General features: G+C 41.3%; 4 protein-coding genes and 1 long non-coding RNA gene across 11 annotated transcripts in view; 2 read left to right on the plus strand and 3 right to left on the minus strand.

Moving 5' to 3' along the window:
* Nucleotides 1–1039: 1039 nt before the first annotated feature.
* On the minus strand, nucleotides 1040–44999 carry st3gal4 (ST3 beta-galactoside alpha-2,3-sialyltransferase 4). 7 transcript variants are annotated; one of them, XM_085379327.1, is made up of 14 exons: nucleotides 38703–38978; nucleotides 37907–38154; nucleotides 37040–37089; nucleotides 23594–23661; nucleotides 19623–19692; nucleotides 13607–13688; nucleotides 13187–13276; nucleotides 11804–11901; nucleotides 11525–11588; nucleotides 10538–10633; nucleotides 8104–8302; nucleotides 6765–6902; nucleotides 1944–2102; nucleotides 1040–1845 (listed from the first exon to the last, which is right to left on the minus strand). In XM_085379327.1, the coding sequence occupies exons 5-14, from the start codon at nucleotides 19642–19644 to the stop codon at nucleotides 1756–1758; spliced, it is 1038 nt and encodes a 345-aa protein (XP_085235453.1). In that variant the 5' UTR covers nucleotides 19645–19692; nucleotides 23594–23661; nucleotides 37040–37089; nucleotides 37907–38154; nucleotides 38703–38978; the 3' UTR covers nucleotides 1040–1755. The 7 variants fall into 7 exon arrangements, with proteins under 7 accessions (XP_085235453.1, XP_085235452.1, XP_085235454.1 ...); XM_085379326.1 differs by lacking the exon at nucleotides 37040–37089; XM_085379328.1 differs by lacking the exon at nucleotides 37040–37089 and having other exon boundaries at nucleotides 37903–38154.
* LOC146653889 (uncharacterized) lies at nucleotides 31397–31981 on the plus strand. The gene is made up of 3 exons (XR_014907138.1): nucleotides 31397–31601; nucleotides 31678–31790; nucleotides 31876–31981. It is a non-coding gene; the product is annotated as an uncharacterized LOC146653889 (long non-coding RNA).
* Nucleotides 45000–47109: 2110 nt separating the features above from the next.
* On the minus strand, nucleotides 47110–48877 carry tirap (toll-interleukin 1 receptor (TIR) domain containing adaptor protein). The gene is made up of 3 exons (XM_085380559.1): nucleotides 48871–48877; nucleotides 48057–48677; nucleotides 47110–47492 (listed from the first exon to the last, which is right to left on the minus strand). Exons 1-3 carry the CDS (start codon nucleotides 48875–48877, stop codon nucleotides 47245–47247), a joined length of 876 nt encoding a protein of 291 aa, XP_085236685.1. The 3' UTR covers nucleotides 47110–47244.
* A 15011-nt stretch (nucleotides 48878–63888) lies between these two features.
* srpra (SRP receptor subunit alpha) lies at nucleotides 63889–70513 on the plus strand. Its single transcript, XM_085379716.1, has 15 exons — nucleotides 63889–63999; nucleotides 64118–64255; nucleotides 64554–64637; nucleotides 64758–64921; nucleotides 65808–65968; nucleotides 66058–66220; nucleotides 66548–66698; nucleotides 66814–66932; nucleotides 67021–67133; nucleotides 67213–67299; nucleotides 67823–67995; nucleotides 68087–68300; nucleotides 68471–68634; nucleotides 68979–69077; nucleotides 69229–70513. The coding sequence occupies exons 2-15, from the start codon at nucleotides 64133–64135 to the stop codon at nucleotides 69355–69357; spliced, it is 1944 nt and encodes a 647-aa protein (XP_085235842.1). The 5' UTR covers nucleotides 63889–63999; nucleotides 64118–64132; the 3' UTR covers nucleotides 69358–70513.
* Nucleotides 70514–71279: 766 nt separating this feature from the next.
* Nucleotides 71280–71778, minus strand: part of siral1 (SIR2 antiphage like 1) — a 7353-nt gene continuing 6854 nt past the window's right edge. Inside the window, exon 7 of the mRNA XM_085379717.1 lies at nucleotides 71280–71597. Coding sequence (XP_085235843.1) covers nucleotides 71527–71597 — 71 coding nt within the window. The 3' untranslated portion in view covers nucleotides 71280–71526. The remainder of the gene's footprint in view (nucleotides 71598–71778) is intronic.

A 71778-nucleotide genomic window follows, 5' to 3' on the forward strand; every position in this document is an offset into this window, starting at 1 on the left:
TATGAAATGAGCCGGTGGTAGATGTTTGTTTACCTTGCAAGTTAAAGCCATCCACAAAACAATGGATGAGTCAAATCTGATTATACTGTAAATGTGTTTTTGCTTTTAGATTCATTTGCAAATGTGTCAGTTAGCAACTGTCAATTTGAGTGTAAGGGGTGTATGACGTTTGTTTCTACTCTATTGAAAAAAAGGACTGTCCTCCTTACGGGTGATATGCAGGCAAAACATGTGGACGTGAGCCACACAGCAAATATACCGAGTTTGTAGTATCCATTCATGGTCATGTGGTGGGTTCTGCTATTATGCAGGCGCAGTAAATCATATTTGCAGCTTAAAGGTATCCCGCTTCCAGTGTGACCTTCAGGAGAATGTCTGCATTGCTGCTCAGAAGGCACAACACTACACTCGGGTGTGATATCGCTCTAGCTCCACAGACCACATTCACATCTGGAGAAACTACAGTGTGAGTGTGCTTTTACTATTAGTCAAAGTTGTAGCAGTGGCTGTATCACAGCATTTGCTGGGGTAATTGAAAACGCAGCATATGTCTGCCATTAAACTGACATAAGCAGATGAGGCAGTCACTGTCACTGCTGAGGATGTACCACTCTGTGAATGAGCACAGCTCAAGCGCCAAGGGCCAGGCTCCATTCACGTTAACATTAATAGAAGGTTTGGTGTCTACAGAGAGCAGAGAGCAGACCATCATCGCTGGCATGTCACCTGCAGCAATTGTATCTTAGTCCTTCCAAGTTTTTAGGTTTTTGGTTTCCCAGACGTTCATACCGCACACGTTCACTAGCACATGCACTAGTGCTAGGTTTAGTGTTTCCATTACTCCAGGCACTTTGGGGCACGTGGGGTGGGGGGGCTGCTGCATGATTGCACCATGTGCAGTGCAGTAGACTGGATATACTGTATATTATGCATGCAATGGAGACATACTGCCATCTAGTGGTAACAACAGCAATATTCAAATAAAATAAAACATTAAGAAAGGGCAAAGCAACTGTAAAATCAATTATGATCAGTTTTGATCACCTTTAATTTACGAATGTATTTTATTCTGTACATTACAAAATATCCAGTGGTACCATTTGTATCTGAAAAAAAACCATGAAATAAATAATGAAACAATCACCGTAGTCAAAGTATAACAAATGAGCAAAATTGTCATTAGATTTTTTTAAAAAAAACATTAACTTGAACACAGTTCCATACTTTAAAGATAAAGAATCAGAGTTCAAAAGAATTAACAAATTTCATTCTAAATTCGATAAACCACTCGCATCAGGCTTACATCTTAACGATATACGTGAAAAGTCCAGACAAGTGAAAACTGCGCATGTCAGATGTTTTCATTCCATCAACTCAGTTCATCACAAGAACCGAAAAACAACAAGCACCAAGACTGGACATCTACTGATGAAACCAGTTTACTGCAGCTATCTTGTCACAAACAGCTGGGTCGCTACACTTAGCATTGATGCCCAACATTTTTTCTATTTCAGAATTTTATTAATTAATTTCTTTATCTACAGAGTTGAAGATTCTTTAGAAAAAAATGCTGAACCACATCGCCAAAGAAAAACATTTGAAAAGCGGTTAAATCGCTCTATTATTTCACTTTAGGAAAAAAACACACATAAGGTGCCAGGATTGTCACGTTCAGAAAAAATCAAATATCCAACCACAGAAGGCACATTAAGAGCTGAGACAGATGACCCCACAAAAAATGGAGATGGATCTGTATCATAAATGTGGATGCAGGTAGAGAATGGCTCCCGAATCCTCCAGTCTTTTTAAGGCTTCAGCTTCATGATTAAGGTCGTGGTAAGAATTCTGTAACAGAGTGGAGGAGCATTAGTATTCAAGGAATATGAAGCTTTGCCAGTGAGCGTGTTAAAACAAAAAGTACATCACTACAGGTGGCCGCGCACCTTCATAGACTTCATGGTGGCATATCCATAGTAATGGATCGGCTGCTGCTGCTGTTGGCTCTTTGAGCGAGGGTATCCGAATCCAGCAACGTGGACCACGTCACAGTAGTTGAGAGCAACAAAAATGGCAAGTATACCCGTGGTGGGATGCACTGGGATCTGCAACAAGCAAGAGATCATGACAGCCCACTGCACTTCTTCTTGTTTTCATGATTTATTATTTCTAAAATTAGCAAATATTAGTAGATACCCCCAAATAAAGAACTGAAAGATTTTTACCTTGCACACCTGAGTAAAAACAGATAATAAAAAAAAACAATAAACAAAAAAAGGTTTGTATAAATCAAATTAACTTTATAGAAGGAGAGTTACTTAAAAATGTACATGCTGAGCTTTGCTGGTTGTGCAAAAGAGCTTATGATGTAAAAACAATCTCCAGATGGCTTTGGAACTGAAACCCTAAAAGAAGCCCCTCGTTTCACCACTAGATGGCGATAGAGGAAAACTGCAGCTTTATATGCGGTTCATTTGCACAAGCATTTCTATCTGCAGTATTCGCTCTCATAACCTCACCCACATGGCTTATGCAAACACAGTTTTGTTTCTATGCTTTTTATTTCAACCACCTACTGTTCCAACAGAATTTAAACGTTGTGAACAACAATTAACTTAAACTCTTAAAAACAGAAAAACTTGAGTATTTTGACATTTTATTTTGAAATTCATTTGCAGCTCTGAGACTGCTGTTCTCAAGCAAAGTACAGCTGCTTTTTCAAACACAGTGATTCAAAGCATTTAAGCCCTCTGCCTTTCCTTTCCTTCCCCTCGATTACAGTAAATTAGTCTTTTTCACAGTAATCGAGAGGAAGGAAAGGAAAGGTGTGTGAAAAATTGATGGTTACTACACATATAAAGCCTCTGCCATGACTTAATGGTATGGTTAGCAATTATGTTGTTAAAAAAAAGTGGACATATGCAGAGTAAGCATGGGTGCACCATGTAAGCAGAGTAAAAATGGGTGTGCCATGGTAAAGGATGAGTTTATTGTCTAAAGTCATTGTGACAGATACATACGTAGTCCTGCAAGTGAAAATGCTGGCCTTATCACTAATGTACAGGTGCACACACACTAACCTGCAAAGGTTTTAGTGTGGCTGCAAGTTAGTTACAGAGACATAAAAAACTCAAGATTTGGCTGAAAGCTGGTCTGGTGTGATGAAATCCAGGTGGACTACGTCTGTAAAGAGGACACAGACTAATTCCTACAATTCGATTCCACACTACAATTTTTCCTGTATATCCCGAGGGAAAAACAGCCCACAAACAGCGGTGATATACATTTCCCTTCACATTTTGTGCATGTCACATTCCTTAATTGGCTTCTGCCTAAAAACAATGACAAAAGAACATGCAGGAAGCAAAACCTTCCGGCTGATATTTTATTTTTGCTTCTTTAAGGAAAAACTAGAACTCAAGGTAATGTGAGATTTAATGAGAGGAGACATGTTTGTTGTGTTATTCCTGGCTGGCTCTTTCTGTCCACAGAAATTCCCCTGTGCTGTTTGCCACTCCCTCTATGACTGATTATGATTACGCGTGCTCACATAGGCAAGAAGAAGAATTATTTCCATATGACCTGAAGACAAAAGAAACTCTCATTCACTTTTCAAATTAAAACCCACTTTAACAAAAACCTTTTATTCTTCATCTTTCCAAATCATCATCTGTGTTTTGTGTTTTTTTCCTGTGCAATGCTCCATCGGTAAATGCACCGGTGTTTATATTAGCCTACTTCCAGTATGTTCTTTTCTAGTTACGGGGCTTACTGAATGTCAAAACCAATAGATCTCAAACTTTCTTTCTGGCGTGCCTCCCTTCAGGAGTCAGAAAAAGTTAACACCCCACTGTTCCTCATCAAATGTTAACAATGAAAAAGTATTTAAACTTATTTAGTGAAATGTCAGCACAGCATCTGCAACCTCTTGTTTTGGAAAAAACTCTGTGTAAACCATCCTGATATCAAAATAAAGTTAACATATAAGTGAGCCTTAATCACATCACAGGTGTAAGTATCACAACAGACGTCATTGTGTCAAAGTAACTGAGGATGGAACACAGATTTTTTTCTTGGCCTAATTTTTTGTGTGTCTTTTACAGCATGAACCTGTGCTGCAGTAGATCAAAAACTGAAGAAAACCATGAGTCAACAGATGGACATTACCCGTGGAAAGATCAATGCTGCTGAAGTGAAACAGCAAAGTTACAGAGGTTTGATTTTGCAAATTAAAAAAATTTGGCACCATCTGTGAGAGCTGATATTTCTTCAGCATTGAAAAGCAGAAATTTGGCTTTCTTGCTGGAGGTCAATTTCGCAAAACAAATCAATAAACATACTCTAAAAAATTATGGACTGGTGCGTAATGCGTCCGCGCGTAAAGAATCAAATAAGGCAGAAAGTAGGAATTTATGACAGGAAACTGCTGTTGAAACACACTGCGAAATGGAGCTGTGCAGGAAATGTGATTGCATCAAAGTGGATTTTTTTGGTAACAATACAGCACAGGTAAGACAGAACTGATGCTAATGTTTGTCACACTTGAAGCGAAATTTTGGTCTCCTTTTGCTGCTGGCTTAGTGAATTTTTGGTTGGGTCGTGATGAAACTTGCACTTTTGGACTCGGTGAGATCTGTGCTTTCAACAGAGACATTGTCCGTGTACATGCTGTCAGATTTGTTGTTTTAGCTGTGTTTGGTGGTCATGGAAATGGTTTTGTGAGCTTTAGCTAAGATTCTGATATTTCAGTGATGCCACACATCTATATTTGAATAACAGATCTGGCAGCACAGCCTGTGAAACTAGCTGTTGCTTTCAGTTTCAGATGAAAACGCCGTTTTCAAATTTATCTGGGCTGGTGTGGACGTTGTCTCAGTGGAGGTTTTTGAAACCCACGTTGAAGTGTGAAACCTCAGGGGAAGTGCTATTTTAAAAGTTTATTCAGAGGTACAGTAGGGCTCAAGTGTGTTTTTTTTTATAGTTTAGCAACAGGTCAGGCTGGCATCCGGTACTCAGTGAATGATCAGCACAGCTCCTCAATGTGTGCTGATAACTCTACTTCTGCCTTTTTCAGGAGATGTTTAAAAGAAAGCCTACACACAACACACCGGCATGTAGATGACAGTAAGTGTTCATTTGCGTGAGTCGTTGAGCTTTTGTACCCTCAGGGTTAATTTTTTGCAAAATGTGTGTCTAAACAAATGTGCAGTTGGTTATAGCAACAGAGATAACAATTTGTTTGAGTAGCCTTGTCAAGAATCTGAAACAGAGTTTTTGCCGCTGCACAGAGCATAATCGGTAACCTGAGGGAAACTGATGATGCCAAAGCACAGGAGTTCCAAAATGAGACAAAATGTATCCAACAACAACACAGAGTGAGGGCGTGCCAGATGCACATTTCCATCGTGTTCAGTAATGTGTAAAAAATGTCATGCTTACAGCCCCGAATAAACATAATTCAGGTGTTACTTGAAAACTTTACTGCCTGCAGGCCCCAGTTCTCCCACCACTTCATCCCACCTCTCCTACTGCTGCCCCCTAGCCATTCCCGTACAAGCTGCACAGATGGTACAGAGCTCCTGTCGAGTGAGCCCGCTGATTGCCTGCAGGATCTCTGCCTTCCCGCTCCTCACTCTCGTCTTGCAGTGAACCAACTGTGTTTATACCGCAATCTGAAATGGTTACACCCATTGTCAAGTCTTTGACAAAAAGGTCTCAGTGGGAACAAGCAGAACCAAAACAAAACTTGGCTGAAGATCCACATCGACGACGATCCCCACCAAACACACAGAAAGCCACACTTGGAAGATGAGATGCTATGGGCCAATAAAAAATGCTGTAATACACCAGTTTCAGTCCAAGAGGGATCTCGTGGTGTTTCAAAATCTGATCAGCAGGGGAAAAAAAAGAAATGTCATGCACTCTGGATCTTCATTGCGCAACTGCTGTTTTTCCTCGAGTTTATGGGTTTAGAGCAATGCTTTCACTTTTACTTTTCGTGTTTTGATTCAGCCATCTTGCGTTTCATTTGCCTTCTACTTTAAAATGTCAAAGGATATGCTCAGTGAAAACCAACTAAACATTAAAATCGAGTTAAAAGTTAGTGAAGGCCACAGTACAAAAGCAATAATCCGCATCACAGATAAGCACACTGGGAACTGCCTTTTACCTTTAAAGACATACAATAAGAAAACAATATTTTGGCTTTTCTTACCCCCAAAAAAATGAAATAAGCCAATTATTTCCCAGGGAACCACCGATTTATCGTTAAAGACATGAGACAGTTATCTTACAGTGAGATACCAGGACGCCAAGCAGAAGCTAATTGTCACCAAATTCACAGTAATCACCAACTAGATTTCAGCAGAAACGCCTCTTACAATAAACTGTTTACCACAAAGGTCATGACGGATCATTCTGAGGAGCAGTGCCTAATCAGCAGAGGCTCCGTCCACCCTTGTTAACATTCATGTGGGAAGCAGTGAAAGGCCAGAAAAGAAGAACAGAAACATAGGAAAAAGAGCACAGAAGAGGAAGAAAAGTCTGCTGCAGAGGATGCCAGAAATTCTTGGTATTGCAACATCCCCACCACAATTACAGAGCAAAAACTTATGATTAAGTAAGAAATGGGACTGATTTGAATAAGGAATAAAGACAGTTTGGTTTCGATCTGCACTGAAACTTCTACTACCACAAATTGAGATCACGCATAGTCACGACTGCAAAAAAACCAAACAAAAAACACTTAAGTGAAAGTGATCACTCACCTGTTTGCTCTTGGGGTGAAAATTGATCTTTAGCAGCTTGACTGCAGTCTGATGCAAGAAGTGTGGGTCCAGCACTCTAACTTTACTGGCATCACCCAACCAAATTTGAGGAGGGGGCTTCCAAAAGCCTTTCCTGACCTGGCAAAGACAAAAAAACAGACAGGGTGTTTACAGACTGAGAGTGAAAACGGCCACGAATTGCCCTTTATTTGGCAGAATGGATGCATGCAAGGAGAGACGCATGTAAATCTCCATGTTTGGAGGACACTAAATCGATGTGCAAATTAGCGGGTAATGACCCTGCAACTATTAGCAGCAGGAGGCCGGAGGTGCCGTGGGATACGGAGTGAACGATGCCTGCAATGGAAACAACATTTAACTCTGGAGAGTGCTGGCACTGCTCAAGTGGAACCTCTTAAGTAGTTGTTCCTGATATGCAAGACAGACAAGCTTGAAAAGTAAAGATAGCAATTAGATAAGCAAGTGGCTGCAGTGGTAAAAACCAGCTTCTACCAACTACGCCAAATTTCGAAGGCAATGCCTTACCTACGACATAAAGACCTTGAAAGGCTCATTCATGCTTTTATAACCTCTAGACTGGACTACTGTAATTCTCTTTACTTAGGCCTCCAACTCTCTCTTATTCAACGCCTACAATTAGTCCAGAATGCCGCAGCACGCCTTTTAAGCGGCGCTAGAAGACAGGATCATATTACTCCCATTCTAGCTGACCTCCACTGGCTTCCTGTCAAATACCGTATTGTTTTTAAAATTCTTTTATATACTTTTAAAATCTTAAATAACTTGGCACCCAGTTATTTGATTGACCTTCTTAATCTATATATCCCTACAAGGGCACTCAGATCCTCTAATCAGGGGCTTCTAATGCAACCAATGTCTCGATTAAAGACGAAGGGGGATCGGGCCTTTGCTTTCGCTGCACCAAAACTCTGGAACAGCCTACCGGTTGATGTCCGTATGTCGGAAACTATCCAATCTTTTAAATCTCGGTTAAAAACCCATCTATTTAAGCTCGCTTTTCAAACTACTTAGCTTAATTTTCCCTGATTCATGCCTGTTCTTATATTATTATTTTATAATTTTATTCTTTGTTAACTGTTTTCTCCTGTTGTAAATTGCAAGTATGGTTCGTTTGTGAAGCACTTTGTTGTACTTGTGACTTTTAAATGTGCTATAGAAATAAAATTGAAATTGAAATTGAAATTAAAGAGAATGTGTTCAGTTGAGGCAGAGAGAGGAAAGAACGAAAGAAAGGGAGATGACTGTGTGTGCGTAAGAGAGTCTGTGTTTGCATGTGGGAGAGTGCATTCTCACACACATCCAGTACCCTCTTCTCATTGTAGAGGATCTCTTTGAGCCACCGTAGATCTTGCTGTTTGAAAGGCACCAGGACCATAAGGGTGTCAGGCTCATTGTCCAGTCCAGGGTTGTAGAAGGCTGACTCAGGGTAGAAGAACCTCATGGTGGTCTTGTTCCCCACGTCTTCCTCATAGCCTCTTACCGGGGCATCATTCAACCTGAGGCAGGAATAAAATATGTAAAGAAATTTAAAAAAGGATTTTCAGAGCTGTTTTAGTCAGGATTTCAATTTTTGCAATTAGAAAAAAGTTGATGTAAATGAGCATTGAATAACCATTATTCAGTGGATCGTGAAATACTGCACTCCCCACCTGCAGCTAGCCTCTCAGAGCTTCAACCGATTCAGTTTTTACATAAATGATTTAAGGTCTGATCGCATGCTTAAAGACACTGGAGGTAACATGACCTCGGCCTTGAGCATAGTTTAGGTAAAGATCCATTAGGTGATCTTTGCATGCAATGTTCACTGAAATCTGATAATACTCTAGGAGGAGTAACAATTCTTGTAAATCACATAAGCTCATGGGTCCTTCAGCCCGAAGTTGACAATTCTTGATTTCTTGTGTTTTTGCAGATTTTTCACACTTACATGTTGCAGATCAATAAACTATACACGGACAACCTGAATAAGTACATGTGGCAGAGTTGTGGTCCCTGGCTGAGCTGCAGGGGAGGGGTGGTGCAATGAACTCAAGTATGCATATGTTTTTTTTTACAGAACTTTATGCTGATGCACAAACTCAACAGCGACATCCTTTATTGCACAGATAGTCCATGACCATCTCTTTAGTTTCTGACACATTAATGTGCAACAAGGACAACTTGCAACACTCTTTTTCTGGTCAAGGTTTACTCAGCAGAGATGCAATCACTGTAAAAATAAAACTGGAGAAAACGCACTTCTGTGATGGCAAATAAAACACGATTTACCAACATGTCACACCGCAATCAGTCTTATGAATACTAAGAAGTTGCAGCAGCATTAATTTTGGTGTATGTGTAAAGTTGCACCCAGATATGTCGTCTACTGACAGATATTATCTATCACACGATTAAGAGCTGGGGGGGAAAAATTAATAAAAGTTAAAAAGTTGCCTCAGAACAGGATGACTAACTCACTCTACGCTGTACACAGCCTGAAATTCGAAACCTTGTTCACTCTGTGAAATAAAAAAACATCTGTGTTTCATCACTTAACAAAAAAATACAATATAACTCTATAGTTGACAAATTCAATAGCACAGACTGAGAACATTAAATTATTAGCAAGCACTTTGAGAACTTAATTCTCAACAGGCTTTTAAGAAGTCAAGCAGTGTTTCCATGGCAGGAAAAAAGCCAGATGACGTCAAAATCTCAGGCATGCATTGAATTCTGAGTGTCAATAACCTGACTTGGCTGGAAAATAATTAGAAGAGAGCGAGAGACGTGAGGGGAGGGAAAGAGGGGGGTTCGGGGGGGGGGGGGGGGGGGGGGGGGTGCATTGCTGCCAGGCCTAATTCTGGCTGTTTGAAAGAGGCTTAAAAAAAACTCAGAATGCGGTCGTTCATTCCAAGGCTGTAGAGTCAGATCTGCTAGATGCCTTTGTCCCTGAGTAAACTCAATGCTTTCTTTTCTGCTTTTAAAGAACCTGAAGAACCTGATTTGACCCAAACTTAGCCTGAGAGGACGGCTCTGTGTCAGAGTCACATGCTTATACAGTCTACAGCTAAGTGAATTAAACCCTATTTAGAGAGGCTGAGGGTAAAAGAAATCAACACATTCTCTTTTTTAAAATGCAATAGCAATGAGTCCTAACTGCCTTGAAACATGGAAGTTTAACTGCTCTCCTTTTAAATCAACCTTGGACATGATTTTTTCTGATTGGCTGTGCTTGATAAACAGAAGGGCAGAACAGCAGGTTGGTTGGGTTTCAATCCCTACAACAAAAAGTGTAGATGACCTCACTAATGATATCGCCAACAGCTCTATCCCTCAACCTGCTTGTACATGCACCTATATTTGAAAGTCCTACATCCCTTAATTCACGAGTTATTGCGCTCGCAAACTTGGGTATCCACCCAACCTGGCTGTCCACCAGGCGAGGTGATGACATTACCCCAAGCCTTTCAGGCTGAGGGGCTGAAGACTGTCAGCAATCAACTATTTAGAGCAGTCTGAAGTCTGAGCTTCTGGCTTAAAGACATTTAAGCCATATACTGACTTCATTGTTTGCAACTTTGAACATTTTAAATCCAAGCATCCATCTAAATAATTGGATTTAAATATATGGCAGACACTTTCAAACACACTTTAACCCCACTATTATTGCACAGTAGAGCATATCATTTCATTTTAATACCATAATCAGGAAAAATGATTTCACTGTTGTGTGGAGTATGATTATTGCTTACCGAATGACCACATCGTATTTATTGATGATGCTTCCCAGGGAGCTGTTTTTAATGGCAAAGCCATTACCTATGACTACACAAGTTCTGCACTCAAGGCTGTGGAGAAAAACAACACAGGTTCACATTATGAATTAAATGTGGCAAATTTTTCTTTATCAAGGTTTCTCATCGGTCTTAAAATGAACATGTTTTGTTCAGTTACAAACAAAATGGCTCTCTGGAGGCAAAAACCTATCATCACTACTGGAACAGCACGCGAGGACATAGGGAACAGTTATAGGGAACAGTTACAGAGAGCGTTTTCACAGAACTCTTTGCAACCATGTTAAAAATCAAGTACAAGGCCACAGTTAGCATGTTAAACGTTAAAGTTCGTGACAGCACAATTAAAAAAAGATGGAACAAGTGTGGCTTGTTTGGAACGTTTGCCAAGAGAAGGCCTCGTCTTTCTAAAAAGAACGTGGCAGCACAGCTTAGGTTTGCAAAGCTGCATTTAAACAACCACAGGAGCTCTGGAACAATCCTATGGGCAGACGAGAACAACGTGGAGATGTTTGGCCATAATGCAGAGTGCTACATTTGGCAAAAACCAGTGCCTGCAAACCTCCATGTTGTAAAGAAAAATGGACCAAAATTCCTCCACAACGATGTGACAGATTTCAAGTTATTGCTGCTAAAGGCGGCGCCACAAGCTGTTGAATCATAGGGTGTTTTTCACAGGACTGCATAGTGTGTATTTGTTGGCACCGATCTTGGCCTACTCTATTTTGAGCATGATGGCTTGAATTGGTAAACAGAGCAGGATACTGAAAATTTTTTAAATAGTTAAGAATATTTAGAATAATTAGAAAAGTGCAGATTAATATTCTTGTAAATAAATAAATTGTAAGATGGTCTAAAAAAGCAAATCGTTATCCATGATTGCAATATTAAACTAATTCGCTTTACTACTGTTGGCCAAGTTTGCTAAAGTGTGCTCAAACTTACTTTTCAATGTTGGCTGGCACGTGATAATTTGTAGTTACAGCAAGCACTTTCAGTAGCAGCAGCTCTGGGATGAAAAGTGAGAAATGGAGAAGTTCAAAAGTTCACGCCGAACACAGAGCTTGAATTGGTGAAAAAGCTACAGTCCTGGGTTTCAGCTGTATTAACAGTTTAAGATGTCATCTATTTAATCCCCAGTCCTGGTCCCAGTCAAAATGAGACAAATTTGCTAAAAGTGAGTGGGAAGAGTGGGGATTAATTTAAAATGCAAGGTCAACATACCACTGCCCTTAATGCCATAAGGTAATGCCAGATCTGACAGATGCTGCCGCCAAAAGAAATCCTCCATTTTCATAAAGAGCTGCGTCCGTCTGCTAATGCTGCATGAGAAATGTCAAAGCAGGGTTTATAAGATGATACCACACAGTTTCAGTGTACAGATGAGTTATGCTGCCAGAGGCTTTGTGGCCGGGAGAGCAAAGAAAACTGCTTCAAGTTTTTTGTCTAAAATAATCAACCCACACAATAGACAATACCATCTGTTCTGCCAAGCAGTACAGTGTTCAAGCTAGCACATAAAAAAGAAAAAAAACTGCTTTGTAATCTTAACTGATGCACTAGCGTTACCAAATGTTCTGGTACCCATTAAGCAGGTAAGCCAACCTCGTTATAAGAAAATCACCTATTTATATGATGCCATTCAATAGCAATTTCCTTCATTAAAATTCTCCGCTGACATTCCCTCGCCATGGAGAGGGGAAAGAAAACAATAATGCTCACAGAGCCTGTGGAGTGAGACAAATGTGGCAGGTTGTAATATGTGAAACAGTTGCTCTTCTGTGCTCACTCACTCCAGCTGTTTATAACCTACTGTCTTTGACAGTAAGTCTCTCAGGCATTTATTACTCTTGTGTGCCAGCTAGCCCTCTGTAGGAGATCAGGATAAATCTCCGGGCAGGGAGTCTAATTAGAGAAATGTCATTGTAACTGCCTCGCAGGCTTCCCTGTGACTGACTCATGTTAAAAATCCAAGAACAACGGACTGGTAACTCTGAACTGAACTCTTTTTCAGCTACACATCTTAACTGTTGCAAATGTTAAAGGGCAGGCGGTGGAAGGTCGACTGGGCTAAATAAATAAACAGTGACCTTGGATGAGGTTTGGCCAAACCACACATTCCCTTTTACTAATAGAGCAGAGCCAAGAATAAAGGTGAGTAAATATACAGGTCGATAAACTGATAAAGAGACTAAAAGATAGATAACTGTGAGCATGTTAGAGAATGTGAAACAGGGATTAGTTAACAAAACGGGCTAGACATTATCAAGTTATAAAAAAAATATGTATATGTCATGAAGACATTGTTAGCCAAAATTAGTTTTTCACATTAACTCCCCCTCTCTGGCTTTTTATCAAGACATTCCACTGGAATGACTGAAACTTACTGTAACCATTATTTAGATGGAAACTCTTCTTTTAAACATAACTCTTCTTCTCTGTAAAATATGCTTTTCTGTCATGACTGGTACAGAGCAGTCCAGTTTCAAGGAACTCGGCACTTTATGTTCAAATAAAAACACTGCTATACACCACTCCTTTAATAAGTCAGTTTCCCCAAAAAAAAGAAAAAAAGAAAAAAGAACACACAGACATGCCATTACTCACTTAAAGTTAAGGCTCTCCCATTTCTTCTGGGTTAGCCAGCCACCACACAGCGACTTGCTACTGCTGGGAGACTTGCTGGTGCCTCCATAGCTGAAAGACAGTTGCCACAGATGGCATGAAAACTACTGCTGAATCAGTGAAAATGGAAAGTGCCAGTAATTTAGTCCAAAATGCTCAAAAAGTGCAAAAATTGCTATGTGTGAGGCTTTGGTTGACTAGCAGCTCAGACCACTTTGTGAATAGGCTGTCTTCTCAGATTTTAGTGACTCAGCGCTGGCCAGAAATCCTGCGAAATGGGTATTACTGTGATTCTGTGACTCAATACCAGAGAAATTAAGAAAGAAAGAAAGAAAGAAAGAAAGAAAGAAAGAAAGAAAGAAAGACATGTTTGTGTTAGAGTGTGTCTTTGTGTGAGATTACCTCTGAATCAAGGCATACGAACAGTAGAACATGACAAAGGTGACGAAGAACAGGAGAACTGGGAGAAGCCTAGGCCACCATACTGGAGCAGACAAAGACAAAAACAGAAGCAAACATATCAGGGTATAAAAGTAGAGTCAGTTTCTGGCAACACCTGAGAGACAATGCTCAGTCTTCTTCTATGCAAATTATGATGTTTGCTTTTTCTGACGTGCCATTTTGAAACAGGTGTACGGGCAATGCCAATGAAACTGATTTTCATTCAAATATCACTTTCCAAATTAAGACAAATGCAAAGGCTTATAGGAAACTGTCCATCTGCTAGGATTTATTTTTAACAGCAAAGAGTGAAGATCACAAATTACGATACGATGTTCTCAAAAATGGTTTGAATTCTTTAAATACACTGAAAAAACTTGCAAATCTCATAAACACATATTTTATTCACAACAGAACACATAACAAATGTTTAAACTGAGATATTCTACTTTTTCATGAAAAATATTAGAAAATGATGGCAACAAAGGGCTCAAAAAGTCAGTGGTGCTAAAAAGAAACAGCTAGGGGAACATTTTGCAACTAATTTGGTTAGTTGACTACATGTTAGTTACATGATTGGGAATAACAAGAGCACCTTAGAGAGGCAGTTTGACAGAAGTAAAGCTGGGCAGAGGTTCATCAATCTGCAAACAAATCTGTCTACAAACCATTTCTGAAATTTGAAAGTGTAAATACAGGTTTAAGATCAACATATGCTCCAATCCAGAAAATGTGTCTTTCAGGAAAGGTTGCACATATTTTAGCAAGACGATGCTAAACCACATACCACCTCTGTTACAACAGTTTCATAGCAGAAAAGTACATGTGCTGAACAGTATGTCTGTGAAGGTTCTCAGTCATCCAGGTCATTGTAGTCAAAGGAGCTTGCAAAGAAAAGAGTCTGGACTTCTTTAAGTTGCTTGAAGACATTTCACCTCTCATCCGAGAAGCTTCTTCAGTTCTAAGGTCAAACATGTGAACATTGGCATCCCCTTTTGAGGATGTCAATGTTCAAATTTTGGACAGAGAGGACAGATGGTTTGAAAGAGGAGTGAAAGAAGCCATCTATGTCCACTGTGAGCGACCATCTTTGAACAGAGGCGGTGTCTGCCATCTATAATCCAGTTTTGAGTTACCTCCCCAGACGCCTTAACGCCCACTCACACCCTGGGCCATCTGACCTCAGGAATTCGCATGATAAGGTGGGGCCAGGTTTCACAATGAGCTCACCCGAAACCCTGGCTGATTGGGACCCACACCCAGTTTCACACCTTGGCTCAGGCGATTAGAGGATCATCAGGGGGTCCTTTTGTCCCTCTGCGGGGGGACACTCCCACTAGGTTTAAATCAGGGACTCCCCACCATTTGACCTTAGAACTGAAGAAGCTTCTCGGATGAGAGGTGAAACGTCTTCAAGTAACTTAAAGAAGTCCAGACGCTTTTCTTTGCAAGCTCCTTTGACCATGTGCTGAACAGCACTCCAAACCTTTCATCAACTGAAAACAGTTGATACATCATGAAACCAAAAATACAACGAAGTCAAAGAAGAAGAGAAACAAGGATACTACACAGTGGTAAACACAGCTGTTACCCAACTTTTTTGAACGTGCTGCTGCCACCAAATTCAAAATGACTTATTTTGTTCATAAAATGGCAAATTTCTAAGTTTCAACATTCAATATGTTTTCTATGTTCTATTGTGAATGAAATATGGGTTCATTGCATTCTCTTTTTATTTAAATTTTACATAGCACATGTATGGAATGAGGGTTGTATATGAGTATCATTTGATATACTGGACTTATGTTAATGTGCATTTGGGAGCATCAAAAGTTTTCTTTTTCTTTTTTTTTTAACAACATCTCCATGAAATTACTCTAAAGCAGGGGTCGGCAACCCTAGGCACGCGTGCCAACTGTGTCACGTGAAGGGTTAACTGATGGCACGACCATAGCTGGACTGGCCATCAGGCATACCAGGCATTTGCTCGGTGGGCCGATGATTTTTTTTTTGTAACGGTATAAATGAAAGGTGGTGGATTGGCCAGTTGCTGGCCGGTGTGTAAAAATAACTCAGTTGTTTGGTGGTGGCTATGGCGTAGCTTCCACAGATTCAGTAAAATTAACAAGTGGTGGAGGCTGGCAGGTGGACGAGGGAGAGGGGAGGCAGGAGGAGGAGAAACCCGAGGCGGCCACTGGTCTGAGTGTGAACTGAACTTCAGGTAAGAAGTTATGACTACAGTCCATCTGGGTCAGATATAAACCAAGTTTAGGTGGAGTTTATTTTCATTGTGCTGACTTTTTACAGTCAGTTACAATAACTCGTACTGCGTGCTAGCTAGCATGACGGAGTTTCTATACAGCTGGGTGGGTGCTATGATGTTACTGATAGTGAACTTTATTTTATTTATAAGGTTAGTTAGTAGAGTTGCCAACTGTCCCGCATTCAGAGAAATTATTACGCATTTCGTGTTGAGCTGAGAAGGGACGCAGTTTGTCCCGGACTTCAGCTAGAATGGAAAAAGACACAAAGGTGGAGTTATTCTGTCTTTACGCTGCACAGCTGCCTCTTCTCTCATTCTCTCTCTCCTGTTGCTACTTTAATCATGAAACTGATCAATGATCAGCTGATTGGCTTTTCTCTCTTGTTTGTTTATCGCCCACTTTGCGCCAGAAAGAGGAAACTGAGGAGCTGTCCGCTCAGCGCAGCGTCAGCACCATGGAAATACACGGATACATCCGTAGACTCGAGACACAATGCGTTTTTGGGACTTTCAGGTGTATGGACCAATGTTTTCTTTTCTGATCAAACCAGAAATCTTTAATGAGCAGCTGGATTTGTCTCGCATTAACTGGCTGAGTTAATACCAGTTAATGCAACATCGAAGCAGCTGGAATCCACAGCTGTGCGTGTTCATGGAGCTTGCATTTTCACCAGCTGGACATCACTACCTGACAAGTTTAACTGTCTTCACAACATTGCAGAGGCCTTATTGACAGTATTTGGCTCCACATATCTGTGTGAGCAGATTTTCTCTCACATGAGTGTTAGAGATGGCACGATACCACTTTTTTATGTCCGCTACCGATATCATAAATTTGTATATCTGCCAATACCGATATGAATCCGATATAGTGTATTTTTTAATCAATAAAACTGTTTTTTAATATCTTGCTGCATTTTTTATAAGTTCATACTCAAGTTTAAATAAACAACAACACTAAAGCTATTCCGTTATACCTGTATGTAAAAAATACACTGCATCCAAAATATTTCATAGTTCAGCAATACTGATAAATCTAATAAACTTAAACCTACACAATCCTTCCTATTCTGGTATTTTAAAGAGCACTTAGCAGAAATATTAAGCAACCTAACTAATAGGGTTGCAAACTCCCAGCAAAAAAAAAAAAGGAAACCACCCCCCACCCTCCACCTCATGATGCTTAATCAACGTAATCAACTTTAATTTGATGCAGTGTGAAAACAAAAATGCACAGAATTAAATTATTTTTCAAGAATAATTAAATAGATTCAACATCTTTCTTCAACAGAACTGCAGACTGCACAGATGGTATCTTCCCAAAGGAAAAAGTACTATAGCTTACTAGGGTATATTAGACTTAACAGTTACTATATACAGTAATGGACTTCTATACATTTTACATCAGATTAAAACTTTGGGTGTAAGATTCAGATAATTATTTATTAAAAGCTACACATTTTAAATGAGAATAAGAAAGAAAAGTATGTCTTTGTGCCCCATTTTCCCTGTTAATGCCCTATCGGCCCCCCTGGCTAAACTTTGCTAGATCCGCCCCTGCACAGTTACCAGCCGTCAGCTACGTAGAAAAAGATCCTGGTGTAGAAAGTAATATTAAATAAATTCTAACAACAGCTTATCAAGCTTAAACGTGCTGCTGTTGTTCAGCTGCTGGTTTCCTCTTTCTGGCGCGAATGTGTGCCAAAAACAAACAAGAGAGACGGAGTCGCGACAGGAAAGCCGATCAGCTGATCATTAATCAGTTTCACGTTTGAAGTAGCAGCAGGAGAGAGAAGGAGAGAGAGGCAGTCGCTCCATATATTGGTTGTTAAGCTTAACGCAGGAATGCTTTACAAACATTCAGAGATGAACTTACACACTTGCTTAACTTCTCTCTTGGATAACTTCCTCTGAGTTTGGTAGTGAGGCTCCAAATACACACAGCCGCTCTATCATGTGAGCACACTGCTCCGAAGTGCAACGGTTATGGGCCGAGTTACGCCGTGTCGCAAGTTTTGTGAGGTGCTTTTTTGATATTTAATGGATCGGATTACATTTTTTATTTCTCTCCGATATCCGATCCAGTAATTTACGTCAGTATCGGACCGATACCGATACGTAATATTGGATCGGTCCATCTCTAATGAGTGTCCTCGGGTAGCTGTCTGAATGCTGGACACTCGGAGACCTGTGTCTCTGAGTGGGAGACCAGAGATCAGATTAATATGTGTATTAACAAACATGCCATATTGGCCCAGTTTATTTTTCTTATCATTGTTGTGAGGAGACCATAAATAGCATTTGTATTTTTTGTTGTACAGTTAATTTGCTGTTATAGAGTTCTTGTTATGGATAAAAAGTGTTTCAAAATAGCTGATAACTATTCGCTGATAGCTGCCAACATCTGCAAACAAATATAATTCTATAAAGTGGTTCTATATAGTGTGTAACTGTTAATATAGAGCATTATTAAATTTATTGCTAATACAATCATATGGTACACTGACTTCTGAGGAAATTTTAAATGGCACTCGCCATCAAAAAGGTTGCCTACCCCTGCTCCAAAGATTGCTGTGCTTGGACTTTCTTCTCATCAGGTTCAGTGGTAAAGCTACACTGTACAGTAAATAAAGGTTTTTTCCTGCTAACTGGACTAATAGCGGGAAGTTTGGGGCAATTTAAGGTGTGATTAAATATTTTAAGCTTCATCTATAACAAGGCATTGAACAATAAACCCAAGGACCATTAAAAAGAGAGTTTGGAAGGTAATTTTAACCACTGTCTTTCTGACAGTTAGATAAGGACTCCATTCAATAATAAATTACAGCCAGTAAGTGCTGCACGGTGTTTGAAAACAGATAAATATACTTAGCCTGACTTAGCCTGATGCAAGTTTAAAAGAATACGTTGTAGTGTTATGAGTGGTTTATGTGCAAAAATACATGCAATAAATTATACACGGAATACATGGAAATTGCTACAAAATTCATTTAACGCTAAAGTTTTTAAAGTGTAAAGAGAAAAGCCAGCAACAGCCTTTGGTAACATTTTACAGTGGTTCGAAAAAGTGTTTCCCCCCCGTCTTAAATTCCCTATTTTTTTGCATATTTGTCACACACTTATATGTTTCAGATAATTAAACAAACGGTAATATTAGATAATATAAGATAAGCTGAGTCAAAACAAAATGTAGTTTTTAAGTGAAAAAAGTTATCAAAACCTATCTGGTCTTGTGTGAAAAAGTAATTAACCCTGCCCCCTTGTTAAATCATGAATTAACTGTGATTAAACAGGTTTTTTGTAAAGCTGAGTTCAGTTTCACTAAACACACTCAGGCCTGATTACTGGCAGACCTGTTGAATCATTCAAATAACAAGGCCTGGACTGCTTTAACTAACACGATCTGTATGCTGGCTTAAACAGAATTATGGTTACTGTTTGACAAAGACTCACTGGTAACCAAATTGTTCTGATGATAAGTGATAGTACTGATAAGTTCTACAATATTCAAGAAGTCCAGTTTGACCTCTCAGTATCTCACATTAAACAACAGTGAATTTAGGGCATGTTAAAAATCCCAATCCTCAAATTTGCTGTTCACACAGAGAAAATCATAAAAAAGATCTTAAGACAATAAGTTAAAAAAATGCAATGAAAATACAACAACAGCATCAAAAAAAAAAAATAACAATCACAGAGAGCAAAAAGGCTTACTTTTAGTTGCCTTCTGGGACATCTTCACATGCTCGCTGAGCCTCTCATGACTTCACAATATGTGGTCACCCTGATAGTAGGTACAGGAATAAGAAAGCTCAAATATTTGCACATATGACACTGCCTTTACTGTAAAAAAACAAAACAAAAAACAACTGAAAATGTGATCTGAAAGTCAAATGACATGAAAACTAAGATGTAGAGCATTTTGCACACATATGTAAATGTGTTCAAAGCATTTAAAAAAAGAAGGATCACAACGCGTTTCACAACTACAAGCAACAGCTAAAAATACTCTAAGTTAAAATTAAAACACACAACAGTGTGCACTAGCTAAAAGCAAACCTATACAAATAAGCCTTGAAGCGCTCTTTAAAACTTTCAATAAAGTCCAGAGATTTCAAATGTATTAGTAGTGCACAAGGTTATTGTAATTAGCTGAAACTAAACTAAAAACTAATCACAAAAAAAACATTTTAATTCACTAAAATAAGTATAAAATTAGACCTTTGAAAGACTCGTTAGAAAATATAAAACTTTAATAACTCTAATAGTGCATTCCGTAGTTCACAAGCTCAAAGCTCATAATCTGTTTTAGTTTTCAGTCTAGAACAAAGTGAACCACCAAGAGGTTTAGGGTGAAAGACCAAAATGACCTGTATGTACTGTATGGATGTAGGAGTTACAAAGGTTTTGATAAAACCAAAGAAGAGGCTGTGAAAAATTACATAACGTCAATCACTTTGATGCAGTTCTCACATCCAGAAGTTGTCTCACTACTCTTAATGCAGTTCTCAAATCAGAAACACTTTTCTCCCCACTCAATTGCATTTCTCATTATTTTTATCTACATATACTTCACAACTAAATATATTTGTAATTATGCTGATGCACTTCTTACTTGAATCTCACAACTCATCAAAACAGCTTGTACTTTTGTCAGTCAGAACTGTAGATACTTTATTTCCTTGCATTTTTTCTCAGTTGCTTTAGTAATGTTTAGATGTAATTTCTTACATCAGAAACGTCATTCTCACCACTCTCCAAGCAGTTCTGAAAGTTATACAGTTAAGCATTTTTACAATTTTTTTTATACTTTTATTAAAAGGCATCTGAAGGACTTTCAGACCACGAGAAACAAAATTCTTTGGTTTGATGAAACAAAGATTAAAGTCTTTGGTCTGGATGCCAAGCATCATGTCTAGACAACATGTTCTCATCCCAACTCGTCACATACCCATGCGATAAGATAAATCGTCAGGATGTTACGCATTCAGAGGCATGAGAGCCGTTTGGAATGAATCTATACATGCAAATGTGTTTTACTCTCTGATCATGAATTGCTTTGGAAAACACTATCTGACTGGGTTAAGGTTATGGTTAGGGTTAAGGTTAGGGTAAGGGCTGGAGCGTGTGTTACCGCTGCGAGCAGCATTCTATTGGATTCAACTGAGAATCTGGAGCGTATCATAAGGACGCCAAAGGGTACCTTTCGCATTGCTATGAGATGCCTCGGGACATGACAAATTGCCGGTATGTCACACGCTAGGAAAGAGAATGCTCGGGTCTGGGGAAAACCAGGCACCGTTCATCACTGCGGAAATGCCATCCCTACAGTAAAGCATAGCATCATGCTCTGGGGATGTTTTGCAGCACCAGGAACTAGGACAATAGTGGGGGTAAATGGAAAAATGAATGCAACAATGTACAGAGACATCCTTGATGATAACCTGCTCTACAGTGCTCTGGATCTCAGAGTGTGATAAAGGTTCATTTTGCAATAGGACAATGACTTGAAGCACACAACCAAGATAAGAAAGTATACAAAACTAGTAAAAACTATAATTGGACCATGTCGGATTCATAGTAAACTGGTCACTGAACTTTGTGCTTGGTTCAGTAATGCACATCTTATCTATTATCTGATTTGTGACAGAAGCCAGAGTCCTTCAGAAACAGTTTAGCATGCCTGCCCATGCTTCAGAATCAGCGGAAGGAGTGCAAAGCAGAACGTCTATTTTAGGATACACATGAGTGCACATGCATTTGCTACATTAACAGTAATATAATACTGGTACAAATTTCTTAACACTACCACAGGGTTGCTCTGCAGATTGTACTTCTGGAATAGACTGTAGGCCAGTCAGGGCACCTACAGTAAAAAAAATGGTTATCTCCCAACATGAAATTTAATATAATGCTGCTGCCAACTGAATCAGGGACGAGTTATATATGGGTAACGCCGTGTGTGTGTGTGTGTGTGTGTGTGTGTGTGTGTGTGTGTGTGTGTGTGTGTGTGTGTGTGTGTGTGTGTGTGTGTGTGTGGATATGAAGCCAGCTTCCTATCCAGCTCCAGATCCTGTGTTATTGTTCAGGAAAACACAAAAGAACTGAAGAATGTGGACAGGCGCACGCTTGTAACGCAACTGTATTTTCTTTGATAAAACACAGTTATTTTGTTTTCTCCTCTCCACCTCACTGTGGTCTCCTGCTGTCCACAGAATTACAGGATGAACATGTTCTACGCTTGTACTCATTGTTGTGCTGGACTGTTGTGGAGCCATTTGTTTGCTTCAGATGTTTCACTTAAATAAACTCAGTTACTCTCTGAACAAATTGATTTGTTAGTTCAGACATGAACTAAAAGCTGCTTCCCCGTTTCCTTTGCTAACCCTGCAACTATTTCAACAGTTTGTTTGGCAGTCGAGCCATAGTTTAAAAAAAAAAGACTTAAGAGTTAAAATTGAACAGATCTTGCAGACATTACAATGATGTCAGATCGAAGTACTTCCTAAACACTGCCCGGATGTCACTGTTAGACTTTCTAGCAATACAAAGTTCAAGAATTGTTTTAGCATAAAAGGAGACAAACTAAAGCTTTCAACTCACAACCTCACACTTTTGGGCTCTGCACTATCCTACTAAGCTGATTAACCTGATGTTTATGTGATGCCATTCCTGAGTTTTTGCTGTTGACATCGCAGACAGAGAGGAGATAACTGTAACTGTAAGAGCCCTATGTGTTACGTTCACTGTGGACTTTCTGACAGAGCGCTCCACAGGGCCGTGTGTTAACACCTCTGCTTTTCACTCTGCTGACTCATGACTGTGCTAAGTCACACAACCTCAACCACATCATGAAGTACGCTGATGACACAACTGTGCAGGACATGATAAGCAGCAATGATGAGTCAGCATACATCCCACCCTCGCTCATCATCAACGGCTCTGCTGTGGAGATGGTTTGGACCACCAACTTCCTTGCACATAACTGAAGAACTCCTTATCAAAGATATCTCAGCAGAGAGTGAACTTTGTGATACAGCTGAAGGAAGGAAGCTTCCCTTCTCCCAACCTCACCACATCCTACACAAGCACCATCAAGAGCATTCAGGCCAGCTACATCACTATCTGACACGGCAACTGCAACGTATCTTGCCGCAAGCAACTGCTGTGGGTAGTGAGCATTACTGGAGCCTCACCCGCCACTACAAGAGGATGGAATACATATTGTGATTTACTGTTATGTTCTGGCTAATGGTATGTTCTGGTGCTCAAAACAGAGACGTACAGCTTTTGTGCAATCTTAAAAAATCCACAAAACTCTCTTAAAAACTCCTACAAACAGCTAGAATCATGCTACTTTTGTGCTCACCGCAAATGAAACATTTTTATTGATAATTTCTTGAGATCAAATTGTCCAGATCAGCTAAATTGCCACTTAAGTGACATTTTCAGTGATACAGTGACATTTTTCACACTTCTACATTCAAAAATGGAAATACTGCTGTACGGAACATTAACAGAAATTTGGTTGGGTATGCAAGACCGTTTTAAGACTTTTTAATGCACCATAATTACACATTCTCCTAACAAACGTCTTTATTAACACTTGCACACTGATCACTAAATGAAACAAAGCTCCTCAGGAACCAACCAGTGGTTTAAAACAAACAAACAGGACATCTTACCTTTTTCTTCTTTCATTTCAAAAGGCTGGGTCCTCAGTTGTTCCTATGTAATCAGTCTGGGATTTTCCCTGCAGTAAAATGAAACTGCGATCAGTCATATAAAGGCAAACAGAGAAAGCCTGCACAGTAAACATATTAACTTTGATATCCTTTTCTCCTCGTCTCCAAACTAACTAAAGAACCATGTCAAAATTCCAGCTATGAAGAGAAAGTAAGCAAACTAAATAAGAAACATGGATAGCAAATTACTGTATTGCTGTGGGATGAATGAACTATAGATGCACAATAGCTGTCTGCGTGAGATACAGTCTAGAGGAAGGGTGGAGCGATGGCAGAGTGGAGAAATAGGCTGACTGGTACTGAAATAAAACTTCCACAGGATGTTAAGGGCAAACAGAGCAGAGCCAGATGAAGGTTTAGTCCTATCAGAAATGCCCTTCACCACAGATGCTCCTTAAAGTATCACTGTAAGTCTAATCATGGATCAGGAAAGAAATCCAGACAGACCACTTAAGAGGCCAGTCACAGACTGCAGTGATTATAGATGAGTCAGGCAGCTACCACGGAAAAGCACAGGGGAAGTAATTCCAGCAACAGTACTCCATGGGAAATTTGTTGTCAGTGATGTATTGGTTTAAACTGTTTCCACCAAAATTCTCAAGGAAAGTCAGGGCTGGCAAAGCAATACTTATCATTAATACTTAAGCTAATGTGATCACTGGTTAAGATAACTGCAACATATGTGCTCTGTATTTAAGGTTAGTTAAGGTATTCAAGGGGTTGGGAAGCTCATCTTGTAACCAGAAGGTTGCCGGTTTGATCCCCGGGTCTGTCTGTCCTGGTCGTTGTGTCCTTGGGCAAGACACTTCACCCTACCGCCTACTGGTGTTGGCCTGAGGGGCCGATGGTGCGATATGGCAGCCTTGCTTCTGTCAGTCTGCCCCAGGGCAGCTGTGGCTACAGCTGTGGTTTGCCTCCACCAGTGTGTGAATGTGAGAGTGAATGAATAGTGGAACTGTAAAGCGCTTTGAGTGTCTAGAAAAGCGCTATATAAATGCAATCCATTATTATTTTTATATTACTGTGTTACAGGCCTTGTGAGTAAGAATATGATCAATGGTAATTTCACTCACTCGTGTTTGCCCTGTTCATTCATTTTGAACCAGTGTGAGAACATGTCTTCGTACAGACATCACCATGATATCCTTGTACCCCGGGCAGATTCAATTGGGTTTGTCATTTTCATACTTTAGCAAACAGATCACAATAACTACAGTAAACTTACATAATGTAACTGGATCTGACAATTAAAATAAATATTGTAATTTTACCATCATGTCGTGTCAAACTGTTAGGCAAAAAACAGAGAGCAACAGTTTTTAATGCAATAGTTGGAATCCACAAAAGTCAACAAGTATTTTAAAACACCCTGAGGAAAGACTCCTACAAACAGCTAGAAGCACGCTATCTGTATACCTCTGGCAGCAATAAGCATACTTAAGGGTCTTTTATGCTCACTGTAGAGTAAGCATTTTGAGTGATAGATGATAAAATATCAAATTGTCTGGATTGGCTAAGTTGCCACATCAGTGACATTATCATAATTTCAGAATGTACAGTAGATCAGTGATTCCTGAGATTAGGGACAAAACAGGCTTTAATTTTCTAAAATATATTTTTTGATTTTTCAAAAATATATTTAAATATAATTGTTGTACAAAGTTTGGCTGTCTCACCAAGTTTTGGTCCAATCTCCCAGGTGTAACATTTTTTAATAATTTATGGTTTTTGCTGGAGAAGTACAGGGCTTTTGTGCCTTTCCTTTATGAAAAACTCTTCCTTCAACTCAGGGTGGCTGTTAATTTTTTTCTCCTTTTTTGATACTCCCTGCTCCTCCTCTTTCATTCCATTACTGACAGGTTCCCCTTAGCCATTCTAGCCTGAAATGTACCATTTTGTAATTACTATAATTTTTCTGAACCATATGCATTTATACAGATTAAGGATCAATATTCACAACACAATTATGTATTAAGCAATAGAAATGCTATCCGGTCTTTAAGTCTGATGTCATTAGCCGTTTCCAGGTCCAAACTCCGCTGCATATCCCAAAGTCAAAGGAACTCAGCAGCATCACTGCGAGTTACAAACTATCTAAATTCTTTCATCTTTAATAAAACGATCAGTGTGGCTGAGTTAGAAGTTAGCTAGCTGGTTTCCACCTACATTCCAACATAAATGAAGACAGAAAACTAAACAGCAGTGACTTTTGTCAGGTTACTGAAGTTGGACTAGCTGGTATATAATGATGTGCTAGTTGATCGCTAGCGACACAGCTATGTTAGCGTAACATAAACCAGGGTAGGGCTGGGCCATATTATACCGTTCACAGTAATACCGGTATAATGTTAGGCAACGATAGGAAAATGAAATATCGCGATAGAATATGAGTAAAACGCACATGCGCAGTGCCTTTGTTTTCATACGCACATGGCCGATTGTTGAGTGAAACAGATGAACCAGAATTGGTTTGTAAAAATGGTGCAACTTCAGTGATGTGGAACTGGTTTGGTGTTTGTCCGTCAGATACACGACAAAGCACATGTTTTTGCAGAACATGCAAGCGGCTATCGTTATTGTCGTATTTGTCAGACTAAGATGCTCTTAAGTCTTGGAGTAATCTGGGTCCTAAACTCCGTATACTTCAGGTCAAACGAACACTGCAGCATCACTGAGTGTTCAAAACTGTCTAAATTCTTTCATCTTTAATAAAACGATCAGCATTGCTGCTTTACCAGGTGTAACTATGAAGTTTAACTTCCAGGCATCCATGAAAACAAAATTTATTACATTTAACGAAGTTAGAAGTTAGCAGGAAGCTAGCGGAAGTTAGCTCGCTAGTTTCGCTAGTTACCTAAGCATGATATAGCATGTTCTGACAGAGATTTCTGAAAAAATTCAAACGTACAGCTCTGCTATCACTTCCAACATAAATGAAGACAGGAAACTAAACAGCAGTGACGTTTGTAGGGTTACTGAAGTTGGGCTAGCTGGTATATAATGATGTGCTACGTGATCGCTAGCGACACAGCTATGTTAGCATAACATAAACAGTGAAGCTGGAGGACGAACACTAACACTTTTCCACTTATAAAAGTTAACGTGAAGGTTCTTCATGGTTAGAAACAAATGCAATCGCATGGCAGGATGCTGTAAACGGACCAAACTTCAGTCAGGAGAACAACTAAGATAATCCATCCACAATACAAGGTTAGTCATTAATATACTGCAACAACATGGGAATAGAGCAGCTGCCAGAGAATTCAACATTAATGAATCAATGGTACAGAAGTGGAGGAAGCAAGAAGAATGAGTTTAATAAAGTTTGATTTATCTGACTGCTTTGTTTCGCTTAATGTGCGTTATAATCCCGTGCACCAAAAAATACGTACTGCACACTGCAGTTTAATGTTGCAAAGCACCTCTTTTTAACTTCAGTGGATATTATACATAGTTATGCTCAGGATATGTCAGCCCATTTCTACTGGAAATGCCTTTTGGTTAAACTTTCAGCAAGGAATTTGCATTTGCATTGTTACATTTTTATAAAGCTTTAATGTACATAAAAACCAGCTTCTTGTTTAAGTGAAAATAAATGGAAGGTTGTCTTTTTGCGCTAGTAATGTTGTGGAGTTGTATTTTGTCTCGCATCAATTATATCGTCAGTTATATCGTTATCGCAAATTTTCAAATATATATCGTGATAAATATTTTTGGCCATATCGCCCTGCTCTAAACCAGGGGCCTCAAACTCGCGGCCCGCAGACCATTTGTGGCCCACATCACCTCTATTTGCGGCCGCATATTGATGTGAAGAAATATTTTTTTTAAATTGTTATACGAAAAATGATTTAAACGACAGCATAGTGTTACAGGCATGGCCCTTTAAGACTGTAGCCTCATGGGCGGTGTAGTCCTTGCTGCAGGGAAAACGTGTGGGACCGCCCCTCCCGCTGTGTGTGTGTGAGCGTGAGGGAGGGAGAAAAACAAAAGTCGACATCATCACTTAAAGACCTGGGGCCCGTTCTTCGTACCTCGCTAAGTAGGTTAGCCGGATTAGATTGTTGACGATTTCGCGTGATCCTGGATCAGTCGGTTCCCCGAAGCTCATCCGGGACTTGCTGTCATAGCAACAGAGCCGTAAGCGTAAACCTGCTCGGGAGCAGGTTTACTTTATGTAAACAGGATTAGATCGCGGCCACGCAGGTATGTCCGCGTCATCATACGAAAGCAACAGCGATATTCCACCACTGTTTCACCATAAATAAATAACATCAATGTAACTAAAGACAATGCAGCACCTGATCCATTTATTGATTTCACACAGGTCATTTCCTAAAAAAGGGAAATGTACTATTAACATTCTATTACATGTATGTGATTATTACAGATTCAATTCATATTTCAGAGTAGCAATTGTAAATTACTTCGTGTAATCAAGATGAGAGACCACGGCTATAAAAGCGAAGGTGGATTTGGGAAGCCTGTCGCAGCCATGTCCTGTCCGTATACGCGAGCCACCCATTGCGGAAGGTGCAAGATTGATAAGGAGAGTCCTCAGAATTCAGCGTATATTGCGGGACAGACAGGATCCTTTAGCTCAGCGCGACAGTGTGCTCATAGAGAGATATCGATTTTCCCGTGAGGGTATTATTCACTTAACCAACTTGTTGACGAGGGGGTGCAGGACCACCACCTGTCTTTTTTTCCTCTGCCCTTTTCTTGGTTGCTGTTATAAACAAACAGATTATTCCAGGGTCTCTTTCCAAGAGACTAAAAGCAATATAAGTGATAAATATTACTTTATTCTGTAGGATATTCTTATATTTCACTTTTACCTGTTCCCATGTTCTAGTGGGTCCTGTCGTGGCTCTAATGTGAAAGAGGATAAAATATAACATATTATAATATAATGTAATATAATATTGGATAATATAGTGTAATATAATAAATCTACCCTACCGCCTACTGGTGTTGGCCAGAGGGGCCGATGGCGCGATATGGCAGCCTGGCTTCTGTCAGTCTGCCCCAGGGCAGCTGTGGCTACAACTGTAGCTGCCTCCACCAGTGTGTGAATGTGAGAGTGACTGAATAGTGGCATTGTAAAGCGCTTTGGGTGCCTTGAAAAGCGCTATATCAATCCACTCCATTATTATTGTTATTATTAAATTACTTACGAGTTTAATTTGTCAGCAACTTCCTGCCAGCCCTCGCTCCTTGCTTTTGCAGCCTTTGCAGTGTTCCCTTGCGTTCTGATTAAACTCTGAAACTCCTGAAATCCCTCACTCAAGAGTTCTTGCTCTGCTGCCGAAAAATACCGAGCCGAGCGCGCTCCGTCGACATTTTCGCCGACCAATCAGAGGGTTGCCGATCAATGTTTCTACTATCGATGCGTGGCCCCTTTTACGACACCCAGTGATGTCACATTACTGCGTCCAGCTGTACTAATCGTCAACAGCAGGTGTGTTCGGGGAACCGGATTAGCGAGCTCACGGTTAGCGCGATGATTTGATCTTGGATGTGTCATTTGATCTTGGATGTAGTAAGCGACGTACGAAGAACGGGCCAGGGGCCAGGGGCGACGTACGAAGAACGGGCCCCTGGCCCGTTCTTCGTACGTCGCTTACTACATCCAAGATCAAATGACACATCCAAGATCAAATCATCGCGCTAACCGTGAGCTCGCTAATCCGGTTCCCCGAACACACCTGCTGTTGACGATTAGTACAGCTGGACGCAGTAATGTGACATCACTGGGTGTCGTAAAAGGGGCTACGCATCGATAGTAGAAACATTGATCGGCAACCCTCTGATTGGTCGGCGAAAATGTCGAAGGAGCGCGCTCGGCTCGGTATTTTTCGGCAGCAGAGCAAGAACTCCTGAGTGAGGGATTTCAGGAGTTTCAGAGTTTAATCAGAACGCAAGGGAACACTGCAAAGGCTGCAAAAGCAAGGAGAGAGGGCTGGCAGAAAGTTGCTGACAAATTAAACTCGTAAGTAATTTAATAATAATAATAATAATATATTGGATTTATATAGCGCTTTTCAAGGCACCCAAAGCGCTTTACAATGCCACTATTCATTCACTCTCACATTCACACACTGGTGGAGGCAGCTACGGTTGTAGCCACAGCTGCCCTGGGGCAGACTGACAGAAGCGAGGCTGCCATATTGCGCCATCGGCCCCTCTGGCCAACACCAGTAGGCGGTAGGGTAGATTTATTATATTACACTATATTATCCAATATTATATTACATTATATTATATTGTTATATTATATCCTCTTTCACATTAGAGCCACAACAGGACCCACTAGAACATGGGAACAAGTAAAAGTGAAATATAAGAATATTCTACAGAATGGTAATATTTATCACTTATATTGCTTTTCGTCTCTTGGAAAGAGAGCCTGAAATAATCTGTTTGTTTGTTTATAACAGCAACCAAGAAAAGGGCAGAGCAAAAAAAGCAACCCGTTCTCACTCCCAAAGCGTAACATTTTACGCTAGGTGACAAATCGTCACCATATTACGTTTTCGGCTACCCACCACGTTCCTAAATGACGACCTCGGAAAAAGAGGGAATATGAGAACCGTCTGGACTGAACCTACACATGTTCGCTCTTTTTCTTCAAATCGCTTAGAAACACGCTATTTAACATCATTAAAGTCCTGGTTAAGGTCAGGAATAAGGTTATGGTCAGGGCTAGGGATAAGGTTAGGTTTAGGGCTGGAATACAGGGCTGGAACGTCTATTACCGCGGGAGCGTCATTGCACTGGATTCCAGCCATAACCCGCCGCGTACCATAAGAACGCCGAAGGTCTCCTTTCGCGTTCCTCAGGAACGCCGCGGGACGTGACAAAACGTCGACATGTTACGCCTCGGGAGTGAGAACGCTCTGAAAAAAGACAGGTGGTGGTCCTGCACCCCCTCGTCAACAAGTTGGTTAAGTAAATAATATCCTCACGGGAAAATCGATATCTCTCAATGAGCACACTGTCGCGCTGAGCTAAAGGATCCTGTCTGTCCCGCAATATACGCTGAATTCTGAGGACTCTCCTTATCAATCTTGCACCTTCCGCAATGGGTTGCTCGCGTAAACGGACAGGACATGGCTGCGACAGGCTTCCCAAATCCACCTTGGCTTTTATAGCCGTGGTCTCTCATCTTGATTACACGAAGTAATTTACAATTACTACTCTGAAATATGAATTACATCTGTAATAATCACATACATGTAATAGAATGTTAATAGTACATTTCCCTTTTTTAGGAAATGACCTGTATGTATCTGTGTGACATCAATAAAAGGATCAAGTGCTGCATTATCTTCAGTTACATTGATGTTATTTATTTATCGCTGTTGCTTTCGTATAAATGAAGCGGACATACCTGCGTGGCCGCGATCTAATCCTGTTTACATAAAGTAAACCTGCTCCCGAGCAGGTTTACTACAACTAACCCTGACTGTCTCCGCCCCTTTGTCGGAAACCTGACAGTAGGAAGTGTCAGACATGGCGTGTCCCTTCCTTGAAGAGCCAGTAGATCGTGAAGCCCAAATTCTCCGCAGAGCTCTCCGCCGGGAGAGAGTGATCAGAGCGCGTTTGGACATTTTATCATTTCCTGATGATTGTCTGTGCGAACGTTACCGTTTCTCAGCACAATCTATAATTTATTTGGATAACATCCTCAGGCCATATATTACGCATGTGACACATCGCGGACATGCTCTCAGTTCTGTACATATTATTTGTATTGCACTTCGGTTTTTTGCAAACGGGAGCTTTCTGTATAATATTGGTGACGCTGAGCACGTTTCCAAGGCTACCGTCTGTCGGGCAGTCAGGAATGTTACAGTTGCACTGAAACGTCTCCTGTACACGTTTGTGGTGTTCCCCGGTCATAGACCCACAAGATTCATCAAAGAGGGATGCCACAAAATTGCAGGTATCAGGATGACCAAAACTTAATTTATGATGTGGTGATACTTGAACTACTACTTAAATTTTACATTTATTTTCAGGGTTCCCAGGCGTGATTGGCTGTATAGATGGTACTCACATTCCAATCATTGCTCCTTCAGTAAATGAAGGAGACTATGTGAACAGGAAGTCTTTCCACAGCATTAATGTACAGGTACATAGTTCCCTGTAGCATTTCAAACTAACAAATTATTTCATCATAGTAATGGATGCTAATTTGTGTTCTCTGCACTGTGAAGATCATATGTGATGCTGCCAACATTATCACAAATGTGGAAGCCAAGTGGCCAGGCTCTGTCCATGACTCACAAATATTCCGTGAATGTACACTGAGCACAAAATTTGTGATCCAAACCATGAACATCCTGACCCTCCCACGGACATACAAGATGGAAGAGCAGTCAGAGACACCATATGTCACAATCATTTCTTTTGACCCATCACCTCAACATGTTGAAAGAAGAATAAACAGATTTTTTGTTCAACTGGCTTTATTGGTCACCTGTATTTCCTGTACACAAAGTATTAAAAGATGTAAACCTCATAAAGTGTCTCTGTTGCTTCCTCCTCTGTAACAGCTGTCAATGTTTCTTCATTATTTTCCTGTAGTAAAGAAATAAACAACATTGCTGTTCTACTGTAAACTCATATAATCTGTGGAGTATTACTCACAACTGCATGTTGGTCTGGCTCAACAGGAGGCTGCACCAGATGCAGTACACCATCACCATCAACTGATAGAATATGAGGTTTATACAGGTCACTTATAACTTACAAGGGACCAAATGGCAATTAACAAACATACCAATCACCTTACACTTCATTGTCATTATGCTCTCAAAGACAACCAAGACTGAGGGAAGGCAAAATCAGTAGGAAAATAACTTCACTACAAAATAATCCATTATGGTAAAGAGTTTATCAAATGAATGAGTAGCACTGCAAAGGTGACTGTGAAGAAAGGATGTATGCACATCATGTATTATTTTGAATTTACCCCCTATGTAGGCACTTGTGTCTTGCGGGGTTATTGACTCAGAGGATGTCCCCGCAGAGATGCCTTCGGCCACAGGGCGCCCACTGTTTTGACTGAGGGCCAACTGCTCAGCCTCTGTGAGTGGTGGTGGTGGTGGAGGACCCCCACCTGTTTTTCGGGCCTCCGCTTTTTTTCTGTTGGCTATAACGGGTCACATTTGAGCATACAGAGTAAGCAAATATGTACTTGTAATGTGCTCAGATAATTTCAATAAGTGCTTACAGACAGAAAATTAATGTAGCCTCTAACTGCAATTGATTTACATCGGACAAACAGACCAAGCACTATGGCTCATAATACAATTACACCTTACCTGTTTGGACTATATTTTTATATTTCATTTTTACTTGCTGCCAGGAACGTTTGGGGCCTGTTGGGTTGCACCTGCGCTCACATCACGTCACAAAATAAAATGTATAAAATAACAAATAAAATAACATATGATAAAATAACGTGTTAAATGGGTGGAAATCCCTAGATCAATGTTTAAATTAACACTCACGCATTGACTCTTTATGTATCCTCGTCCGCGCGCTTCACTTGGGGTTAAAGCAACTCCGCGTTGACTGAACTACTTGTTATCAGCCTTTCTGAAACCGAATATTCCGAGTTGGACAGTTCGGGGTTACTCAACCCTGCGTATCGTTTTTCACTCTGAGTTTTCTAAACCGGCTTCCTGAAACAGGGCCCAGCTCTCGGGGCAGAGATAGCTCAGTAGACGCCACGTAATCGGAAGGTTGGGCGTTCAAATCCAAAGAACAGCGGTTATCCTGGATTTGTAGCTGCCTACTGCATCACTGAGTGAGTGGGTTAAATGCAGAGGACTAAGCATTTTCCTACAGGATTAATAATGTATACATAAACAATGAGATTCAAGATAAGGCAAATTCGATAATATTCGACACACCTGTAAAGCAGAAATATCAGTAAAATACACAGGAAGTAATATGACTGAAATATTAATAAAAAATAACTTAATTTAATTGATGAATAGCACACTTTTGTGGCATTTGTCAACACCATTAGAAAAAGGGTCAACACCGTCAGACAAAAATCCTGATGGTGTTGACATCCGATGGTGCTGACAAAATACCCTACTTTCTCTCATAACACATCTTTTTCTGACAGAAGCCATCTTGTTTTTCATCAGTTGCTTATGACCTCTACAATCCACCTAAATGAAGCTTTTTTTACAAAAAAAAAAAATTAAATCTTGCATTTCATCGACTTTGGTGTTGACGCATTGTTGTTACAGAAAGGTATGCCATAAATGAAATAAAAATTTAAAAAACTTATCACAGCAGTGACCTCATGGCATGTGTATCAAACAGGAAGTGGTAAAGGGGTCCTCAGAGTGTAAGCTACCCACAATAATTCCTGATTTTTTTGTACTTTTAAAAAAATCTGATGGTGTTGACAAAAACTCTGGACACAATTTTAATCACTTAAAAAATATGTAAAAACAAATTTTCAATTGCATATTTTGATATTATATAAGTTATTGACTTAAATACTTCGTGACGAGAGCCATGATGTTTAATTTTACATAACTTTTAGTTTTTTTTCTGTATTTTAATATTATCACACCTGCTTCTGGACAATGGATTTTTAAGGTACTGGTAATGTATTGTACCATTAAAAATAAATATATATGTATGATAAAATGCAAAATCATACTTTTGTTTTATACTCATTGCCTTGGTTTGTCTTTTAGTCAGTTGAGTTAACACTTATATGCATATTTTTTACCCCAAAATTGGGTTTTATCTGGCGGACATGTTTTGTCCCTCAAGAATCACTGAGATCTTTGTTGCCCTTTCCTGTGGTGGCTCTGTTTTCATGGTTACCATTGTTGCCTCAAATTTTTATCATCTCCCCTGTGCTTGTAAAAATTATTATGTGAGAGTCAGCTCTTATAGCCTTGTAAACATAGCCTCTCTAGCCTCTCCATACACTCCCTTGATTTTATGTTTACAGCAGCTTGAGCAAAGTCTTTAAAAAATATATGAGATTCAGTGAATATTAGTAACAGACTAGAGAATATATGCAGGAAAGAAAATAAAACATTTCTTCATCTTCCTCCTCTTTGCCACCCCTCCAGCTGGTGACGCCCTAGGTTGGCACATTGTTAGGCAAACCCAAAATTAAAGAGTTGCAAGCTTCCATTTTAAAGTTTCAATTTCAGTAGCTTGGCTGCTAGACCTAATCATATGCATAAATTACAAGACAGTAAATTGTAACTATATATTATGCGAAATGGACAATTTAACAGTAATTCTTGAATACCAGGCCTCCCTGACGCAATATTTATGGTAATTATGGGACCAACACGGTCAGCGGGAAGATAAAAAATTGTCCAAAATGGCCTTTTTCCTCTAAAATCCTTTTCAAATAACAGGTTGTTTCCCTCAACCTCTAATAATACCGTAATGGATTGCATTTATATAGCGCTTTTCAGGACCCCTCAAAGTGCTTTATAATACCACTATTCATTCACTCTCACATTCATACACTGGTGAAGGCAAGCTACAGTTGTAGCCACAGCTGCCCTGAGGCAGACTGACAGAGGCGAGGCTGCCATATCGCGCCATCGGCCCCTCTGGCCATCACCAGTAGGCGGTAGATGGAGTGTCTTGCCCAAGGACACAACGACCGAGACTGTCCGAGCCAGGGCTCGAACCGGCAACCTTCCGATTACAAGACGAACACCCAAGGAACAGTGCTGATTTTCTAACACTGGAATATTTCTAACATTTTGAGTTATTTTCCAGCGTTAGAAAATCAGCACTGCTCAGTGTTAGCCATTGTTAATCTTCAAAACTGACTAGGTTACTTTTAAACATATAACACTGTCAAAAGTGTTAATTTAACACTCAACAGTGTTGTATTTAACACTCAGAGGTGGGACCCATATAGACACTCTCCAGTGTTAATTTAACACTGGAGATTTTGCTGTGTACATCTTTTTTTCTAGTTGTTTCAAGTGGCAACATGTTTCAAAAGACCTAAAGTATTCAGTTTCAATCTGTTGCTATAACAGCAATGGCATAAAGGAATATTGGAAGTAAATACTTGGGTGTTTTCCCATGTTTGTCAGTGTGTTGTACTCTTGGAACATGAGGAAGTACCTCCATAACAGGAACTTCTTCAAGGCTGCATGATGGCTCACATCGAGGAAATCAAATCTTAATTATACAAAATACAAATTTGCAGTACTTAACGATGCCACAAGACAGTCTTCTTAACTTCCTCACACAGAAAAAAAAAACCAATTATGGGTTATGACACGAAAAAACTGACACATTGCTCAAAATTAGAGTAATCGATATGCTGTAAACACCATGTATGTGTGTGCGTGTGTTTGTGTGTGTACTTTTGGAAATGAATTAGGTTTTTATTGTTTTATTAAAAGATCCAATTTGTTTAAGTTTTATTTCTGGCAGCAGCTGTCCATTTCCAGCCTCATTGACCATCCAATCTCTCATTCACTACACAGTTTGACATCTGCAGGCAATTATCTACACATATTATCTCCACCGTGTGAAGAACAGACATGAAGGCATCTGCACGCTGCACCCTTCTGCACGTATACAAAAAAAAAAAAGGATTTCCATGGTGACATGGCTACTAAGTGTCGTACACAAACAACAAAATTAATTCCATCAAGAAGGTAAAGAGATACCAGATCAGACAAAAGGAAGCAGCTGCGTAAAAGTAGGCCTTCATTTAGACTTGCATAAGAATGACTTACAAAATTTCATAAGCTCGGAGCTCTAAATTCATGTCTGATTTGTTTACGTTTTTCGTGTGTTGACCCTGGGATAGTGTACAGTGTTTGGAAGGGCAACGTGGGAGACTTAATCTGAGTGTTGAGGAGTAAATGGAAAATATTCGATCTGAAAGCGAACCAAGATATGCTGTAATTAATGAGGTATTTAATCTGATGTTTCTCCTACAACCACTGGAATAAAGAAGCAACATTAAAAAAAAAAACCCAAAGTAAAACAAGTGTTCTGCGAACGTCCTTCTCTATCGTCTCTGGTACGGCTTTTTTTATCAGAGACATATCTAACGCGCAATTGACCAAAGTACACAAGAGTCCTGTGGGCACTGCTTACACAGGCTTTTCCCAGTTCCATCCCAGCTTCATTTTGTTCCGTTGTGAATAAAAAATAAAATAAAATCTGTGAAAAGCTCCTCAAGCTTTCCAGTGTGCTTGCAGGGTCAGGGAATGATTAGGTTTGCCTGACATCAATGTTTTGGGGACAGATGTGTGTTTATAATATTTTTTGAGCCCAGCTTTGAGCCCAGCTAATTGATTCAAGCAGAAATGAGTCAGTACTGCAGAGACCATATTTAATGATTACCTTCAAGTTGCCACACACTTCATATCATTAATCTCGATTATATATGATATCTGTAGAAGAAGAAAAAACTAAAGTCACTGCCATGAAGGAGACTAAACACAGAAAAAGGACACTGCACTTTGAGTTTGCATATAATAAAATATGCTTTGTAAATACATTTTCCATTCCCATCTAATCCTACATACTCTTTCAGATGGTTGACATTGGAGACTCCACAGCCATCCTGATCTAAAATTCAGCCATGCCTAAACTACCAAGGAAACAGAACAGGGAAAAAATGAAAAAGGGAAGTGTAACAGGAATGGATTAGTAATCCATTTAAAGCTACTCTCGCCTGTTCTCTTAGTCACAGAAGTTGCAAAGGTGTGTAGCTCAACATGACGCAAGCTCCAAGGGAATTTAGTTCGTAAAATCCCATATAAGTGTATAATAAACCTTATCAATGACCTTTGAATGCAGTCAGATATAAGAGTCCAAGGTTATTATGGCAAATATTAAGGAGTATGAATGCAGGTACATCTTCAAAAGCGTCTTTCAATCATTCATTCATTCATCATTGCAACTTTTACAGCATGACATTTACTGCCCTGGACAACAGCAAGTGGGAACAAGGATGTCGTCAAAAGAGAGGTGTGCAACTCTAATGCAGACTGATATTCTGATGTTAAGATTTCAGGAGAATTTGTACTCTACTTGAGTCATCATGAGCGGCTCTTTTAAACGGGGAAGCTCAAGACTTACTGTATTTGTTTAGGCCTGCTCTCAACCAGCGGATATTACCGTTGTCTTTTTGTATTTGTATATTTATTTTTTGCATGCTGTTTGAAAAGTGTTATAAGAATCTATTTTACATTCTTACTTACTTACATCTTCCAGTTCAACACAGTCGTGCTAATTGCTCTTATATTAATGCCGATTCTTAAAATATTTTCCAGTGTGTTCTTCTTTTTTGCTACTGATCCAAAATCCACAAGCGGCCTCTTCACATCAGCAACCCAAAAAATAGGTCAATAGGACTTTGATCACGCTGATCATCACAAAAGTCTGTTTGTTGTCCCAGTCAATGACTAAGTGACCAGAGTGATCACCACAAAGGACAAAACAGGCATTCGCATCTAAAAAAAAAGATTACGTGTCATCAATGAGTGAAACAGACAAGAACAAAAAAACACACACTACGACTTTGCTTTGAAAGTTTGCATGGCTGTAATATTACTGTGGAGCTACACGTCTAAAACAAGCTCAAACAGGGAGGTAGATAATCAGGAGACGTCGATCTCCACGATCTGAATTTATCAGCTCCGACCAAAAGTATATCTGTCGCTGCCTGCTTTTGTTTTTTCCACCAAGAATCCGGGCTCTTGATATACTTGCCAAACTTAAATTCCATTTCAAGTTAGATTCAATGTCACTGATTGCAGGGAATATATGTGAGACATGTCATTCTCGTGCACTCAAGGGTTTCCTGTCTACATCTAGCGTGCTGCCAGCACTAAAAGGACAGCATCACACAGAGATGACTTGTGCCAGCCAAATTAAATCTTGTGATCCATAATAACTCGGCTCCAATAGGTCTGGGGTATTTTTAAGACTAACAAAATTCACACAAATACACACACATAGCTCGCTTGCCCAAAAGGGGGGCCTAAACGGCCTCACTTACCAGCAGCGCTGTCGGACAGATGACGTTAAGTCGGCGGGGAGCGACTCTGTTCAGAACTGCAACCAAGTTCACGTTGCTTTTGGTGCCATTCCGTGCATTTGAAACCAACAAACCCTGTCAGCCCACCGCTAAGGCACGCCGACAGAAGCAATGAGGGCGTTAACGCTCATGTGACGATGTAACGCTCCACCGGACGCGCAATACCACAGAGTTTATCTCTTCTGCCTGCTATGAAGTCGCTCTGACATAGCGGTTAACATAGCGCTTTTAACAGCGGACACCCCTTCTTCCCCCCCTCCCCCCACACACGCACTGTGCAGCAACGCATGCGCAATGTGGGGTATGCGCACTGGCCGCTAGAGAGGTTTCACTGACTGCGAAAACCGGGCAAGTTAAAACTTGTGTACGGGCGTAGCAGCAAGCAGGACTTCTCAAAGTGCCCCGTTCAAAATCTACAGCTCATCACGATCATTTGACCTATGCCTCATAAATCCGGCTCAAACTGGACTATATTGCAGACGGAGCAACATCTGGAAAGGCTTTGCAGCTGGCTGAGATTAAAAAAAACAAAAAGAAAACTCTAAATGCAGCTGACACATGAAGTGAATTCTGAGCTGTTTTTTTTTTTCTTTTCTTGAAATATTGAAAATGTTAAAAAAAAAACGTAAATTACAAAGGATAGCTGCTTTCGGTAGAGTTAAATTCTTCACAAATATTCAACTCATTTGTCTTCGGAGATATTTCACTTTTATTGATAGGGCTAATTCACAACAACAGCTGCCACAAGGCACTTTATGCTGTCAAGACCCTACAATAAGCAAGCGTTTGGCGACAGTGGGGAAGAAGAGCTCCCTCTTAGGACAAACCTCCCACAGCAGGCTCAGGGAGGATCAATATTTAATTATGTATAATGATTAATTGCATTATTGATGTATACGCACACAGAAGGTTTAAGGAAATGGCTGAAAAAGGTGCTCAGTGCATCATGGGAATTTCCCACCGGCTGAAACTTATTACAGTGTAACTAAGGGATGGTTCAGGGTCACCTAATCCAGCTCTAATGATGAACCCTATGAAAGCCTAACCTTACAAGTAGAGAGAGTCTCTCAATAATTAATTAATGGCACTGATTCTTTGCGCAGTCTTTTAGGAACGAATTTTAAAAGAAAATAGGTGCTATAAATGCACTAGATAGACTATCAGGTAGTTTACAACAAATTGAATTACCGAGGTAAAAGTAGGCTCCAACATCAAAACTTTGCTCATGTGCACATAAGAGTCCACATTGAGATAGTGGACTCTTATAAGTACCTGGGTGTTCACCTCAACAATAAACTGGACTGGACTACAAATGCAGACGTCCTGTATAAGAAGGGCCAGAGTCGACTCCACCTGCTGAGGAGACTGAGGTCCTTCGGAGTCTGCAGGACTCTGTTAAGGACATTCTATGACACTGTGGTAGCATCTGCCCTTTTCTATGCAGTGGCCTGCTGGGGGAGTGGATGCACGGACAGGGACAGGAGCAGGATTGACAAACTGGTGCCGAGGTCTAGCTCCGTGCTGGGATGTCCCCTGGAGTCTGTGGAGGTGGTTGGCGAGAGGAGGATGTTAGTAAAGCTGACATCCATCATGATCAACCCACATCACCCACTGCATGAGTATGTGAGTGGGCTGAGCAGCTCCTTTAGTCAGAGACTGAAACACCTTCGCTGCAGGAAGGAGCGCTTTCGCAGATCATTCATCCTAACAGCAGTTAGACTCTATAACTCCTCATTCACGATGTCATAAGTCACTGGACACTGTGTGAACATCCACGGTCACCACTTCATGCATAATGGACCTTCCATGTGTATGGACATGTGAAGGTATATATGTATGTATATGTATACATATGTATATTTAGTGTGTACATGTCTATACATAGGAATAGTAGTGGTACAATAGCTAGGTTCTCAGAGCATGTGCTGACAAACTGACCGGAGTCTTCACTAAAATCTTCAACCTTTCCTTGTCATCAAACACCGTCCCGCCCTGCCTCAAAACCTCCACCATCATCCCCATCGCCAAGAAGACAGCTGTGGCCAGCCCAAATGACTACAGGCCTGTAGTGATGAAGTGTTTTGAGAGACTGGTCTGTCAGCACATCAGGGCCGGTCTGCCTCCCACTCTGGACCCCCACCAATTTGCCTACAGGACAAATCGATCCACCGAGGACGCTATCACCATAGCGCTCCACACTGCGCTGAGTCACCTGGAGCACCGAGGAAGCTATGTGAGAATGCTCTTTCTGGACTTCACAGCTCAGCATTCAATCATATCATCCCGGAGATCCTGGTCCAGAAACTGTCTCACCTGGGACTCTCCACCCCCATCTGCCTCTGGATCAAGGACTTCCTGACAAATAGACCACAGTCTGTCAGACTCGGCCCCCACCTGTCCAGCACCATCACACTCAGCACCGGGTCTCCACAAGGATGTGTTTTGAGTCCCCTCCTGTTTACGCTCTACACATCCGACTGCTCCCCTACCCATCTCTCAAACACCATCATAAAGTTCGCGGATGACACCACAGTGGTTGGACTCATCTCAAGGGGGGGATGAGTCGGACTACAGAGATGAGGTCAACAGACTGACTGAGTGGTGTTCAGTTAACAACCTCCAACTGAACACCACGAAAGCTAAAGAACTTATCTTGGACTTCAGGAAGGGCAGAGCAGACCCGGCCCCACTTTACATTCACGGGAACTGTGTGGAGAGGGTACACTCCATGAGGTTTCTGGGCGTGCAGATCTCTGATGACCTCATTGTGATGTTGTTTATTCTATTACTCTTGTTCTCTTCTGCTTGTTTTCTTTTTTCTTTCTCAGCAGGTGACCCAGGTGATTGATATATGCATTTTTTTTCTTTTTTTCTTCTTTTTTTCTTTTTCTGCTCATTCTGTTGGTTTTTGGTTTTTGCCCTTCTCCCCCGTCCCTCTTCTCAGCTGTTTCTCTTTCCCTCTTTCTTTCTCCCCTTCTTTCCCCCAGTCAAGTCTGTCCTATATTCAGTAAGTGAAAATAAAATAAACAATAAAAGGTGAATCAAATGGACCATTATGGCAAGGCTGGGATGGTCAATTTGGTAAAGTAAATCCGTTGGGCATCTTTCTTTGCCTTTAGACAACAATTCTGATGGCAAAAGAGCCAAACGGGACAGGCAAAAAAACCAAAAAAAACCAAACAAAAACATTTATATTTATTATTGAAACTTGCACCAAGGGAGTGGCACTCCAATTTCGTTGTACTCTGTACAATGACAATAAAGGCTATTCTATTCTATGTCAAGCTATATAGTTTATGTCTTGCATATTTCCAAACATATCCATCATCACATACTGTGTATGCTACCATTGTATACAGTGTATTATCTTACTTTTTTTTCATTGATTGTACTTTTTTGTATTTTTGTATTTCCTTCTGATATCTGTAACGCAAAAAATTTCCCCGTCGTGGGATCAATAAAGTCTTATCTTATCTTAGCTTAGCTTAGTTTAGCTTAGCTTAGCTTAGCTTAGCTTAGCTTATTCTATAGATGTCTCATCAAATCATAATGAGTTTTACTTTGATCTGTCAAACATTAACTCTTGGTTTTGGATAATTAGCATGTTGCTCTCAGTCACACTACATAATAGTGTATTCTGACCAAACTTAAATTTCAGTTCACTTTTCCCATCTTTACTATCAGAGCAAGAAACACCAGTTTGTGTCAAGCTTTGTCCTTAAGCCTACATTTCTGCTTTCAGTGAGCATCGTCTTGTTTCTTTTTTTAACACAATCAGGAGCGTGTCAGTGGAAAGTTTTGAGTCTTGGCTGCCTTTGCAGTTCATTAATAATGAGCATTAATCCAGGCAGTTTCAGACACATCCAAATACCACGGATTCATGAATGCCCAATGATTCAATTCAATATTTCCAACCCTCTATGCTGACGCACACTGCACACAGTTATAAACACACTTTTTATGAGACATTGTTAACTACTTTGTGATATGAAATACAATTTCACGTGAAACTGTACTGGCAGAAGCTAGAGTTCGTAATGGTAATCATTCATGGAGAATGATTTTCCAGTCATTTATGATGTGATCATGGATTTGAAATAACCTATCCCTTGTACCATGTATTCCTAGGAAGTTGTTTAGTAGCGACAAAAGACACACCCAGATACAGAGTCTCCAAGGGAGGTTACTCTGTGGCAAGACAAATAATGTTTCTTATGTTGCAATGTCCCTTCCTCTGCGCTTCTTGTTCTCACAACAACATCTGGAAATAAGTTAATTAGTAACACAAATAATCTTATATCAGCTAGACATAACTCAGATGAGTCAAAGATCTGATGCCAGATATTTGTTGTTTCCTTGAAAGAGATACCAAGCAAATACTGGGGAAATATTACATAATACAATGACAGCCACTATCTTTTGAAATTGTTTTGTTCAAGTAGTAGGACATTTGATTCTCACTCTCACCAAAAGAAGCTGAAATAGCCTCATATATTCTATACAGGTTGATCCCGCCTGTGGGGTGAATTAGATGGAGTTACTGTTGAAGGGTACCTGATGAACTCGTCTTTACATTTTTTGTACAGGTACCAACATTTAGAGAGACATATTTTTTATCTGTAAGTAACAGCATGGTGTAGTCTGCCATAAGTAACAGACTAAAACATAAAAAAGAAAAGATCAGCGCTTCTGTTGGGTTAATAATAATGGATTGCATTTATATCGCGCTTTTCGAAACACTCAAAGCGCTTTACAATTCCGCTATTCATTCACTCTTGCATTCACACACTGGTGGAGGCAAGCTATAGTCGTAGCCACAGCTGCCCTGGGGCAAACTGACAGAAGCGAGGCTGCCATATCACGCCATCGGTAGGTGAAGTGTTTTGCCCAAGGACACAAAGACCAAGACAGACAGAGCAGAGGATCAAACCAGTAACCTTCCAGTTACAAGATGAGCTTCCCAACCCCCTGAACCACGGTCGCCCCACAAACCACGGTCGCCCCACGACGGTTACTGGTTGGTTTATACTAGTTTTTCCTTAGAAAACTCATAATTCTTTGTTTGATTTTAGAACATAGATGTTTAATTATGTAGATTTGAGAAACCACAGTCTGAACATCTTCTATATCTCTTGGCAACGAACATTCATTGGGTTCTTTAAACGAAAGCGTCGCTCCTTTACGACTTTATTTGTCCAGTTCCATCATCAAGTTTAGCTCGTCATTAATCATGTCTGACTCAGTATAAGATAGATTGTGTGCAGTCTTTCTTAAGTGGATGTCAGAATTATTTTCCCAACAATGCCCAAGAATACAATAGCAAACGGGATCCTGAATTAGACTTTTAAATGTTATGTAGAAGAAGTAGCTGCAAAGAAGCTTTATTTTTCTTCCTTGTTTCACACTGGGGAGAGGGTATAGTGAAATCATAAACACAGAAATAGGCCAAAGTGCAATAAAACTAGATGTTCATGTTATAAACTTAATGCTGCTGGTAAAACAATTAAAAAAACACAATGGCAGATAAGTTAATGAATAATGGTGTTTATTATGTGGCTTTAATTCAATTCAATAACATTTTTTATGTAGCATCAAATCACAACAGTTGCCTCATGGTGGTAAAGACTCCACAGTAAACTCCAAAAATCATACGTCCCCCTTCCCCCTTTGAGCAGGCATCTTGGCAACAATGGTAAGGAAGGAAAGACTTCCGTCTTTTATTTTGTCTATAAAGCTACTGTACTGTAAGTGATTCTCATTTCTTATGGCTCAGTATGCTCACCAGTCTCACTGAAACCACGAAAATGTTTATCTGTAACCCAGCTGCTTCATCGCTGTAGCACAGCCAGCTGAACTCACTCATCACAGGCAGAAAGATCCAGGTCAGTGCCACCGCACACTGTACAGACCACCAAGGGGACTTAAAGCTCAACGCTCTCCCAACGATAGTGATCTAAAACACACTGCTTGCTATTAAGAGACCTAAACTCTGCGCTCTCCTTTACATCTTTCTTGGTGTTGAAATTTGTGGGATGATGACACTCAACTTGCATGTTCGGGGGCTTTTCCACACCAAACCACAGTCACTGTTTTCAGTTTTAGTCTTTAGACAAGTGGATGAGCATTTTAGTCATTTATCAGTATTATTCATCGAAAACCAAAAACATTTCCTTCCACTTACCCAATTCAAGGTCAGTTCGAGGTGAGGGATATGACATGTTGAATCTATCCCAGCTCTAATCATGAAAGAGATGGGGTACATCCTGTGTGGGGCTAACACAGATAACTGTTTCCACTCACAATCGCACCTATAAACTCACAAAGGCACAGTGAAACCATGCACACTCCCAGTAAGAACACACAGGCAAATATGATCCTATTTTAAGCTGTCAAATTTTAGTGAGCCTAAAATAGGTCTAGTGGATTAGAACACAGGGTACACATATCTGTGAGGCAACAATATAAACCACTGCCTTGCAGTGTCACATGTCAATCTAATCAAATCATGTTTTGTCTTTATAAACAAAGGAAACCTTTTATATTTTGGCAGATTTTAGTCTAACACTGATTGATATATGGAACATTTATACTGTCCTGAAGCAAGGTGCTTTATAAACAACATGCTTAATTCACCTATTCACAGCCAGTTATACAAGCACTATTTCTATGCAGAACTGCTTGCTATCTAACATTCACACACATTCATACCCTGATGGATGCATCACAGAGCTACTTCGGTTTATTATCTTGCCCAATGATATTTGGCATGTAGACAGGAGCAGGCAGGGATCAAACCACCAACCGATTGGTAGATGATCTGCTCTGCCTCCTGAGCTGAAAAAAAAAAAGAATACTGTACTCATAAATATACTACTCGCTTCAAGTGCCATTACCTGAACCGAAGTCAGGGCTCTTACACACAAAAGGATACATTAAAATGCTTATGTATTCAGAATATTGTCACAATTACTTAGTGTCAGAAGATTAGACATCTGGAATCCTGACAATGAAGCAGCTAAACAGCAACAGGTGGCTATAAGCTAACATTATGGCAGCTAATGTTAGGCTAGCGCTCAAATATGCTTCCTCTCTGATAAACAGCTTGATTAAATTCTCACATTAATTGAGAATTCATGTCCAAGTCCAACAATGCTGTGCCTTAACGTTAGCTAACACGGCACAGCAGAGCACAGCATGAGAAAACAGAATTCAGCTTACATTCTGCAATTTGCTGGCATTCATTAGCGATCGTGATCAGACCATTTATAGGGCCACAGTTCGTTAGTTTAGCTTGCTTTTTACATTACGTATGTGAAATGTGACACGTGTTTTGTCTGACGTTAACAGCCATTCACATAACTACATCTGAATGTGTGTGTGTGTGTGTGTGCGTACACATGCGCATGCTCAAGGATTTGGTAACAACAAAGGCTTCATAGAACATCTGTTCCTTTTAGAGATTAGTCTCAATTTTTATGTTGCAACGTTGGCTTGGCACGAAATAGCCGATTATAAGGGATCTCTGTTTGCAGCGCTAAATGTCTGCTGTTGTTTAGGAGGTTGGGGAAGAGTGAGGAACAGAACACAGTAGTACATCTTCAGTGCAAACGATTCCTTGTAAAGGGAATATAAGCCCTGTCTGCTTTTTGGAAAAAAAAAACAAAACATCACACATTGTTCTCCACTTGATACTGTGAATACTTCATATTCCATGATGAGTGGACTAAACTTAATGTCAGCTATCTAAAACCTGTTGTTTGTTACTATGCTTAATGAATAGTGAAGTCTGCCAAGGAGAAGTGAAAGCTCCCTTGGAAGGACGATAGGGGTTCACAACAAATTTTCAACTTGATCAGACTTTGTTTCAACTATTTATTCATTAGTTATAGTTGGACCGGACCTGGTGCTGTCTGACACTGTCCAAGTGTCAGGAAGATACAGTCTGGACAACACACGTTCAAATACACCCATGCACTGCAATTCCAAACAAGAAACAATGGTTGGCAGGTTGGCAGAAATACTAACAGCAAAAGATGATAAGTCTAAAGAAATATTTAATTTAAAATGAAGAAAGAAGTGTGTTTTTTTTTTCCTAAAAAGGAATTACATTCCCTGTGTTATCACTCGAAGCCCAGTTCAAATGTCATACCACTGTCAGCAGTTTGTAATGGGTAGGTATTTCCCTTTCTCCTCCACAACCCACACACAGACCTCATGATATGACCCATTCATGTTTCCTCACTGGTACTCTCTATTGTTGGAATTTGCAGTAGAATACACCACCTAGTGGAAAAGACAACCTCCTCTCATTACAAAGCTGAGACTACAAACACAAACGCCTTTAATGTTTACATTTAAATATCTTGCGCACTCACACTATAGTTCACAAGCTGTGACAGGAAAATTGAATTCCCATGCTGATCATTTTTATTGTTCTGCCACATATCCAGTGTTAAAAAAGCAATAACCGCACGCTGTGATAAAAGGAACACTATAACGGAGGTCAGTCAGTAGCTAAGTTTCTCCCTTCCTGCGTCATATTCTTTAATTGCTGCTGATGATGATCACAGGAAATGCCACTAAAGTGTTTATGGCTCTTTCGCATCACTTCCAGTGGAATAGCAGTCCCAGCAGGGCTGTGCTGGGACATCAGCTTGTCTTCTTTTGAGCTGTCTGCTCCATCTAATCCACTGCTAGAGCCACTCATCTGGAAATTATGAGTCACCTCTTTTTTAACCAGGTCCTCCAGGTCTGAAGAAAGAACAAAGGAATGTTTTTAAAGATATTATCTCACCCAGAGAACTGATTCATGCAGATGACCCTTTTATTTCTTTTCTCTTTTTTTGCTAGTTGGATATAAAAGAAGATTTACAAGTAAAGTGTTGGGTAAAACAAACATGAAGGCTTCCACAAACTTGAGCACGCTCCTGTGCATTTTAAATAAATTCATTTGAAGTTTATGAAAACGCATCAATCTTTTAGAAGCTGTAGTCAAACACTAATCAATATATATTTATGAGGAGAACATTTTTTCTAAATAATAACCTAGAAAAGGTCATCGCTGTACCTTTGATAAATGACAGAATCACTTAAGAATTGTATTTTCTATTAATTTGGATTATCTTTATCTAATATTTGATGATCTGAAACATTTAAGTATGAGAATCAGGATGAGGAGTTTATCACAGCACATCACTTTGATTTGTGATGTGTTAAATCAGTCTGTGATTCCCAGCTGATTTAAACAAATATCATTTTAAACATGGCATGACTGATCTCAGCTCGTGTTCATATCACTCTCTTCTCATTACTTACACTGGAGTACCGTCCTGTTGACAAGCGTATAGGCTTGGATGGGGTTCCTGCTCAGGTCAATGTAGTAGTAGAACTTCAGCTCCTTAGGGTACTGAGAGTGGGACAGGCTGTGAAGCAGAGGAATCATCCTATTGGACATGGGTCCCTCTGTCAGTACCTGGTGCATCATATAATTACACCAATCATCCTGAACAAAATTAGGAGTGATAAGCAGAGCTCGTAAGTGACTGTTCTCCACTGCCTGACAAAACTCGGTGCAAACTGCACCTCCTGGACAGGCGTCCCTCTGCCACAGAAAGCATCTGAGGCTGCGGGGCGAATCCTCAAGGAAGGAGACCAGGCGTGTGGCCTCTTCAATGTCACTTTGGGCGCTGCTGTGACAAACAAATAGGTCATACTTTCTTTTCCATCTCAACTCACAACTGAGAACAGTAGGCAGCTGCCGTGGTTTCGAGGGGGTCCCCCCGGGTGATGATGACAGCGACGACGAAGAGCACGATGGTAATGTAGATGAGGATGATGTTAATGCACCACTAACAGAAGACACTGAACCTTTTGTGGCTTCTTTATTGTGTTGCTTTGATAAAGATCCTCTCGATTTCAAGAGTTTCTGGAACCAACCTAAAGGAAACAAAAAGATTTTAAGGTCGATTTGTTTTTCTTTTTAAGTATAAAGATTTCCTGACATTCCACACAACTTATGAAAAATCGTGTGAATAACAGTAGATATTTTTGTCACACGTGCACAAACAAATCCTCAAAAGGATTCTGATCAGATTTACACTGAAAGAAGTGACCAGAACTTTTTACTTACCGTGCATGTTGCTGAGGTCGTCATGGTTGTTCAAATTGTATCCAAAGTACTTCTGACAAATAGATATAGATAGTGATAGATAAATAGATAGTGTTGAATTCCATCGGTGGGAGCTTCTAAAAATCCAATTTCTCCACTCTTTAAAAACATCGCAACCCGAGGCTGTAGCCGAAAAGCTAACTCACACAATAGCAGCAAAGAGAAAGTCACTGATATCACCATAAAATGAGGAAGTTAGAGACTGCTGGAAGGGATGTCTCAGCATGTGCAGTCGAATTTCAAATGCAAAAACTGTCAGACTTCACTGATCACCTTATTCATCGCTGTAAACTGACATTTGTCAAAAAAAAATATTTTGCTTTTTTTTAAACAATATGATAGAAAAAACTGATCTCATAAAGAACAAAATGAAGTGGGAAGCATGAAGACAAGGTGGGAAATGTTAATAGGCCTAACCATGTCCACAAATCTATTTCTGTAATCCATGTGTTACTATGGTTTGCATTTCCAGCTTCACCATGAAGGAAGTTAATAAAACCACTGTTATATATTTAAACAAGAGGAAGTTTGGGGTGACAGTAAGCCTCAACCGCCCCCCCCCAACACACACACGTTATTTATGAAAAAAAGTCCTGTACTATGTTAATTGTGGTGGGGGGGAACCCTCATTTGGGCTTTTCCCACATTTCAGCATTTTTGAAGTGTGGGAAAATTTCAGTATAATTGGTCTATTAAAATTTGAGTAGCAGGGTCCATATGAGTGCACCAGAGGTGGGCGGGTTTCGTGCATCTGCCCGCATAGCAACCACTGCAAAATGATACCATGTACTTTTTTGCCCCTCAGAGGCATGAGCTTTCACACTTTTTTCCCTTCTGCTATGCCACCTTTTGTTACACTTTAAGGATATTGGCATTTTTGGGTTGTCTCAAGTCCCAGAACATGAATTCTCTAATCATTTAAAGTAACTGAAAAAATATGGTAATAGCTAGCCAGTAAAAACTAAAAAGAAAAAAGATTTTAAAGATTTTAAAAAGCAAAGTAACTCATCATTACACATCTATACATGTTTCAGAGTTTCAGTCAGTAAAATAGTTGCTTTGGTTTGGTTAATCTCCCCTGGAAATGGAGTTTGTAATCAGTTCTGTCTGTCTGTTAGCAGTCTAGCATCCATTATTTTCATTATTTTCTTTTTTTTTTCTTTGATGGTAGATACCAATAACAGTTCCACCTGATTTAATTTTTGTTGAAATCTGGTCAAGTTCACACCTAATGTGAAAATCAGCAAAAATTTTGTATTACTCACAATTTTTCCAAATCCAGAAAATTTATCTCCACAGATAAAACTCTCTTTATTAGTTATGCACATCAGGAGATCCAGGAATCTGGAAACAGCGAAAACAGGTAAGGCCAAAAAAAAAAAGTAGTGTGATGGACTGAATCACAAGTGTTGGTATCTCACAAACACCCACACTGATAGATAGAAGAGATAAAGAATAAGGAGAAGAAAGACAGATAAAAAGGATGAGCCAGCACTATCTTGTCTATTTAGTATTTTTACTACACTGTGTTAAACTGGGAAATGGGTGAAGGTTTAATTTCTATCGCCATCAACAGCATATAATTTCCTAGGCCCTAGAACCTGTAGAGAAACAGTTTTCTTGTATATTTACAGTACAGTTTGTAGTACTACATGTATGCACATAGGAAACATACAGACCAATCACGTGCATTGTAACTCATCACACATGAAGCTACTCAGCCAATCATTTAGTTTCTTCAGTGCAACCCTGCGAACACGTGTGTGTGCAAACAGAGAAGTCTGAGAGGAGATGAAACGCAGAAGTCCAAAGACAAAAGTAAAAGCAACAGAGAGAGAAAAGCGGTCGGTAAAAGCTGTTCTTAATAATTCTTGATGTGACTGAGGATAAAGAAGATGAAGAAACTTCTCTTTCCCTTTTTAAATGAAACATTTTTTATGACAAAAGCTCATTTATTTTAATTTTGAATGTAAAAGAACATTGTTCAATTTTATTATTATTCTATTATTATAGAATTCTCGAGTTCATGGTGAAATAATAAGCATAGTGCAAAGTATTATTTAACTGAATGTTTTTTCTTTTATTTGAGAGCCTGTTGTTTGACTACATACAGACACTGATACAACTATTAGGCTACCTCAATATATATTATATTGAATTATGTGTTACTTTGTAATAACCGAAAATATTATAAAACAATAATACTTCTGGACCTTAATTTGAGGACTTTTTCTTTAATTGGACTTAGATTAGCTTAGATTTTAATTGTCCTGTCTTCGGCCTATATTATTACTATCAAATAACACAATTATTTACCTGAAATTTCTCTTTAGGTAGTAGCTTATACTGAGTACTCAGGGAACTGTAGGGGAATTTTTGCTGGTTAACTTAACCCAGCTGTTTCCTCTTGGTGGTTTCATATTTACTTTTTTTGTTTCTCTTTTTGTCGTATGTCTGCTTGTCTGTACCATCAGTTGTTCATATATATATATGTATATATATATTATATATATATATTAGGGGTGCAACGATATTCATATCGATATTGAACCGTTCGATACAGTGCTTTCGGTTCGGTACGCATATGTATCGAACAATACAACATTTGTAATTTATTTTATCAACTTTCCTTCTGACGATGCTGTCTGTGTGGAGCGCTCAGTGAATCTGTGTTCGACTACTCCGCCTAGGCTGCACTGTCGAGCGCAGATTCACTGAGCGCTCAACACAGACAGCATAGTCAGAAGGAAGAGCACAGGGCAAGCTAGCGAGACAGAAGTTAAGCTCTCCTTGCAACATGGACCTCCCCCACCCTCATTCAGATCTGGCGTTTGGAATTATTTTGGTTTTCATGTGACGTATGACCCTGAAGGTAAGCGAGTCATGGACTAAAGTAAAACAGTATGTTGGATGTGCCATGCAATGCTCAATTACATTGGTGTGAACTAGTGTGTTAGCGCAGTTAGCTCGTTCAGGTGTTGGCCGTCTAGCCCCATGCACGGAGCGATCGGCGGTAGCTCGTTAACGGAGATTTGCCGTGTTGTGGCGTTAAGGTCATTTCAACGAGATTAACCTGAAAGCACTAGCGGGAACACAACGAATATGACTGCACATTTACGCTGACATCATCATAGTGCAAAGACAAGTGGAAGCAGACAAAAAAAAGCAAGCATGCTACTAACTTTAGCCGAGTCATTTAGACAGCTGTTAGCACATGATTCTCCTTATGCTGCTGAGAATATAGCCCAGAAGAAGCGGATAGTATAGCTTTTATTTTGGAAAGAGACATTTCTCTGTAATAAACTCTCTTTTCCAAAGATGAGTGATTCCTCAATCAGATACAGGGCTTGCAATATCGCTAGCCCGACGTCCCGGAGCTAGCGATTTTTTCAGTCGGGCTACCAAAATCTATCTCTGCCCTGCCCGTCGGGCTATTGTAGGAAGGAAAAATATATGTCAATGCTTTTGCATTCTTTCGGAAATGTAGCTGGGTAATTATGTCATTGGAATCGGTGAGCCACTGTCAATATGTGACATATTGAAGTCACGTTTGAATTTGCGCTTGTTTTTTTGCTTTCACTTTGCAATCGTGCGAACTGTGTATAGAGAGCGACAGCACTGATCTGTGAGTGATGATAATTTGTGCACCAATTCCTCTGACATCGTCTTATTAATCGTTAGCTTACTATGCAAACATGACAAGTGAAATCTCCCGCAGCTTACACATGTGAGAGGTTGATCGCGCAGAGAATCGCTGAGCTTATGTGAGTGAGTGTGTAAAAGCATTTCAGTTCTGCTGAGCCAAATAAGACAGGTCAGGGTGAAGAAGTGACAGCCAAATAAAAGCTTACCACAAAACGGAGAAGTTATGACAAATCAGACTATAAGGCAAAAAGAAAGTGCAGCTTTATGGTTTCATGGACAAAAGAATTTCTGTGGCTGCAATATGATGAGCTAAATAACCAGGGCTGCACATAAGTGGTCCGCAGGTGCGCATTCGCTGTCAAAATAAAAAACACGCACAAGGGTTAGGGTTAAATTTAAAAACTGTACTTTTGAGTTAAAATATATATTTATAATTTTAATAAATGACAAATTAAAAAGGCATGAACATTTTTTTGTATCGAAAAAATATCGAACCGTGACACCAAAGTATCGAACCGAACCGAACCGTGAATTTTGTGTATCGTTGCACCCCTAATATATATATATATATATATATATATATATATATATATATATATATATATATATATATATATATAGAGAGAGAGAGAGAGAGAGAGAGAGAGAGAGAGAGAGACATGCAGATGTCACAGCTTGTCACTCTTTTTCACCCTATAGGCAGGGATTAGACCAATTATACGGGGATCTCTGTCCAGAAGAGCGCAGTCCTAGGAACAGCTAAGATACTGCGCAGGACCCTCAAGCTCCCAGGCCTCTGATAGAGGACCTGAGCTTGAAGGGGGTGAGCAGGGAATTTTTATATTTATATATATATATATATACAGGGGCACCACAGGGGACTGTCCTCTCCCCCTTCCTCTTCACCCTCTACACCACAGACTTCAGCCACTGCACAGAGACCTGCCATCTTCAGAAGTTTTCTGATGACTCTGCGGTGGTTGGATGCATCAGCAGGGATGATGAGACAGAGTACCGGGCTGTGGTCGACTCCTTTGTCACGTGGTGTGAGCAGAATCATCTGCAGCTCAACGTGGCAAAGACCAAGGAACTGATCGTGGACTTCAGGAAGACCAGGAAACACTTGACCCCTGTTTCAATCCAGGGGGTCAGTGTTGACATTGTGGAGGACTATAAATACCTTGGAGTACACATTGACAATAAACTGGACTGGGCTAAAAACACCACAGCACTTTACAGGAAGGGCCAGAGTCGTCTCTATTTTTTGAGGCGACTGAGGTCCTTCAACATCTGCCAGAAAATGCTGAGGATTTTCTATGAGTCTGTGGTGGCCAGTGCGATCCTCTATGCTGTTGCATGCTGGGGGAGCAGGCTGAGGGTCGCAGATGCCAACAGACTTAATAAACTGATCCGTAAGGCCAGCAATGTTGTGGGGATGGAGCTGGACTCCCTCAAGGTGGTGTCGGAGAGGCGGATGCTGTCCAAGATAAAGACAATGTTGGATAACACCTCCCACCCACTCCATGACATGTTGGTCAGTCACAGGAGCTCGTTCAGTGAGAGACTGAGATTACCGAAAAGCACCACTGAACGACACAGGAAATCATTCCTGCCTGTGGCCATCTCCCTGTACAACGCATCCACTTAACACACTGTTTGCTGCTACAACTACACATGTTTCTTTTCCAAATATTTATTTATAAGTGACTTATGTATGTATGTATGTATATATATGTATATATTGTACTATTCTTAGTTAGCGTATTGTCTGTCTTGTCTTACAGTTTTTCTCAGTCGCTTTGGTGCATTTCTCACAACAGAATTGAACTCTCCACCACTACTAAGGCACTTCTCAAAACAATTAGTGCAAACTGCAAAACATGGTGGATAACTTGCAAAAGTGAGTCACTCCATCAAAAAGAAAAGTCAGGTGTCCAAAATAAGTTGTCAATGCATCAACAACAAATCCCTTGAGCAAAACAGATAATACATTCATCAAAAGCAAGTACTTATATCAATCAAAGTGTCAGGGCTGTCACAATTACAAGTCATTACACCAGCACCTTTGGTCACAAAATCAAATGGTTTGAACATGTTCTCATTGTGACGGATTTCTTTGTAGGTGCTTCCCAATGACATGTCAAGTCTGGACAGCATGCATGGCATGTTGAAAACCATAAATTGTAAAGGAAAATCAAGACACTCCATATGCACTCTTGATAATATTTAATTGAAACTGTTCACAGCATTGTGCAAACTGGGGAAATACAGTAAATCAAACATTTTACAGCAAACATAAACTCACTTAGACAGTAAACCTCACTCCAGTGGTTATGAAACAAAAAAACAAAACTGAAAAACAGACACTGCTGCATATCAATCATTGATATCTAGACGCTCCCGTCTGTCTGCCCACATATTTGCATCAACATCACAGCGAATGTCAGCTCTATCGATGCATCGGGGAAAGTATCTTCTGGAGTGTCAACTCCACTCTCTGCAGGACTCTGCTGTGATGTCATCACAAGCTGCATCCATAGCTGCTAGCAGGGTCATTTGGGTATGTGGATGCCTGTCATATACCTTCCACCTCCAGAAAGAGAAAAACTCCTCAATTGGATTTAGGAATGGAGTGTAAGGAGGAAGAAACTCCATAAGTATCCTGTCGTGTGCTGCAAACCACTGCCCGACTACAGCAGAGTGATGGAAGCTAACATTATCCCAAACCACTACATACATTGTCCGATTGTCACCAGGATCATCCCTTTCATTTTGTGGGATTAGGTCCCTATAAAGAGCGTCCAGAAAAGCCAACCGGTGTTGTGTATTGTATGCACCAATACGAGGAATATGGGTGTGAACGCCATTTTCTGAGATTGCTGCACACATTGAAATATTTCCTCCTCGTTGGCCTGGGACATCAATGGTGGCTATTTCTCCAATGTGATTTCGTTCACGCCTTTTGCAAGATTGAATCCCGCTTCGTCAAGATATACAAACGTGTGCAGGGGTTTCATGGAAACTCCTTAAAAATAGGGTTTTCAAAATGGGTGTACAAAGTGTTTGACAAGATGTTCAACAATTTTGAGTGCACTGACACAAGCAATGAAATGAAGACTATTAGTTGTGAGGACAATGACTATTCAGCCGGTACAAGTATGAATAATTGTGACATTCATGATAAAAGAAAGGAGATAGTGATGAATAGGAAGTCAAACGTGACCATTCTTTAGATATTTGTACTCACTCAACTGCTTCATGTCCAAAGGCATTTGCCTTTGGACGCAGTGAACGTGAAACCGCCACAGGGTTGTGCCAAAACGACTACATGTTGTGGTGGTTGAACTAACTGTTGTGCAATGTTTAATTCTGTTGTGAGAAATGCACCAAAGCGACTGAGAAAAACTGTAATGTTGGTTTAAAATGGAGCACTGTAACAAAAAATAATTTCCCCCAGGGATCAATAAAGTATTCTGATTCTGATATATATCAGAATTCTGAGATATATATATATATATATATATATATATATATATATATAAAAAAAAAAACACCCAGCACGCCCCTGCGGGCGGTTTATCCTTCAAGCTCGGGTCCTCTACCAGAGGCCTGGGAGCTTGAGGGTCCTGCGCAGTATCTTAGCTGTTCCCAGGACTGCGCTCTTCTGGACAGAGATCTCCGATGTTGTTCCCGGGATCTGCTGGAGCCACTCGCCTAGCTTGGGAGTCACCGCACCTAGTGCTCCGATTACCACGGGGACCACCGTTACCTTCACCCTCCACATCCTCTCGAGCTCTTCTCTGAGCCCTTGGTATTTCTCCAGCTTCTCGTGTTCCTTCTTCCTGATATTGCTGTCATTCGGAACCGCTACATCGATCACTACGGCCGTCTTCTTCTGTTTATCTACCACCACTATGTCCGGTTGGTTAGCCACCACCATTTTGTCCGTCTGTATCTGGAAGTCCCACAGGATCTTAGCTCGGTCATTCTCCACCACCCTTGGGGGCATCTCCCATTTTGACCTCGGGACTTCCAGGTTATACTCGGCACAGATGTTCCTGTACACTATGCCGGCCACTTGGTTATGGCGTTCCATGTATGCCTTGCCTGCTAGCATCTTGCACCCTGCTGTTATGTGCTGGATTGTCTCTGGGGCATCTTTACACAGCCTGCACCTGGGGTCTTGCCTGGTGTGATAGACCCCAGCCTCTATGGATCTTGTGCTCAGAGCTTGTTCTTGTGCTGCCATGATTAGTGCCTCTGTGCTGTCTTTCAGTCCAGCTTTGTCCAGCCACTGGTAGGATTTCTGGATATCAGCCACCCCCTCTATCTGCCGGTGGTACATACCGTGCAGGGGCCTGTCCTTCCATGATGGTTCCTCGTCTCCCTCCTCTTTCTTGGGTTTCTGCTGCCTGAGGTATTCACTGAGCACTCGGTCAGTTGGGGCCATCTTCCCAATGTATTCTTGGATGTTCGTTGTCTCATCCTGGACTGTGGTGCTGACACTCACCAGTCCCCGGCCCCCTTCCTTCCGCTTAGCGTACAGCCTCAGGGTGCTGGACTTGGGGTGAAACCCTCCATGCATGGTAAGGAGCTTTCTTGTCTTTATGTCAGTGGCTTCTATCTCCTCCTTTGGCCAGCCTATTACCCCAGCAGGGTACCTGATCACGGGCAGGGCATAGGTGTTGATGGCCCGGATCTTGTTCTTACCATTCAGCTGACTCCTCAGGACTTGCCTGACCCTCTGCAGGTACTTGGTGGTTGCAGCTTTTCTAGCGGCCTCTTCATGGTTCCCATTCGCCTGCGGGATCCCCAGGTACTTGTAACTGTCCTCTATGTCTGCAATGTTGCCTTCTGGTAGTTCAATCCCCTCAGTTCTGACTACCTTCCCTCTCTTTGTTACCATCCGACTACACTTCTCCAGTCCGAACGACATTCCAATGTCATTGCTGTATAGCCTGGTAGTGTGGATCAGTGAATCGATGTCTCGTTCACTCTTGGCATACAGCTTGATGTCATCCATGTACAGGAGGTGGCTGACAACTGCTCCGTTCCATAGTCGGTATCCGTAGCCAGTCTTGTTAATGATCTCACTGAGGGGGTTCAGGCCTATGCAGAACAGCAGTGGGGACAGAGCATCTCCTTGGTAGATCCCGCACTTGATGGTGACTTGTGCTATGGGCTTGGAGTTGGCCTCTAGTGTTGTACGCCACATCCCCATTGAGTTCCTGATGAAGGCTCTTAGGGTCCCATTGATCTTGTACAATTCTAGGCATTCCAGTATCCAGCTGTGGGGCATTGAGTCATAGGCCTTCTTGTAATCAATCCAGGCAGTGCACAGGTTGGTCAGTCTGGTCTTGCAGTCTCGGCTGACTGTTCTGTCTACCAGTAGCTGGTGTTTTGCGCCTCTGGTATTCTTGCCAATTCCTTTCTGTGTCCCGCTCATGTATTGACCCATGTGCCTGTTCATCTTAGCCGATATGATGCCTGACAGGAGCTTCCATGTAGTACTGAGGCAGGTTATTGGTCGGTAGTTGGAGGGGACCGGTCCCTTCTTGGGGTCCTTGGGGATCAGGACCGTCCGACCTTCGGTTAGCCATTCCGGGTGTCTCTCGTTAACTAGTAGCTGGTTCATTTGTGCTGCTAGACGCTCGTGGAGTGCAGTCAGCTTCTTTAGCCAGTAGGCGTGAACCATGTCGGGCCCTGGTGCTGTCCAACTCTTCATACTGGAGACCCTTTCTTGGATATCTGCCACTGTGATGGTTACTGGATCCTGTTCGGGGAGGTTGCTGTGGTCTGCCCTCAGATCCACTAGCCACTGAGCATTGCCGTTATGGGTTGCGTCCTTCTCCCATATGCTCTTCCAGTATTGCTCCGTCTCCAGCCTTGGTGGTGCTGTTCTCTTATTGTTCCCTTGCCACTGAGAGTACACCTTTGCTGGTTCTGTGGAGAACAGCTGGTTTATTCTCCTGCCTTCTATCTCTCTGGTGTACCTTCTCAAGCGGCTGGCCAAGGCTGTGAGTCTTTGCTTGGCAGTTTCTAAGGCCTCAGGTATGGACAGCTTGCTGTATTTCTTATGCACCTTCTTTGTCGCACCTTTCTGCAACTCCGTTAGTTGGCTAACCTCCCTCCGTGCTACTTTGATCTTGCCCTCTAGCCTCCTTCTCCATGGAGGGTACTGCCCCTTGTGGCTGTTCAACTTGTAGCCAAGCATCTCACTGATCACTGCTGCCGTATTGTAGATCAGCTTGTTAGTGTCGGTAATCGTGGTTGTAGGTATCGTCCGTAGTGCTGCATTAACATCATCTAGCAGACCTTCTGAGGGTACTTCACGTAATCTTGGTAACCGGCTACGGGGGATCCAGGTTTCAAGCTTGGCCATGATCCTATCTTTCAGGTCAGTTCCTCTCGCACTTAACGATCCTTCTCCTATCGCACTTGAGGCTATGTACCCAATCTCGGGTGGGGGTGATGATATCGCCCCCCTGACCTGGCGTCCTGACTCCTCCTTGCCGTAGCATTTGTGTTGTACCTTGTCAATCTCTAGCTGTGAGAGCAGTCCCTTCTTTCGAATGTTGGAACACTGAGCTACTAGTTGTTTCGCCGTCATTGTGGATGTTGGGTATCGAAGAATCCATAGGTCCCTCATCCTATTCATGTAGCCCCTTCCGCCGGGGTTACTTGCGTAGTAGCATTCCAACAACGCCCTGTTTTCGTCCCTTGCCCACCGATGCCTTCTTGTTCCAGTAGCCCACTTTTCGTCAGGGTGCCCTGGTTCCTCAACACCTGACGCGGACCTTGTTGATCCGGGCGACGTCCGAGCCGGCATGCCTTCATATTTATCTGTCTCGCTCATGTCTGCGGTAGGCTTGCTTAGCATAGGGGGTCTAGCCTTAGGACCCTTACTGGATACAGACGCCCCAGGCAGGAATCGAACTTGCGATCCTCTGTCCCAAAGGCGTGTAGTCTAACCACTACGCTATCCATATATATATATATATATATATATATATATATATATATATATAAAAGCAGCTGGATAGCGTAGTGGTTAGACTACACGCCTTTGGGACAGAGGATCGCAAGTTCGATTCCTGCCTGGGGCGTCTGTATCCAGTAAGGGTCCTAAGGCTAGACCCCCTATGCTAAGCAAGCCTACCGCAGACATGAGCGAGACAGATAAATATGAAGGCATGCCGGCTCGGACGTCGCCCGGATCAACAAGGTCCGCGTCAGGTGTTGAGGAACCAGGGCACCCTGACGAAAAGTGGGCTACTGGAACAAGAAGGCATCGGTGGGCAAGGGACGAAAACAGGGCGTTGTTGGAATGCTACTACGCAAGTAACCCCGGCGGAAGGGGCTACATGAATAGGATGAGGGACCTATGGATTCTTCGATACCCAACATCCACAATGACGGCGAAACAACTAGTAGCTCAGTGTTCCAACATTCGAAAGAAGGGACTGCTCTCACAGCTAGAGATTGACGAGGTACAACACAAATGCTACGGCCGTAGCCGGTTACCAAGATTACGTGAAGTACCCTCAGAAGGTCTGCTAGATGATGTTAATGCAGCACTACGGGCAATACCTACAACCACGATTACCGACACTAACAAGCTGATCTACAATACGGCAGCAGTGATCAGTGAGATGCTTGGCTACAAGTTGAACAGCCACAAGGGGCAGTACCCTCCATGGAGAAGGAGGCTAGAGGGCAAGATCAAAGTAGCACGGAGGGAGGTTAGCCAACTAACGGAGTTGCAGAAAGGTGCGACAAATAAGGTGCCTAAGAAATACAGCAAGCTGTCCATACCTGAGGCCTTGGAAACTGCCAAGCAAAGACTCACAGCCTTGGCCAGCCGCTTGAGGAGGTACACCAGAGAGATAGAAGGCAGGAGAATAAACCAGCTGTTCTCCACAGAACCAGCAAAGGTGTACTCTCAGTGGCAAGGGAACAATAAGAGAACAGCACCACCAAGGCTGGAGACGGAGCAATACTGGAAGAGCATATGGGAGAAGGATGCAACCCATAACGGCAATGCTCAGTGGCTAGTGGATCTGAGGGCAGACCACAGCGACCTCCCTGAACAGGGTCCAGTAACCATCACAGTGGCAGATATCCAAGAAAGGGTCTCCAGTATGAAGAGTTGGACAGCACCAGGGCCCGACATGGTTCACGCCTACTGGCTGAAGAAGCTGACTGCACTCCACGAGCGTCTGGCAGCACAAATGAACCAGCTGCTAGTTAACGAGAGACACCCGGAATGGCTAACTGAAGGCCGGACGGTCCTGATCCCCAAGGACCCCAAGAAGGGACCGGTCCCCTCCAACTACCGACCAATAACCTGCCTCAGTACTACATGGAAGCTCCTGTCAGGCATCATATCGGCTAAGATGAACAGGCACATGGGTCAATACATGAGCGGGACACAGAAAGGAATTGGCAAGAATACCAGAGGCGCAAAACACCAGCTACTGGTAGACAGAACAGTCAGCCGAGACTGCAAGACCAGACTGACCAACCTGTGCACTGCCTGGATTGATTACAAGAAGGCCTATGACTCAATGCCCCACAGCTGGATACTGGAATGCCTAGAATTGTACAAGATCAATGGGACCCTAAGAGCCTTCATCAGGAACTCAATGGGGATGTGGCGTACAACACTAGAGGCCAACTCCAAGCCCATAGCACAAGTTACCATCAAGTGCGGGATCTACCAAGGAGATGCTCTGTCCCCACTGCTGTTCTGCATAGGCCTGAACCCCCTCAGTGAGATCATTAACAAGACTGGCTACGGATACCGACTATGGAACGGAGCAGTTGTCAGCCACCTCCTGTACATGGATGACATCAAGCTGTATGCCAAGAGTGAACGAGACATCGATTCACTGATCCACACTACCAGGCTATACAGCAATGACATTGGAATGTCGTTCGGACTGGAGAAGTGTAGTCGGATGGTAACAAAGAGAGGGAAGGTAGTCAGAACTGAGGGGATTGAACTACCAGAAGGCAACATTGCAGACATAGAGGACAGTTACAAGTACCTGGGGATCCCGCAGGCAAATGGGAACCATGAAGAGGCCACTAGAAAGGCTGCAACCACCAAGTACCTGCAGAGGGTCAGGCAAGTCCTGAGGAGTCAGCTGAATGGTAAGAACAAGATCCGGGCCATCAACACATACGCCCTGCCCGTGATCAGGTACCCTGCTGGGGTAATAGGCTGGCCAAAGGAGGAGATAGAAGCCACTGACATAAAGACAAGAAAGCTCCTGACCATGCATGGAGGGTTTCACCCCAAGTCCAGCACCCTGAGGCTGTACGCTAAGCGGAAGGAAGGGGGCCGGGGACTGGTGAGTGTCAGCACCACAGTCCAGGATGAGACAAGGAACATCCAAGAATACATTGGGAAGATGGCCCCAACTGACCGAGTGCTCAGTGAATACCTCAGGCAGCAGAAACCCAAGAAAGAGGAGGGAGACGAGGAACCATCATGGAAGGACAGGCCCCTGCACGGTATGTACCACCGGCAGATAGAGGAGGTGGCTGATATCCAGAAATCCTACCAGTGGCTGGACAAAGCTGGACTGAAAGACAGCACAGAGGCACTAATCATGGCAGCACAAGAACAAGCTCTGAGTACAAGATCCATAGAGGCTGGGGTCTATCACACCAGGCAAGACCCCAGGTGCAGGCTGTGTAAAGATGCCCCAGAGACAATCCAGCACATAACAGCAGGGTGCAAGATGCTAGCAGGCAAGGCATACATGGAACGCCATAACCAAGTGGCCGGCATAGTGTACAGGAACATCTGTGCCGAGTATAACCTGGAAGTCCCGAGGTCAAAATGGGAGATGCCCCCAAGGGTGGTGGAGAATGACCGAGCTAAGATCCTGTGGGACTTCCAGATACAGACGGACAAAATGGTGGTGGCTAACCAACCGGACATAGTGGTGGTAGACAAACAGAAGAAGATGGCCGTAGTGATCGATGTAGCGGTTCCGAATGACAGCAATATCAGGAAGAAGGAACACGAGAAGCTGGAGAAATACCAAGGGCTCAGAGAAGAGCTCGAGAGGATGTGGAGGGTGAAGGTAACGGTGGTCCCCGTGGTAATCGGAGCACTAGGTGCGGTGACTCCCAAGCTAGGCGAGTGGCTCCAGCAGATCCCGGGAATAACATCGGAGATCTCTGTCCAGAAGAGCGCAGTCCTGGGAACAGCTAAGATACTGCGCAGGACCCTCAAGCTCCCAGGCCTCTGGTAGAGGACCCGAGCTTGAAGGATAAACCGCCCGCAGGGGCGTGCTGGGTGTTATATATATATATATATGCTTGTTTTTATTACATTTTTAATAAATGGCAGGTTGGTTCATCTGCCTCCATTTCAGCTCTTACCTCCACTATCTCTGTATATGTCCAAACTACCTCAGCCTAGCTTTTTTTCACATTGTCTCCAAAGCTTCCAGCCTGAGCTGTTCCTCTGATGAACTCATTTCTAATCCTGTCCGCCCTGGTCACGCCCAATGAAAGTCTTAACATCAACTTTTTGTCAGTACCCCCATCTCCAAACCATACATCATAGCAGGTCTCACTTCCAATTTACAAACCTTTACTTTCCTCGCTTGCTGAAATCCTCTTGCCACAAATCTCCACTGACACTTGTCTCCACCCATTCCACATTTCCTGTACTTTTCTTGACCTCTCTTATGCACTGTCTGTTGTTTTAGATGGTTGACCCCAGGAATTAGAACTCATCTGCCTTCAGTACCTCTATTCCTACAGCTTCACAGTTACACTCGCCTCATTCTCATTCGGACATGTAATCTGTCTTGCTTCTACTGGCTTTCATTCCACTTTGCTCCAGAGAACATCCCCCCAGATACATAAGAGATGGGTGGATCGCTGGTATTATACCAGTGCTGTCGTTGGTATGGGATTGACGCTAGTGTTATGTTGTTTGTAACCTCTAAGTTTAGTATATAACCCACTTAATTGCTTTAGATAAATTATATTTTGGGAATGAAAAAATATATCTCAACGTGTCCTTTTTATTATTATTATTATTATCATTATTATTATTATGATAAAAATCACATTAATGAATAAATCATGTATTAATTTATTCATTAATGTATTTATTTAGTTATTTTTATAGCCTATAACACATTTAAACAACAGAAGTTGACCTAAAGAGACAGGCCCAATACAAATTATTTTTACAGGTAACTGGTAAAAATATTGGCATTGGTACTGGTAAAATAGACAGGAAAACACTACCGGTTCATTGAAATGAACACTGCGCAAGCGCAAACCTCAGCAAAAAAAAAAATGCCGGAAGTCAACATCACTTCCTGATCGTGCCTCTGACGTGTCTAAAACAGTTTTTTCACTGGTAGTGGGTTTCACTCCTGGGGCATTTATTATCAGTTTAAGTATTATCCGGTAAGAGTTCGTGTTCTGAATGGCAGGCAGGAGCCGTTAAAACGACACTGTATTTTATAAACCCAGGGCTCTCTTTCGCTTTTATCCACATATCTGTCTGTGTTTTTATTTAAACCAGGTACGTGCTTAGAAGATGCTAGACTTCTTCACCATCTTCAGCAAAGGGGGGATAGTGTTGTGGTGTTTTCAGGGAGCCGGTGTCACTGAATCCTTCACGGGGCCGGTCAACGCTTTGATCCGCTCGGTGATCCTTCAGGTGAGCCTCACGGCTAGCTGCTTGTGGCTGTTGTCTTTTTATCCAGCTCTCTGTAACAAGGGGCCAGCTAATGCTAGCACTAGCGGGTAGCTCATGCTAGCACTAGCTTATGGCGTAGCGATCAACTAAATAAGCTTCTTCTGGGCTGTGTGCCCCCCCGCATACCACTCATTCATATATAAGTTTAATATTTCCTGTGCTATAGTGACGTAATTTAGGTGGTTGAAAACACACACAGCGATAGCTGCAGTAGCAAAAGCTCCCGTTTACATGCTGTTGATGTTCTTTTTTTTTTCAGGAGCGAAGTGGGAACAGTTCGTTTAGTCATGGGGGCTTGAGTCTTAAATACAAGCTCGACAACGAGTTTGAGTTGATTTTTGTGGTAAGTCGTTCATATAAGTATTGAATGAATTAAAAAAAAAAATCAGGTGGGGATAGGTGTTTGTGTTTTATATGTGTTTATGATCATTACCTTTTTCTCGTTTCACCTGTGCATCTCTAGGTGGGTTTTCAAAAGATCCTGACGCTGACATATGTGGACAAGTTTATAAATGACGTCCAGCTTCGCTTTAGGGATCGCTATAAGAATGAGCTGGAGCAGAAGGGAGCTTTAAAGCTGCTCAACAACAGCTTTGAGTTTGAGAATGACTTCAAAGTGCTTCTCAGGTAAAGAAACAAAATAATTTCCATAATAAACACTTAGGTACCAAACAACACACAGGCCAATGTCTGTAGGTAGGCATGGAAATGTGCAAATAATGTTATTAGTAATATAAAGCCAATTCATTCATTGTCTTCCGGTAATCCAAATTCAGATTGTGGTGGCAGCAGGGTAAGCAGGGCATTCCAGATGTGATTCTTCCCAGCCACACTTTTCAGTTCTTGGGCGATTGCACAAGATATAAATCTCTCCAGCGGGTTCTGAGTCTACCTTAGAGTCTCCTTCCATGCCCAGAAAACCACCAAAGGGAGGCGCCCAGGCGAGATCCTAACCAGATGCCTGAATCATCTCAGCAGCTTTTAACATGCAGGAGCAGCAGCAGCTCTACTCTGAGACCCCTGCAGATGTCACAGCTTGTCACTCTTTTTCACCCTATAGGCAGGGATTATACTTTCCACAAGTCTGCTAGAGTTCGCTTGGGTCCCACTGACACAGTTTTCGTCATCAGATGGCTAACATGAGGGTCCACTTGGACGTTTGCGTACTTGCCCGCGTTACTGCTGAGGCTGCATCAAACTATCTGCCCAACTTGCACTCTATCTTTCCATCCCTCATAAATACTTGAACTCCTTTGCTTTATGTTTGGGAACATAAAGCCAATTCAAATTTTATTTTAGCAGCAATCAAACTCAAGTCTGTCTTGATAATGGCCAAAATATGTTTGTAAATATTTGTTTTACATGCCACATAAGAAATATGATCAAAAAGCTGTGAGATTTAATAGTTTTGTTGTATGTTTGTTTTATTAACTTAGAAAAAGTGAAAGATGCATCCCTGACAGTTTCTTTTTGTTATTACCTATGTTGACATATATTAATTGTTTATCAAAAGTGTGGCGGAGGAGAGCAGTAAAGCTCGAGGCCCTGCCGGGATGCGGACCTTTGAGCAATCTGGGAAATCTCAAAAAACTGTGAAGTCAATGATTGAGACAAAGGGTGGGGACAAAGGCAAGGAACAGGGTGGCAAGAAGAATAAAAATGCCAAAAAGGAGGGTAAGTGCTCTCTTTCGGTTATAAAAAGCAAACTCTAAATGGGTAAGGGTAACGTGATTTCAAACTCAGTTCACTCTAATCCTTTCCAGCTCCTGCAGCTCAGCCTGCCAAAGGGGATCAAGACAAGGCCTCAGCCTCTGGCCAGAAGATGGTGGAGAATGGTAACCAGAGCCTGACTGCTGAGGAGATCTTGCAAAAGAACAGAGAGGAATTCTTCCGTAAGCACAGGCCAGGAGCTTCTGAAAAACCCAGGTAAAGCAGCTGATACTTCCATGTAAAAGAGAGAGCAGGCCAAGAGCGATGTGTGTTTTAAAGACACATCTTGATGTCATTATCAATCTGTCCTGAATCCCAAGTTTATTATTTTTAATTGTTTCCTTATTATTTAAAATTCATTCATTTTTCTTTTCCCCAAAACTTATATTAAGTGTTACTTGTGTGTGTGACTGTCTGCTGTGTTGTGTTAGAGCCATGGTTTGATGATGATAATTGATTATTTTCTTTCCTCCTCGTGTGCAAAGCATGTTGAGACACTCATTTTTTTTTTTTTTTTTTTTTATTCTGATCTCGTTCTCACAGTAAGTCGCCAAAGCCTCAGAAGCCAAAGGGGAAACAAAATCGTGTTTGGAACAATGGAGGCAGCAGCACCAGGGATCTGGACTACAGCGACAAGAATGGAAATGGTTCTCCAAATGGTGCCGAACAGAACCTGGAAGCACAATTTGATCCGGTATTTAGTGGTCTTTAATCTAACCACCTAGATCCCTAAGACATCTGCAGTTAGATTAATGTGATTAAAATAAGTGACGAGATGCCACATACTTAGTTCCTCGTTTGTTTTTCAGGAAATGCAGCCAGCCTCCATGAAGGGAGACTTGCTGTCTGTGGAATACGAGTCCAGTGATGAAGAGGAGATGGAGGAAGAGGATGAGGAAGTGGTCATCAGAGAAACAAGCAAGCCAAGGTATGAAATATTAGTTTTAGAGTATCAGGAATAACATTTTTAATGTTGTCTAAACTATAATTTGTGCATTTCTTTCTTTCGTTTTCAGTTCCAAAAAGGGTGGAGGTTTGTTTGGGATGCTGAAGGGCCTGGTGGGCTCCAAGAGTTTAACCCGGGAGGATATGGAACCAGTGTTGGAGAAGATGAAGGACCACCTGATCGGTATGAAGTCAGCTGCAGAAGGCATGATAGCCTGGTATTCGTTGTCTGGTATTCATTGTCCTCCTTTCTGATCACACAGCAAAGAATGTAGCAGCCGACATTGCCTCCCAGCTGTGTGACTCTGTAGCCAAAAAACTGGAGGGCAAAGTCATGGGCACATTCACCAGTAAGTACACATTATATACATAGCAAAGTATTGATTTGTAATTTATAGTATGGTTTAAGGATCATGTTTATATTCCTTCTTCCTCTGAGTGCACCAGTCCGCATGCTGGGAAGAGTAATAAAATTACAGTAATCCATTTTAAACATGAAGTGTATGTCAGAGCCTCTCATACTGATAAGTAAAGTCAATTAACTGCAACTCTTGTTGTTAAAAAAATAACTCTGATGATATGAATGCTGTAACAGTATGACCCCCTTGACTTGATTCACATACTTGGCCTTAACTGGCAATTCCAACTTATTCATTTCTTTTATTCATTGTAATTATGAATTGTGGTACTATGTTACTTTATGGTGTAATTATATTAAATACACTACATCTGTAAATGATGTTGTGCACTAGCACATATGGGTAACGCCGTGTGTGTGTGTGTGTGTGTGTGTGTGTGTGTGTGTGTGTGTGTGTGTGTGTGTGTGTGTGTGTGTGTGTGTGTGTGTGTGTGTGTGTGTGTGTGTGTGTGTAGCTGTGGCCTCAACAGTAAAGCAGGCCCTGCAAGACTCACTGGTGCAGATCCTGCAACCCAAGCGAAGAGTGGATATTCTGAGAGATGTCATGGAAGCACAGAGCCAGCGAAGACCTTTTGTCATCACATTTTGTGGTGTCAATGGAGTGGGAAAGTCCACCAACCTGGCAAAGGTGAATTGACATTGAAATTTTTCTGCTTGTTGGTAATTTGAGTAATTTACCGTGTCCTTGTAAAGGTAAACTTTCCTTTCCCTTGGTCTAGATCTCCTTCTGGCTGATAGAGAATGGTTTCACTGTGCTGATCGCAGCCTGTGACACATTTCGTGCTGGTGCCGTGGAGCAACTCCGCACTCACCAGCGCCGCCTGAACTCTCTGCATCCCCCCGAGAAGCACGGTGGACGACCTGTAGTCCAGCTTTATGAGAAAGGTTACGGGAAGGATGCTGCTGGAATTGCTATGGAGGCCATTGCCTATGGTAAAAAAAAACCAAAAATCTACTGTGGCATTAGTAAGGGGTTGCTGGTTGATGCCACACAGCACAGTGTGTTGTACCTTAGCTGTAAAGAAGGGATGTGGCACTTTTAATATTAGCATTGCACCCATTTCAGTATCACTTGTTCACCTTTCCACTTTTGATCCCTGTAGCCCGCAACCAGGCGTTTGATGTGGTGCTGGTGGACACTGCTGGACGTATGCAGGACAACGCCCCCCTAATGACAGCGCTGGCCAAGCTTATAGCAGTCAACATGCCTGACCTAGTGCTGTTTGTTGGGGAGGCTCTGGTGGGCAACGAGGCAGTTGATCAGCTGGTAAGATCACTCAGAAAGTTGAAATATTTTTTTTGTACATATAAGATGTAATAATTAGTTCATTTTCAATTTGAAGTAATACAACAGTTAGTTCATATCTGTATGAGTCATGCGATCAGCTGCTAGAGCTTTCAGTCAGTGTCTAACGCTACTAAAAAAGAACTTGGTTAGGTTAAAAAAAAATTCTATGTATTCAATTGTCCAGCAGAGGGCAGTGCTATTGCATTAAGCTGCTGTTTTGTTACACCCCTGCCTCTAGACAGCATTAGGTTGGAGATTTACATGTGAACTCTTTCCTCAGCAGTTTGTACCTGAACAACTCTGCTTTTGCTTCATGTCCATAGGTGAAGTTTAATCAGGCTCTGGCAGACCACTCCATGTCTGACAAGCCTCGCCTCATTGATGGAATTGTTCTCACCAAGTTTGACACTATTGATGACAAGGTATTTTATTCTGATCACTTTACCATTGGGGCCATCTCATTTCTGTGATTTAGAGAATATTTGAATGCAGTTTGGTAATTAGTTTGCAGCTGCTTTCTGCCTTGTGAATAATTTGCATTATTTCTCATTCGTCATCCTTCCTTCTATACAGGTTGGTGCTGCCATCTCCATGACTTACATCACAGGCCAGCCTATTGTGTTTGTGGGCACGGGGCAGACCTACAATGACCTGCGCAGCCTCAACGCCCGTGCTGTGGTCAGCGCCCTGATGAAGGCTTAAGTTGGCCGCATGTTCTTCTGGTTTATTCATCATTGCAGAGAAGCCTTTGCCACACTGCCACAAGATGTTCCAGCCCCGCTATAGCCCACGTTTCCATGCTGCTGCCCTGCGCCCCCTGCTTTTGGAATCAAATGAATGAACTAAATGTCTCACGCAGGATGTTATTCTTCCAGTAAAAGGACAAGTGTGCATTTGAAAAGACAGAACGTGTTGCATCAAAGCCAGAGGAGCCTCCCTTTGTATTATTTTTAAACATTTGGGCCAAATTTAGAAAGTACCTCAGATCAGCTTGTGTTCCGAAACGGTGAAGTCTCATTCAAATGATATAATTGCTGACTGGACCTAGGCTGTGCTATCGGTTTACTGGTTTACACAGTAAAAGCTTGGAAAAGAAAAAAGCTCCCTACCTGGCATTTGTCAGTCAGATTTCTTTCATCTAAATGAGGTCGGGTAGTGCGTGTTTGCTGGATGTGACATTTCAGCAGCTGCCTGTGCCTGAGGAAAGGTTAGTGACCACAGTGCCTGTCTGTCTCCTGTCTTCTCAGTTAACACTTCAATAATGTGGATACTTACCCACTAATTTCATGGCTTTGCAGAAGAAGAAGAAGCAGCCCCACTAGTCTAGTGGGGAAGACAGTTTATGATTTACAATAGGGTGGGTGTGAATACCAGCACTTATCAGGTTAGATGTTTTTTTTGTGTTCAACAAGAAGAAAATCACGGCATAGAAAAATCAAGGTTGACAGGGCAGTGCATCAAGATTTCCTGAGCAAATTAACAGTTATGATCTAAAAGTCATCTCCCAGAGTTCCTCACCTATATAACACACAGTTAATTCATTGCCATTACAACATGAAGACTTTGATTCCCCAGTTTATAGTGGATGAAAAGCAGAAATCCATTTGTAAGTTTAGGTTTTTCTTGTTCTTACAGGTGTCCATAGATGTCAGACTACACTTCTTAGTGGTCAATTAAAGTTCTGTGGCCCTTTGACTTATTTCCCCCTCTGATTCATTCATCATTTGTAAGAGAAAATTGAAGTTTTAAACATTTCGGCCCCCCTTTAAAATGTGGTAGTGCAATATGAGAACTATAAAGAAAATTTGAGATAATTTATGAGAATGTAAAAGTTTCTAAATAAAGCTGCTATATGCTATGACAGCCTCTAAAGTGGCGCTTGTTGTACTTTGTGTTAGAGATGCATGTACGAAAGGACAGATGGAATACCAAAAGCTTTATTTTGAAAATGGTGCTTATTATTATAAATACTACATCAGAAAACACATGCAAGTATTAAAAGTACAAAAAGGGGCTTTTAAAGAACTATTTTTTTTTCTTTATTTTTAGCACAAGAGTGGCAAAGAGGTTGCTACTGCCAGGAACCGCTCTGATATGAAAACATCTGAATGTACGTTTTTACGACAGTCGTTACAGTAACTCGTCCCTTTCCCCACCAAGCAGTGTGCAAATCAAGTTTTCCAGGTTGTGGGATGAGCATGACTGATTCAATCTATTCACACAAGACTTAAAATCGAGAGCAGGGGTTGTGCATTAAGCTCAATGCGTATTTACTGTATGTTGAAAATTCAGCATAACAGCATGTTTAACTACTGTGGATTCACATGTAGTGTTTCTGTCGAACTGAAAGGGGAACATCCCATTCAGTTACCCGGATGCTTCCCACAAAGTGGATGTTCCAGCAACATTTAAATCCAGTATAGTAGGGGATGCCAGGCAAACTTTTTTCCCTTTTAGTTAAAAACGGAATGAGAAGGGAATCTGAAAAATAATGATGTAATTAAGGTTCCCCATAGATTCCTAAATGTATTCAACAAAATCAGACTTGATCTGTGAGTAAAGCTGTGGAAGAAAATGCATCTGTCAAGAGTATGGGGTTGAAAAGAAGTGGAAGGAATTGTCTGAAAAGCTTAAAAAAAAGTCAAAGAACATCTACTGAAATGATGCCACTGACAATTGTTAATACTGCCACACCAGTTTGTGGAAAAAAATACCAGTATTTTTTTTTTTTTTTTTTTTGTAACTAAAATTCAAGACAGACTTGGATTTTCTACCAGCATACAGTCAGAAAACAGTTCTGAACAGGACGTTTAGTCTGAAAATGTCTTTAGCGAGAGGCCGCAGCTCCGAGCCAAAGAGACGAGTTCAGTCTTAACCTTGAAGGAGGCTTTTCTGTATGTTAATACCGATCTGCTGTTCCTCTCCGTTCTGCGACGGGGATCCTGCGGATACACATTGAAAAGAGACAACGTGCAAAGAGTAAGCAAGTAAAATTTTATTTGTATAGCACCTTTCTAGATAAAAAGATCACAAAGTGCTTCACAAAGAGCCCACATTTATGATAGATTTTTGATAGATACTGACAAAGAAAGAACATCCATGACCTCTTTCCTGTCCTTATTT

This window comes from Rhamphochromis longiceps, linkage group LG14 (genome assembly GCF_057381845.1).
Source record: "Rhamphochromis longiceps isolate RC_006_pf linkage group LG14, R_longiceps_female_GT1.1, whole genome shotgun sequence".
Classification (NCBI taxonomy): domain Eukaryota; kingdom Metazoa; phylum Chordata; class Actinopteri; order Cichliformes; family Cichlidae; genus Rhamphochromis; species Rhamphochromis longiceps.

Coding starts and splice junctions, on each gene's coding strand:
- st3gal4 (XM_085379329.1), bottom strand. CDS start 19,644: ATGTCCCAGAAGGCAACTAAAA. Junction 10,634..11,524: donor GTGCCAGCCAACATTGAAAA/GTAAGTTTGAGC, acceptor TTTTCTCCACAG/CCTTGAGTGCAGAACTTGTG. Junction 8,303..10,537: donor AAATACGATGTGGTCATTCG/GTAAGCAATAAT, acceptor TTCCTGCCTCAG/GTTGAATGATGCCCCGGTAA.
- tirap (XM_085380559.1), bottom strand. Junction 47,493..48,056: donor CAACAGGACGGTACTCCAGT/GTAAGTAATGAG, acceptor TTCTTTCTTCAG/ACCTGGAGGACCTGGTTAAA.
- srpra (XM_085379716.1), top strand. CDS start 64,133: ATGCTAGACTTCTTCACCATCTTCAGCAAAGGGGGGATAGTGTTGTGG. Junction 66,221..66,547: donor GGAGCTTCTGAAAAACCCAG/GTAAAGCAGCTG, acceptor TCGTTCTCACAG/TAAGTCGCCAAAGCCTCAGA. Junction 67,996..68,086: donor AGTCCACCAACCTGGCAAAG/GTGAATTGACAT, acceptor CCCTTGGTCTAG/ATCTCCTTCTGGCTGATAGA.